Source organism: Phaenicophaeus curvirostris, chromosome 13 (genome assembly GCF_032191515.1).
Source record: "Phaenicophaeus curvirostris isolate KB17595 chromosome 13, BPBGC_Pcur_1.0, whole genome shotgun sequence".
Taxonomy (NCBI): Eukaryota; Metazoa; Chordata; class Aves; order Cuculiformes; family Cuculidae; genus Phaenicophaeus; species Phaenicophaeus curvirostris.
Genome location: NC_091404.1, coordinates 19,834,976 through 19,895,923, shown reverse-complemented (window position 1 = coordinate 19,895,923; position 60,948 = coordinate 19,834,976). Strand labels below are relative to the sequence as shown.

General features: G+C 44.4%; 2 protein-coding genes across 3 annotated transcripts; both read left to right on the top strand.

The window, feature by feature from the left end:
• The first annotated feature begins 831 nt into the window (after positions 1-831).
• Positions 832-27,672, top strand: LOC138726001 (sodium/hydrogen exchanger 2-like). Its single transcript, XM_069867351.1, has 12 exons — positions 832-1,166; positions 2,814-3,277; positions 3,631-3,881; positions 7,360-7,577; positions 11,293-11,489; positions 15,836-15,925; positions 17,902-17,972; positions 19,079-19,243; positions 19,904-20,018; positions 21,333-21,467; positions 25,896-25,962; positions 26,751-27,672. The coding sequence occupies exons 1-12, from the start codon at positions 890-892 to the stop codon at positions 26,885-26,887; spliced, it is 2,187 nt and encodes a 728-aa protein (XP_069723452.1). The 5' UTR covers positions 832-889; the 3' UTR covers positions 26,888-27,672.
• A 7,398-nt stretch (positions 27,673-35,070) lies between these two features.
• Positions 35,071-54,954, top strand: LOC138725998 (transmembrane protein 182-like). 2 transcript variants are annotated; one of them, XR_011338338.1, is made up of 7 exons: positions 35,071-35,324; positions 37,682-37,799; positions 39,187-39,285; positions 41,849-41,986; positions 50,072-50,684; positions 52,370-52,600; positions 54,495-54,954. XR_011338338.1 is itself a non-coding variant. In XM_069867349.1 (5 exons), exons 1-5 carry the CDS (start codon positions 35,172-35,174, stop codon positions 50,299-50,301), a joined length of 738 nt encoding a protein of 245 aa, XP_069723450.1. In that variant the 5' UTR covers positions 35,071-35,171; the 3' UTR covers positions 50,302-50,920. The 2 variants fall into 2 exon arrangements, 1 of the variants encoding a protein (XP_069723450.1); XM_069867349.1 differs by lacking the exons at positions 52,370-52,600; positions 54,495-54,954 and having other exon boundaries at positions 50,072-50,920.
• Positions 54,955-60,948: the final 5,994 nt, after the last annotated feature.

Below are 60,948 nucleotides of genomic sequence, written 5' to 3'. Positions count from 1 at the left end.
ACCCTGGGGCCTCCATATTTTAATTATATGTGTTCTTTGCACTGAATTTATCCCTGTTGAAACATCAGCTTAAATGAAACTCCACAATGGAAGAATTTGGCCCCATGTTTTTTCTCCTCCTCTGTTTTATTGTGTCTGATGCTGTTGCAAATGACTCCTTATTTTCTGTCTCTCCAACTTTTCCAAGCAAGCTCACTTGGTTCTCAGTGCTGTTTTCAAGTAGTGAAAAGAGACAAAGATAACTTTTCCTGTTAACCCTTATAACAGGAAGAAGATGTAAGCGATTGTTGGAACTTGCTCTTCCAGCACAGGTGACCCCCACGTCCAGCACAGCGCCAGAGCTCTGAATTTAGCCCAAGAAAGCTGGGTGCTTTGCTTGAGTTACCAAATGGAAACTGAGATTATCAGTAATGTTGCTGCCGTGTGTTCTCTCTGTGGGCGCTGGAGAAATCTGGTGGAGTTCACTGCAAGATGGGGCTGTTTCACGTGGGAACTGCTCCATCAAAGCCTGGCTGCTGTAGCTGCACTGAGGATTCTTTTGTGCCCCTCTGAGAAGGGCTTCTGAGAGGCTGGAGGTCAAACTATGTTGAGAGTTAGGACTAAAATGCATCTTGTCTCCTTCTCAAGCACGCATGACAGTGTAGTTGGTCTAAGGGTGCAGGAGGAGCCTCTGCCTATACGGGCACGTGGTGCCAAAGGGTGCGATTGTCCATCTGGAAACTGATGGACCAGGGTGGAGAGTCAGGGTGAGGCGGAGCGGTTGCTCCTCTCTTTGCAGCAACCCATGCAGCGAGGGCGAGCTGAGCTCCAGTGTGTCCAGCAGCAGCGGGAGCCGCTGGCCAGGAGCAGTCAGGAGGCAAATCCCCATGGCAGATGACTTCTAGGGCAAATGGAGAGGCAGAGATCAGGACACAAAGCTGCACCTGCTGTCCTAGCTGCGTCCTTGCTCTCTTCCATCCTCCAAGCCACCGGGGATGGAGCCCTGCAGAGCTCCCCACCGATGCCGCTGCTGGAGGACGTGATCCTGGAGAACATCAGCTGGGCTGCCGAGGAAGCCCAGGGCAACGAATCCTCAGAGCACGCCTTTTTCTCTCTGGATTATCAGCATGTTCAAGTCCCTTTTGAAATCACCCTCTGGATAATGCTTGCATCCTTGGCCAAAATAGGTGAGGCATCTTGAGAGGGTGAGGAAGGTTGGGGGTCTCTGGGGATGGAGCGGGCAAGGGTGGCGCTTACTTCACCTCCTCTCCTGTCTTGGAGCATGAGGTATTATGTCAAATCCTAAGGTTGCACCAACTATACTGCATGGAATTCAACTACCCAGTTGCATTTGTAGATGGGGATGCTGATTTGCCTTCTAGAAGTTCTCGCCTGGGCACAGTGTTGCTATTGACAGGAAAACTGTCAGGCTTTCCAGGAATTCTGAGTGCAGTGCACCTCAAGATGTGCATTAGGAAAAGATTTTTCACAGAAAGGGTCATTGGTCCCTGGCAGAGGCTGCCCAGGGAGGGGGTTGCGTCACCTTCCCTGGAGGGGTTTAAGGGACGGGTGGACGAGGTGCTGAGGGACATGGGTTAGTGATTGATGGGAATGGTTGGACTCGATGATCTGGTGGGTCTCTTCCAACCTGGTTATTCTATGATTCTATGATTCACTGCCATCAGCTTGCTGGCTGCACTGCATGCACGTTGCCTACTGACACCTTCATCTTCAAATAAAGCCTCCTTGGTCTTAAAGGGTGCTGCATCTGGCCAGCTGCAAGGAATAATTCAACCCACGTGCAGGGTGTTATACAGCCTGAAATAAAATCTTCCTGCGCCGAGGGGGTTGTCTGTGTAACAACTCCTAAGAAACAATATTTTATATAACTTGGAACGTTTTTTTTCTTTTTTCACCTGCAAAACTGGGCAGAGAAAAGCGGAAATTATATATATAAATATAGTTCCCCTGCAGGAGTTGTGGTCACTTCTGTTAAAGTACTGCTATTTGGGTTGGGTTTTTTTTTATAATGTTTTTCCCATTAGAAGGGAGAAGTCCCTGAGATTCATTTAGGTCAGAATTTCTTTCAGATGGAAATAGTCTTTTTTTCTCTACTCTTCATATTATACCATGAGTTCCCAACTCTATTGACATGAAAGAAGAATTAACAACAATCACAGATTGTTTTTCCTTATTATTCCTTTCCCGGTTTGGTTTGCTTCAGTTAATTTATCTCTTTTAATAACTCACCTTGAGGACTTGTGATGGTTTTTGACATTTCGCTCTAACACTGGGAGTTGCACAAGGCTGGTGTGATTGGACTTTTTTCAATATTGTCTTCAGGTTTAAATGTTAATGATTAAATAATAGTAGAAGTGGCACTATTTATAATTAATAAAAATGCTTTTTGTGATTTTTTTAATGTAATCAGTATTGTGTTTAAAATTAGTAACTGCTATTTATGTTTGTGCTGAAGATGATCTATGTTATATCCTAAATAATTACAAATACTTTTTAATTTATGCAAATTATTTAGTATTATCATTGTTATTACCTAAAAATATATCGTCAGCCTTTATGCTATAATGAAATGCAGTCTGAACCAACAGTAATTTTAGGAAGTTTGGTATTTTCAGTAATCTTTCAGAATTTCTAGCCAATTTCTAATTGAGTGACTTCTCCTTAATTGTGTGTGTTTATTACTGCTACTGCAAAGTGCAGCCTGCTGAAGGTGGGAGCGTGAGGAGGTTCCTCACCCACGCGAGGAGGTTGGTGCTCTTTAGCCAGCTTGGGCTGATGAGATAATACGTTTTTATCTATCCATCCCATTCCAGGATTTCATCTATATAACAAGCTGCCTTCTGTTGTTCCCGAGAGCTGTTTATTGATATTTGTAGGACTCATCATGGGGGGAATCATCTATGGCTTAAATGACAAGTCACCACCTGTTATGGACAGTGACATCTTTTTCCTCTACCTGCTGCCACCCATCGTCCTCGATGCGGGCTACTTCATGCCTAGCCGTCCCTTTTTTGAGAACATCGGCACTATCCTCCTCTATGCGGTCGTGGGGACAATATGGAATGTGTTTGGGATCGGCTTTTCCCTGTACGGGATCTGCCAGGTGAAAGCCTTTCGCCTTCAGGACGTCTCGTTGCTCCACAACCTCCTGTTTGGCAGCCTGATCGCCGCTGTGGATCCCGTGGCGGTGTTAGCCGTTTTTGAAGAGATACACGTCAATGAAAAGCTGCACATTTTGGTCTTTGGCGAGTCGCTCCTGAACGACGCGGTGACGGTGGTAAGGACCAGCCTTTACTTTGAGTATTTAATGTTCACAGGAAGGATGCTCTAGTGCTGAGAGGTGGGATAAGAGTTCTGCAGGGGGAAAGGCATCACCAGCTCCTTCTAATAGAGGATTTCTGGTCCGCTTCTCTGGTCTGAGGTCCTGTGAAGCTTTCAGGTGACAGACTCTTGACTGTGTATTTGAGTGCCACAGCACTTCCCTGTTGGGCACCTAACCTCCAGAGAAAGATGCTGGCCCTCTGCTGGCACAAACCCCAGCAGCATATCTTAATGTCATTGCTACCTATGGCCAAGTCTGGTGAACATCTTGTTAATGTTTTTTTTTTTTCTCTTTCATTTTTCACCCAGGTGCTCTACAAGCTATTTCGATCTTTCTGTGAGATGCCAGCCATCAAAAGTGTGGATGTTTTTGCTGGAGTTGGAAAGTTCTTTGTGGTCGGGCTAGGAGGAGTTTTAGTAGGTCTTAGTTTTGGGATGACGGCTGCCTTTACCACGCGATTCACCAAGGATATCCGTGTTATCGAACCCCTCTTTGTCTTCCTGTACAGCTACCTCTCCTACCTCACCGCTGAAATGTTTCACCTTTCGGGGATCGTGGCGTAAGTACGTCCCAGCATCTCCTCTGTCCAGGAAAGCTTTTGGGTTATATTTACTGATAAGCATCAGAAAAAAGTTGTAATATAAGTTTGCTTAGTTAGAAATCTTTGTGTGGCAGCAAAGAACAGGTATAAAAACCTGTGGAAGAGCTGAGAGGTGCAACCCCATTTCACACAGGACACAATTACACATCAGAGGTCAAGTCACAAGTCACAAGCAATCCAGGTGGCTACACAAGTCAATCTAGGTGGCTACAGCTGGGCAAGCTTCAGATGGCCGGTTGGTTTATGTAGATTATTGAGGAATGTTTAGTTGAACTCTGTGTATTTAATTTGGAAACCCTGAATGCTCAAGCAGGGACAAGTCTCGTGGGTTTGCCAGAGCCAGAAGTTTTCTTGGTGTATTTTGTCATTTTATTGGTGTGGCCCAATCAAAACCTACACCTGAAAAGCTGCAAGGAGTATTTGATGAACTGCTCAGAAAAGCCTGGTCTCAGTTTACAGCACGTCTGTTCCAGCACCTCCTGATCCACATGCCTGATGTACCAGCTGGCTCTGGGTGATGGACCCAAAGCCTTGCTGAGGCCTGTACTCTTTTCCATCTTAAAACCACTTTAGAATGTGGTTTACTCTGTGAAGCTTCTGTACATGGAGGTTACAGCAACACAGGGAAGACAAGGGCTGCCCGTGCCCTGCAGCTGTGCTCATATCCAACACCATCTCCTGTATTCCCATGCAACTTTTTGTATCAGCAAAGGAAAACTATTTGTTTCTGTAAATTCAGTCTTTCACAAGTTGAAATTTATAGGTAATACAGTTAATTCTTTTTTTACTGGGTAGGTTTTTTCAATACAGAGAATAATTTTGGGCCAGATCCTTCAGTCTGAAGAGAGGAACCTGAGCTTTGGGCTTGCCTTGTTGTCATTGCACTTGCAAAGCAGGTGCTGAAAATATATCTATAATAATCCTAATAGAAAGCTGGCCTTGGGAAGCAGAGACAGATGAAAATCACAGTGAATGGTTCAGTCTTTCTGGTTTCTGTGGGCTGATATCTGTTGCATTCGGTTCTCCTACCTAAAACAAATCAGCTGGTGCCGAGGATCGCAACCAACTATTTCATATTTCCCTAAAGACTATAAAGTGCACTTAAACTGCATTGATAGCTGCCATGTAAACAACTGCAAACCTGATAATAATGAGGATAAAAAGGGAATAAAAAAAAAGTCATGTAGCAGCAAGACACAGGAGTTTCTCAGAGATCTCTTATAGAACTGATGATACTGCTGTGGATATAAACCATTCCTATATCCTGCAGATTGTTTCCTCAAATGGTTAATAGGGGCAATATTCTAGCATTACTGAAAACAACTGCAGCTCTGGGAATAGGTAAGAGAAAGCCGACTTATAGGTGCGTAAGAGAGCGCGGTGAAATAAATATACTGCATAATCATCACAGAGCAGAAAACATTCTATCCTAATGGTGCCTCCTTCTATCAGTCACGATCTGCTGTACCCATTATGGAACCCATTTTCTTTTCTTTTGAATAATGCATTGTTTCTAAACCAAAACAATTGCCAAGGCAGATGATTCCTGCACTGCTGATCTTATAGTTGCCACATTATAAATGCCTCTTAGTATAAATCCTTGATTTCAAACAGTTCATTCTCTTGTGACCAGGCAAAACTGTCCAAGCAGCAGGTCTTGGTAGTTTGTTTCTTTGAAAAATAATTTGATTGCCAAAAAAAAATCAGTTCTAGATATTTTTGTTTAATTATTTTATTTTCCCTGCCCCTGTGGCTGCACACATCGCTGTGACTGAGCATGCAAAATTTATTCTCTGTCTGAGAATCTGGTGTGAGCGCATGTCCTGTTCCCAAACCCTGGCTCTGGAAGTCGCATCCTGTAAATACTTGTTGGATCTTAGTTCCTAGCTGGAACTATTTTTTCTGCTCTTTATTGAGGCAGGTACAGGAAAGGAAGAATATTTTTCATTTTGTTTTTTAGCTTGTGGTTCAATCCTTGTTGCTCTTTATGGCTTAGTGCTTGACGCAAAGCAGGTCAGTCTAAAAAGGATAACTCAAAAAAGACCATTTTCAGTGTTTTTTTAAGTACCAGTGCGTTTTATTGGGAGATGCAAGATGTGAACTCAAGCAACGTTACATGCAAAAGGGATTTTGAATCTTGGTCTCAGGCTGCTGGATAAAACAAGATCTCATTTCCCCATGGGTAATGTGAGTTTCCTGAGTCTGACTCACACCCTGTGTCATCGCTACAGGTCCTTTCCCTGGAGCCCAATTTTGATTTCAGACAAAACCATATGTTTCTTTCTTCTTCAAAAAGTATGGGTGCTTTTTTCTCCTTGTGAAAGGAGTTTTTAATGCAGTAAAACTCCATGTGGATGGCCTTACCAACCACCACTGCACATCACATCTCAGAAATGTAAAGCTGTTTTGAAATTGCTGGTACGGTTTTTAGAACAAGATGTTTCTGTCCAGGTTAAAATATAAATAAATGGGGCTTTAACTTTTTGAGTGCTCAATTATTTTGACCTTCTAAGATTGCTGGCCTGAAAATGTATTGATTTGAAAAGCTGATGAATTGGGCTAACCACATGTGCCCTGTAACTTGAAGAGCCAATTATCCGTGAAAAATTGCAAGGCAGGAGTTTTAATCATGCTGCACACTTCTGAAGTGACCTTGGATACGTGATACCTGCGCAGATCAGATGTTCTGAGTACAGCAGCAGCATTTCTTGGCTCATTGTGCAGCCTTATGAGTGCGCTTGAGCATTTTATTGTCGATTGTTGCATGGAGTCAATGGCCAAGCAGGGAGCTGTGCCCAGAGAATGTGCTGTACAAGCCTGGTCAGGCCTAGAAATGTAGCATGAGGTACATCACATGCTTGAGTTTCTCCAAGTTTAGGTTAACTCAGGTGAAGGAGGACAGCATTTGAGCTGCTCTTAAACTGCACCAGCCCTGAGTCCTACCAGAATGTGTTGTAGTGACCAGATTTCAACCAAACTCTCAAGAGTCCTATTTACGTGTTTGTCATGCTGAGAAACAACTCTCTTATTCCCTCTTTCATCTGGGCAAAATGTGTATTGTGGGCTCCGAAGCCTGTAACTTCAGCCTAGATGGTTAGATAAAGTTAAGGAACTAGAAACTGTGTGTTGTGATGGGAAGAGCTGGCTGTAGTTGGTTGTAGGTATCGCTGTGTGGCTGTGATAAATAACTCGCCACCTATTGCATTTATCTGTTAAAAAAGAGATTCAGACAGTCTGGTTAACCTATGTAGTATCTTATTGCCCTAGCGGTCCTCCTGATGTTATTGGACTGATGTAGGAAGTGAATCACTACCTGGTGGGATGTCTGCAAATACCTAAGGCTTGATGAAGCCTATTTATTTTTTATAGATGATGATGATGTGTTGATTCTGTGTGTATCAGTAGAAAATGAACTGCTTTGTTTTCATTTTCTCAGCATCATTGCTTGCGCCATGGGCATGAAACGTTACGTGGAGGCCAACATATCTCTGAAGTCTCACACGACAGTCAAATACTTCATGAAGATGTGGAGCAGTGTTAGTGAAACCCTCATCTTTATCTTTCTTGGGGTTTCAACTATTGGAGAAAATCATGAGTGGAACTGGCCATACATATGCTTCACTCTCATTTTCTGTCTCATTTGGAGAGCATTAGGTATGATGAATTTCCTGATTTATTTATTTATGGGAGTGAAAAATGTGATTCCATGAAATGAGAAACTGCTCCTGTCCCCTCTGCCCCCGTTTCCTGCTCCTTCTGTATGTGTGGTTATCGGATGTGAATGCAAGGACTGAAACAGGACACCGAGCTGATGCTTCCCTTCCTCCTCCATCACTGATGTTGGGCTCCAAAGCAAGTCTTGAGTCTCACTACAGTTTTCTGGTCTGTACAGTTGCCATTTACAGCATTGCTGCTAAGTAGAAGTTCTTGTGACTTCTGTTTTACTGGTACCTCTGCCTTAGACCCTCCTTTGATCACCATGATCTCCTGTTCCATTTCAGTGTCTCTTAATCCACTGGTATCTTCACAGAATGGGAGAGATTGTAAGTACATAGCTGGGATCGGAGAGCTGTGTAAAACAGTGGGGCCTCTGTCTGCATATGAATTGCAGAGATTTAGAGGATTTAATTCTTAGTAAGTTTGTATATGGCAGCAGCCTTCAATGGGAAACTGGAAGAACCTTCACACAGCTGTCCCTGGAGATGCTGCTCTGCTTTACACAGCTTGCTTCTGGGTAGGTGGGAATTAGGAGCTAGAATGGAGGTAAAAGGCAAAAATGTGAGGATGCTTCTGCCTCCTGTTCAGGAACTTCAGGTAAGGACTGAGGATGACAGAATTGCATAGATCAGGGAATGCAATCTCCATGGAGGGAGGCTCTACAGCCTCCCTTGGAAACCCACCACAGCGTTTGGTTGACCTCACAGTCACAAAGAGACCAAGACTTAGTGACTACAGGAGGAAAGAGGGTTGTGCATGAAAATACTTGCCTGATAGTTCTGGCTGAAGATGAGCATGAGATCAGCGACAACCTGAGTCCAGGTCCCAGAATAATCTGGGTTTCCCGTGCATTGTAGATGACCAGAAAAATAGATGCACTGTTTCACCATTGTCCTCAGTTGTATCATGGGCTGATTTGGTGTTCAGAGGGGCCGATTCTCCATTGCCTCTTATGTTGTGCAGTTAATTCTACTGGTTCTGTAAATATAGCAGAGCACGCATTTTGGCAAAGGATTTGAGAGCTCAAGAAATTCAACTGGATTTGTGTTTACAAAGCACCGAGTCAAACAGAGTGAGCCCAAATTTGATAGACACTTTAAGAAATTGCTTAAATAGGATGGGCCATGATTAGCGAGACATAGCAGAATGGGTTTTATTAGCTGCTAATTCATGCCAAGGTTTGTCTTAGTAGCTGTGCACCACAAATGCACTTGGAAACATGCTTATTAGTCCGTTGTGTGTATGTTCAAATGTTTTATTATGGTGAAGTGGTTTTCTGTTAAATTATTTGCTCGAATAAAAGAAGTTCTGAGCGAGTTAGACATTTTTAGTTCAAAAATTGCAAGATGTAAGGGACAGAGTAACATTACACACGCTCCCCCAAAATCCTCTGGCTGCTCTGATTGCAGCCTCAAATTACACAGCATGTTGTTAGAGAAGGGCTGAGTGCAGCAGCCAGGAAAAATTCCCTCCTTATATTCAAAATCCACTATGAGTTAAATAAGAACACACAACCCAGAGCTGAAAGGCATCTTGCATATATGCTGCTGCCTAGGGCATCCCTTTTTTTTTTTTTTTTTTTTTTTTTTTTTTTTTTTTTGCAGCACCTTGCTGGAGAGCTGTAGGTGTGCTGGGAGGATGCGAAGCAGGCAGGGAGCTGCGTGAAGCTGGGCTGGGAAATTCCTGCTGTGGAATTCCTGGCCGGCTCTGACCCATCCAGAAGCTCTGGATGTGCTTAAGGTGCTGATCCAGAATGAGAGGTGCCCGCAGAGCTTGCTTGCAGGAACTGGGGGCTCTTGAGCTGGCAGTGCTGGGCTTTGTGGGTAAGCTGCACGTCTAGTCCTTTATTGAAACCTCCCAGTGCTCTTAAATGAGAATCGGTTCTGCTGAAGCCTGGAATCTGGAATGACTTGGATGTAAGGGAGAGCACCTGAAAAGAAAAAGCATTAATTACACAACAGCACTGGTATCCCACAGTTAGCCCAGCACTGGGATATCCCTTCTGCTCTTTCTCAAGATCTCTCTCCAGAAGAAAATGCATTCGCTTCCAAAGGATTAGTTGTTTGTCACATCTTGGAGGAAACCGAGTTAGTTTAGGGAATACTAATAATGTTTTATGAGGAAGGGTTAAATTAAGAAAAAAGCCAGGATCAACTCAAGTAAATTTTATTCCTTTAAACCAGTGGCACTGCCTGAGCTTACAGTAGGAGGTGTGATTTGAGGTATACCTTTCTTTTTTATTTTTATGTATTTTGTGTTGCAAAGAACTTCAACACTGAAGCATTTCAGATCTGCTGGGGTGGGCACTGGTTCTCTGGAGGCTGAAGGTGTTGCAAGGTTCAGTTAATTCCCTATTTCTGAACATCCTCATCGCTTTTCTTTGCTTCAAATTTATCTGATGTGCTATCAAAGTTGGGATATTTTTAGTTGCATGTGTGCAGGAAGATGTCTGATCTGTACATTACAAGGGCACTATTTTTGGAGTTTTTTTTTTTTTTTTACACAAACACCCCTTAGAAAAGCAACAGGGATGTAGATCTAGTTAATTCCTAGCAAAAGCCAGTGGCAATCTCCCATCAGTTCTCAAAATGGCCATTAATCCGTGGGAAATAAAATGTTTATCATATCCATTGGTATTAAGATCACAGCTTCCTGATTTAAGGCCTGGCTTTTGTACCTTTTTGCATCTGTTTATGTATTTTCAAATGGCTATAAATTACAGCAATTGCTCTGTCACCTTACGTAGTCTTAAATTCATACACTATAAATCTTGGAGTGAAAGATTTGTGGAGAAACAACATTAACCCAGGCAGAATATAGCTAATTATCCAAGCTACTGCTTGGAAACTTTTGAAAACTGGAGGGTAACTCGTAGCTAAATTTTTTGCTGATGGTTTGTCTTGAGAGCATTTATAATCCAAGCAATTCAATAATTTATTGTCACCAAATAGAATAAGTTGATTAATATTTCAGTTCACTCCTTGCAATCTGGCTCTGTATCATTATACGAGTAAAGTTTTGGCTGGCATATGACCATAGAATTGCCCTAAACCCCCTAATTAGCTCCCATGAAAATAAATGTGCTAATACTTCTATGCTGCCAGTGGTTATTGTTTGCTCAGTGTTCCGTTGATGCTCACACAGAGTCACCAGGTCTGGTGTGTTCTGGGGATTCATGGCCATGGGAGTGAGATGATGGAAACTCTGGTTCCCAGCTGGACTGTGATAAGCACGAGGCTAAGTTAAAAACCAAGAGAATTTGCTGTGAGATGAGCTACCTACAATTTTACAGTCCTAGTGCTTACTGCATAGGGATCAGGCTAACTGACCTTCATGGTCCTTCCAATCTAAACAATTCTATGATTCTACAAGTGCCTAGAACTATGGTGTGTGTAATGACCCGCATCAGAAATGTTTTGGGGGCTGATTTTTCTCTGAATAAATCGGATGCAAACCTGTTGGACTGGGCTGGAAGAAAAGCCCTTCTCCAGTGGTTTATTTGGAAGAAACTACCTGTGGCCCTGGCCAGTTCTGTGTGGTTGGTGTTTCCTCGTTCAGCAATGTTTTACTGTAAAACATGTAGTAAAATTATGAATTTCATCTAATTGCTTGTGTTGTTTGATGTGCTCCCATTTTCTTTCCTGCTTTGCAGGGGTTCTTGTGCTGACTTTCTTTGTGAACAGATTCCATGTGAACACCATCACCAGCAAAGACCAGTTCATTATAGCGTATGGGGGGCTCCGAGGAGCCATTTGTTTCTCTTTGGTTTTCTTGCTTCCTGACTTCCACAGAAAGAAGCTCTTCATTGCAGCAACAACTGTTGTCATCCTCTTCACCGTGTTTGTCCAGGTAAAACCAATCTGGGTGTCACCAGCAGATGTAAAGTGTGAGCATGATTTTTTTCCAGACAAATAACCAGTACTAAACCGTTAGATGGTTACAAGGTTTTACAGTCATTAAACCTTTACTGAGTAATGACTTATATAAAAAAAAATAAATAAATTATCACTGGAAGAGGCAGAAGGTGTGAGAATGTGTCATGTGTTCATGAGGATGGCCAACAGTTGCTGACGTATGACACATGTCGTGCTGTTGCATTTTCCATGAGAAGTTGTCCCATCTTTGATCTGCTTCATCCACACTGGGGCAGCAGTGGTGAAAATGGTGAAGAATGATGCTGGCATAGGTTTTCTCTCTGAAGTGGTGCTTTTATGTGTTTCGTGAGAGAGCACGGCCAACACAAGTCGCCCTCTGCAACTACTTTGCTATTTGAGCAAGGTAAGAAGTTGTTGTTGTAGGCCTTGCCATGAAATGAAATGCTACCCAAGCTGTGGAGTAAGGAGGGCCAGTTTTCCTCATCCCAAACGAGGAAGATGGAAGATAGTGGAGATACTTCAAACCCCCTGAACATGGGCAGCAAGACTTCTTTTAAAAGAAGTCTTGGTTGTCTCGGTTTGGTAGTTGACAGATGGGACAATTTAAAAGGACTTAATTTTGCAGGAGTGACTTACTAATGCTTTCTGAGAGTGAGTTCCATGCTACTGGGGCATCCAACAGCTGAAGCAGCAGCAGTCGTTACTTGTTTATCAAAATATTTTGTTTGTCTGTTGGAGATGTTTTCATATTCATGCAGCAAGGCAGCTGCAGTTGCTTTATGATGACGCGGCAGGAAGGGGATTGCTTTAACTCTTCCAAAAATTTGGGTGTGTGACTTGTTATAAAAGCACTGAAAATCAGAAGCAAATAAAAAAGTCAGAACACATTTGATTTATTTGCCTCTAATTTTCCTTTTATAACTGATACCTAAGCCCTGTTGCTACCTGCTTCCTCTTTCTGCCCTGGTGATTCTTGAGTTGTTTCCTACCCAGTGGAAAAGCTTTTGCAAGTGAGTGCACCCCGTGTGCATCAGGGGTGGCTGTGGGGGAGTTAACCCCCGCTGACAGGGTGGGAGAAGGGAGGTGGACCCTCACAGCACTGGTTGCTCTGGCATTTTGGGTTTGTTTGGTTTATTGTTTAAAGCGTGAATGTAGTAACACACTTTTTTTTTTTTATTTGTTAAGGAATGTTTCTGCCATGGGTGTTTTTCCAAAGCCCAATCCTATAGAGAAGCTGTAGGAGCATCTGCAGCTTGAGCTGCTCCTGGGGAGCTTACGGGAGGTGCCACATCTGACCCAGGCTGGGGCAGGGGCACAACTAGGTGCTGGTGTTGCTCTGCTTGCTAATATGCTTTTATCTTTCCCGGATTCTTAGCTAGCACCCCTCTAGGTAGTGATGGAGAAGGGTTTCCCCCTCTGGGGCTCAGGCAGGGGCTGTGAGGAGCTGCTGAGCTCCAGGGGCCGGGCAGCAGCAGCAGCTCTCGGCATTGCTGTGACATCTAGTGGTGAGAACCTTCCTGCAGCCTCTGAGGGTGAAGATTTTGGATGCGTCCCCCTGCTCTGCTTTGCTCAGGAGCGAGTCTGGAAGGCCGAGGCTCCTTTCAGGGTTTCTCTCAAATCCACCGTTGAGTTCACGCTGTCACAGCTGAGGAAGGACAGGGTGGAAAAACTGGAGCTGTCTGGTCCCAAACTGAGCAAGGCTGATGTCTACCTGGCTGCTCTGTCCCAACAAGCTCAGCGGGGGTCTCCGTAGGGCTGTCGGGAGCAGGGTTGGGGGCGCAGAGCAGCCCCTGGGCCTTGGAAGATGGTGGGTCGTGGTGACGGCTGCCCCACGGCTGAGCAGCCCCCCACAAGACAAAATTGCTTTTTCTTCATCTCCCCGAACCACTCAGGTGTGGGGTTTGGGTGCTTGGGCAACGCAGAGGGTTGGAGTTTACTCTGTTTCTCCACATCCACCTGATCCACACCATGAGCCGGAGAAATGGCCAACAAGTGTGAGGTGCCAACGGGCTCGGAGGTGAAACCCGCAGGGCAGCTGGCTCGGGTGCAGGTTTCAAATCAAAAGGAGAGAGCAGGGGATGGGGATGGAGCCTCGTTGGGTGGAGACCGGCAAGTTTTATGATGAAAATGTGGGTCAGGAATTGAAAAGATCCGGTCATTAGGCACGTCCACTCATGCCGAGGTGTCAGTGTCTCGTACAAAAGTTGTTCTAAGGCAGAAGCTCTGTTCTGTCCTTCCCAAGACTGGGAAAAGGGCTTTTGTGTCGCCTCAAAGTTCAGCTGGTGATGACACCTCCGTGCTAAAGGGTGAGAGTTAAACAGGGTCCCTAAAGGATCTCTAAAGCCAGACTGGCTCAGGCTCCAGATACCTGCAGCATGGTGTGTGGGAGGCCTCCACGGAGTGGGAGGAGGGAGTAAACTGCTTAAAAGCTGAACCAGACAGCTACTGCTGTGGCTCAGCATGGGAAAAGACTGGTAAATGGAGTAGAAGCAGGAGTTCAGATGAACCTTCAGAAACCTGGGCTGGCAAACGAGCCCCGCAGGTTCTGAAGCCCATGGTGCTCCTGCCAGGGGATGGATGCAGAACTGGGGAGTGAATATCCTTAATGTCCCAGCATTCTCTGTGGCGTGTGCCACTTTGGGTAGAAGGGATGAGTGCAATATTGGCTGCAACTCCCGTGGATAGTGGACTTGCGTCGTGCAATAAGTTTTCTTTGTACTCACCATGTTGTCAGTACAGAAGTTGGGGGTTGTCTCTGGTAAGACTGGACAGAAACTGGGGTAGAGATGATTTGGACCCTTATAAGCAGGTGAGCGCCAAGCAGGAGCCTTTCCGGAGCACAAACCCACTTCATTTTCTTGGAAATCCTGACTGTGCTGTCTGAAAAGTCTCATGCTATGCAGACTAGTGACCAATGTGTGAGCAGTTGGGCTTGTCCGTACATGGGTCTGTCAGCACATTATACAACCCAGGAAACTCATCTGTTTTGGCCTTTCTAACTCAGTTGCATAAGACTCTTCCCACAACAAGCCTGGTTAATGATTTTGAGAAGGTTGACTGAGCAATTGTCAAGTCCTCAGTGCTTCCAGGCAGGCCTGGATATGCGCCACGTAGACCAGAAAGTCCTCCAAGTAGCTGTGGGCTTGTCTGGAATGTCACAAATGTCCTCTTTGTTCTGCCTTTCAGTGCGGTTTAAAAATGAAATGCCATGTTCTCCATCTGATGTTCACTCTCAGCCTACCGGCTTCTGACCTCTTTCATGAAATCGTTAGCAAATATAATAACTGTGAAGAGGTTTTTTTGTTTGTTTGTTCACTGCCTCTGCTGACTCGTTAGCTACTGGATCACTGGTGTGGCCTTTGATAGAGTTGTCAGCATTGGGTGATGGACTTCAGAGCGGCTCTCTCTGGTGGGTGGGGGAGCATCACGGGGCCTCTACGACGGTGTTGTGAAATGGCACAGAAATGACACTGGGATTCCCATAATGCTCCCAAGATCAGGAAGGGCCAAAGGAATTCAGGTGTTTCTAAATCTGGCCACAAAATGCCACTGTAAAATCATCCCAAACGCAGCTCATTAGCCAGTGAAGGCAAAAGACCAAATTGCATGGTCTCTGCTTAATTTTTGTAATATCTGTTATTTCTGAATTTGTGAGTTTTATGTTGTTTACTTTGAATAGCGATGCATTTTTTTATTGCTATTAGCTATTAAAATGACACATTAATTGTTTCTGCAATTAAAAATGTGTTCAGCTCTCCTCCGTGCCAGCATTTGTGACATTCAAAAGTCATAAACATCAACTACTCTATCATTTTTGCTGTAAACATGTCCTAGAACAGTCATTTCAAAATGAAGACAGACTAAGAAACGCAGCACAGCAGCATTTTAGAAGTTCTCTCACAAGGCTTAAAGCACATTAAAAGTCTTCCCTTGACCCTTTGCACCAGGTGGGTACTTTGATTAGTAAACTTAGCCACCAGCTAGCCATTAAAGATCATTAGAGTAACGAACTATGACACATAATACTCAGAAAGTTAGCAGACAAATGCTGGTGGAGGCTGCATGCTGTGAAGGCTCAAGGACTATCATCATTTCAGGCATTTGAACTTTGAATATTTCAAGCTCCTTCCCATCTGGAAGGCTACAAGAAATAGCAAACCAGGGGCTTGACCTTGGTGTTATTGGTTGACTTTTATGGTCTTTGAGATGCTAGATGTGGAGTGTGGAGCATTTTTCCTCTCTGCCTGCCCTCATCCTACTGACACTGAGAACATTTGATGTGAAGAAAGGCTGATGTTTGTGTTTGTGATTATGCTGCAGGGAATGACCATCCGTCCTCTCGTTGACTTGTTGGCTGTCAAGAGGAAAAGAGAAAGTGCTCCCACAGTGGGAGAGCAGATCCACATTCGGGTAAGCGATGCATCCACCAACCAATGCCTAGAGCTTTGTGGTCCTTCTGAAAAGTGATGCGCCTCCAGGGACTCCACGGATCTGCAGTCCTACCTGAACCCTCTGCAGATCTGAAGTCTCATGCAGCTTCCTAACCATGGGTTATTATTTGCATTGGAATAGCAGCCACCAACTCAGGCTGATGTTGCATAAGGTGGTGCACAAACTCGGCAGAAAAAGGTAATATTCACCCAAAAGTTTTTGTATTTGCACCTAACACCAGCTTTTAGCTTCTCTGAAAAAAGTGAAAGAAAGAAAATGAGACTTGGTTGCTTTCAGGGTTAGGGTCTTCCCTGTGTTGCCCAGTCACTTCACCACCATCAGTTTGGAGGGGTTTGGAAAAACAGAGGTAAAAAGGAAGGTAAAACGCTGTATTAAAGGAACCACTGAAGTCGTGTTAAAACATAGGTGGAATTTAGCTCGCCTTGTTCTCACCATCCAAACAGCCTTTCTAGTTACAGAGGACTTCTCCAGAGAGGGCATCAACTCCATGAGAAGGTGAGGTGCTCTGCACACCTGGCTGAGGCTTTGTGTTGCTGGAGGGAAGCTTGGCTGGATCCCACCACAATGCTCTTGGTGCACTGAGGAGCAAAACAGAGAGACTTTGCATCAGATCTCCTTCAGTCTGAGACTTACAGCCCAGTAGGGAGCTGCCAACTGGGATTTTTAATGCATGATATCCTGCACCCAGTGTAAAATAGTATTTCTGAATCTAATGGTTTATTCCCAGCTGCATTTCTGTAGGTATGGCCCCTTTAGGAACATTTTTTGTCGTTTTTATGATAGCTAGAAATAAAGACATTAGGTCTGAGGACATTTCTAGAACCTGTCTGGCATCCTCACAATTAGGTGGTGTTACAGGGCTTTGTCTGCGATTAACAGAATGGCTCAATGAGCTACGGAGGCTTTTCCTATCATGAACAGAGAATATGTTCTTCTTTTGTTGGTGTGTGAATAGTAAATCATCTCTGGAAATGTGTTTATTAGGAAATGTGAGCTGAAAACGGCTGCGTAGCAATTGACTTAAGTAGAGAAGGTAACAATCATAGAATCCCTAGGCTGGAAAAGACCTTTGAGATCATCAAGTCCAGCCATACCTGTCCACTACAAAAGCAGATCCATGAGCACCTCATCTGCCCATGGTTTAAACACTTCCAGGGATGGGGAATCAACTGAGTGACCCACACAGAAACTTTTCCTTCTCTGATCCCACAAAAAATAGGTTTGTTTTGAAATTAGAGCCCGAGGAAACTCCAGGGACAGGGGTAAGGAGCGTAGAGCAGCATTGACTGTGGTAGAGCAGAGACCTCTCCTGGTTCAGAGATGCCAGTAGGAGGGAAAAGGATTTGGGAAATGATAGAGATTTAGCTTCTAGGTGGAAAAATCAACTTGCCCAGGATTTTTAATATGATATTAAACAATAATAATGGTTTTGTATAAGGCACAATACAGCCAATGATTTAATTTAATGGAAAGTGTCTGTGGGAAGGCAGTGTTTATTATTCAAGTCAAAGCATCATTTGTACACTATCTACATCTATATCCTGAAGATACTGATCTCCTGAGACAAATTGTCCTCAAAAGCCTCAATATGAGCATTTCCTGCTTATTAAGGCCCGATCTGCAGGGCATGCAAGCCATCAGCCATCCTGGACATATCGTAAAGAGCAGATCCACGTCCCTCAGGGATTATTCTTTGCTTGCACAGACCTGAAAGCATGCAGCCAAACCACTTATTGTACTGCAGAGCCAAGGGATACGCATGGGTGACTGGATGGGGAATTAGCCCCCCAGCCCCTCCTCTTGCTTACCGGTGCTGTGTACTGAGCTGAAAGCATCCCCTGATTTGTCTGCTGGCTTTTGATGTTTGCTGAGTGAGTTCATCGCATATGCAATACATGCAACCGGAGTACAGTGAAATCCTCTCTTCTGTTTAGTTCTTGGATCATTTGCTGGCTGGCATTGAAGATATATCTGGACACTGGGGACAGTATTACTGGAAAGACAAGTAAGGATTTGCCAAAATACAACCGTCTACATGTGTAGAAAAAAAAGAGGCTGGTTTCTATTCCCTAAGTTTCCACTGTAGGCAGCTGAGCCTTGTTCATCCTCGAGGCACAGGCAGGTGACAGAGGGGCAGCTTTTCCTTGTCCAGGCCAAGCCCAGGTTCTCGAAGCACTTTCCTGCTTGCAGATCACATTGTACTTCACCCTAAAGCCCCTCTTTTCTCCTCTCCTGTTGTGTTTATCCCCTCTTGGCCAAAGGAATCTGCTGGAAATGAGAGGGCCATGCATCTTGTGTGTCTTCAGCCTGTTGCTGCCTGCAGTGGTGCTGCCCTTGCTCTCCTGCCTCTGCACCCGCGCGGGAGCTGGGGACCCCAACCCAGGGTCTGCATAATTAACATTAAACATACAAGCTTGCAGCACTTGGAGGATCAACTGCTTGTTGTGGACTGGTGAACAATAGGGGATCTGTATGGATTTTTGTAGCAAAGTGCTTAATTTTCATTAAGTTCTGGTAGATTGTATACAAATACACTGATAGGAGTCTGCTAGGTTTAACTCCTGGCTGTGCAGGCGCAGATGCAGCTGACCATCACTGAGAAACGCAGCTGGCAGGGATTTTCTTAGGAATGCCAGTGCTTGGAAGTTCCACTAGAGGGTATGGGAATCGTTGCTGCTGTGGAGGTCCCTGGCTCCTCCTGAGCAGCTCTGTGTACAGCTAACAGTGCCAAACTTGAGCATCAGTATCTGATAGATCTTTCTCAAATGTTGTTCTCCTTTTGAGCAGAAAGTAAAAGGAAATGGTTCAAAAGGGAACCTGCAAGCATTTAAATCTGCTGCATTCTTTGGGGTTACTGCATGTTCTTGTAGCACTTATAGTAGAATTCACGATAAGTCTGGCACTTTGGGGAGCTTTTATTGTATTTGGCAAGTTTTAATATCATAGCTTATGTAGTGTAAGGCAAAAATAATTAGGGACTGACCTTTTGGACCATAGTTTTCTGGAAAGAAGGTAACAGAATATAATGGGGCAGTTGTGGCCTATGAGCCTTCTGGCTTGCTGGGAAGTCATGGGAGGAGGCTAAGCCTGTCTTATTTTGTTTTCAAACAGATTAGAATATTTCAACAGCAAATACCTGCAGAAGATCCTGCTTCGAGAATACAACCAGCCAAAATCAAGTATCGTGCTTCTGTACGAGAAGCTGGAGCGCAAGCACGCCATCGAGCTAGCAGAAGCGGGGCAGCTGGGTCATGCTCCATCTCACCCATCCGTGCTGTAAGTGCTTTTCCGCAGTCATTCCCTTTCCATCACTCCTCCAACCCTCCCGCTTGAGGAAACTGGTAGGAAAAGCTTTTGCAAGCTTCTTTGCCTACTCTCCTCTTCCCTGCTGAGCTGTCCCATGGGAAGGAGCAACGTAGCTCAGACAAAGACAGAGTAAATGCTATTTAATGATTAGTAGGTGGGTATTAAGAATGATTGGGTGGATGAGCGATCTGCTGGCATTGATGAACACTCTGTCTGGTCTTGTTCTTGGAGGCACAGCTGTATCTCTCGTAGTTGCACAGAAGCGGTGCTCTGAGGAAGAGGCACTTGCACCATTTTTGATGGCTTTGCCCCATTGCATGTACTGAAGGGAACCAACAGCAAGAATGAACATCAGCTGAGGCAGCAGGGTCAAAAATTTGCATGTCAGAAGGGCCATCTCGCCTTTCACAGAGGTTTCTGCTCTGCCACAGCTCCATTATCTGCTTAACCATGGAGCACATGGATGGCACAGCTCTGATGCAGATACCAAATCCCCTGCTGCAGTCATTCCCTCTTGGTCACACTTGTTGGGGAGCTCCGAAAGGGCTGCTGTGAGCTCTGGGCTTTGTGGGTGCAATGGTTGTGCCGCTGTGCATCTTCTGAAATAAAGTGTTCTGGTTTTCTTTGCAGCAACAACGACAGGTCTGTCATAATAGACAAAAAATTGGAGGATACTCTGAATCTGGATGCCCTGGAAAATATACAGGAAATATTGGCAAGGAACCTGTACCGAATAAGGAGAACGGTATAGCTCTTCCCTCAATCTGTATTTTAGATGTCCAATAACAAAAGTTATCTCAGTTTTCCTAACAGCCTGAGCAGATGTTATGAATATTTACATAATTACTAATGCTGTCTCTTTGTGAACAGAGAATAGTTGGCTGTGTGAAGCCAGATCCAGTTTCCAAGTCAGTGGCACGTTTCTGTTTGCAGCATGACAGCTTTTGAAAGGTTCACCCAGTCAGCCTATAATTTTATGAAGTATTTTAGGCATCAGTACCCAGAACCAGAAAGGAGAAAGGAGGAGCACATGGATCTTCAGGCATCAGGTTAGCAGATCAGCAGTTGCAACAGCTCCGTGTTACCTCCAGGGCAGAGCAGGGATGGGGTTATCCTCACATTGCATTTTTTCCCATAGAAGACAGCACAGTCAGTGAGCTGCGAGTGAAAATTCATCTGCAGAGGGTTTAAAACCACTCAGCAGCTTTGCCATGGAACTGGTGCAACGGGTAAATAGCATGGAAAACAGTTGCTGTTTACAGAATAACTCATAAATAATCTGTCTGAGGTTTCACACAACACCTAGGACTGTGCAGTGTAATTGCTGTTCACATGGTGATACACGGAGCTTTATCCTTAAAATCCACCTAAGCCTTTGTTTTATGGATTACACATGAAATACCGAGTCCTTGGGGATGCTGCTGGTGTGGGCAGCTCAGCACTGAGGGATCAACCACCCCCTCCTGTCCTCTTGCTGAGCCAAGACAAGCAATGAGATAAGGCTGGGTGGGAGCCTATAGAAATGGAGCATGGAAGGAAGATGAAGGCAGAGCCTCTGTTTGCACTTAGTGCTGCCTGAATCCAGCCTCACCCCTTGTAGCAACAGAGTTATCCCAGCTCCCACTGATGTGAGAGAATTAACTCGGTTGGCTTAGGGCTTCTGAAGCAAGATTTATGGTTCCTGTTGATTGCATGATTTATATGTAAAGCTGGGGCTGATATAAAATATTGGAGTGACGGGCAGATTCTCTGAGGCTGAAGACACCTCAGACACAATAGTTGTGCTAGGTTTGTGTGCCACCTGGACTGGTAGAGACTAGTCTCAGTCTTGACATTCAGTGATTGCTTGGGTGATTTTGCATAAAGCAGCAGAGTTTGGAGTCCTGTCTTCCTTCTTTGGTTCTTCCCCTCCGTTGCTGTCTTGGGTGGATCAGTTTATCCCCTTAACTAGGGAGGGGAATGAAGGACCCTGGAAGATGCAGGCGCTGGTGAAGGGATGCTGCTGTGGACAGAGGGATGGTCCCACCTCCAACAGCAATGTCTCTCATGCAATGCGCAGGGGCCGGCGTACAACAGACACACCCTTCCTGGAGAGACGGAGCCCATGGGACATGCCAAGGAGATCCTGATCCTCCGGCACAAGGGCCTGTGGGTGGAAGTGAGCCGAGGTGATGGGGTCATCTCCAGGAAGGAGGTAAGAGGGAGAGGGGGAGGCTTGGACATGTAGAGACCATGCATGGGCTGCTTTCCCCATGGAGGTGTAACAAGCACTAGGGATGTGTATAAAGACTTTATTGCTGGTGGTATTTCCTTGTAAAGACAAATCCTGTTGCCTTAAATAAATAAATAAAAAGTGTTTCTCAATCCTAAATTGCATTCCAGTGTGTAGGAAATACCAAGGGGGAGAAAAAAACCCAACTCAATCCAACTCCTGACAAACAAATGAGCCATCTTGTGTGCAGTGTCATTTGGTGTTTTGTGAGCACAGGCTTCCATCCATGCTAGGGAAGTTATTTACTGAGCAAATGTTATTAATTGGGCTTAGTCTGTAGATTCAGAAGTCTGTTTTTCCCATGTTTTCTTTTCGGGGAGATGTCATCGAAGGCAGGAATTTGGTTCACCCATTGTCAGTGGTCCAGATGGACTGTAAATATTTGAGACTGTTCGGTGTTTCTTTCCCTCCCAACTCTTTTGAAAAGACAGAAGCATATTTGTGAGCGTTCTCAGTTTTTGTGGAGGTGAGGTTTTTTTAAAGTAGCTATGGCTCTGGGCAGATGTGAAGAAAGCAAAATAGAGGGAAGCATTGCATACTGGGTTCCTAGGAGAGCTGCTTTGAGTCCAAATTTGTTGCTAGCACAGCTCCACTTTGGTTCAGGTTCTGAGTTAGAGGAGGAACAAGGTAAATACAATGTCTGTGGCTGGTGGACACGTTTGCTGGCTTCTTTGGAAGTCAGTGGGAGAAGCTGGGCCAACATTTCCCTGTGGAAAGATGAACTGGTCCAAGGATGGTGCTCAAGGAGTGGGCTTGGTCTTTTCAGTTCCTCCTTTCCTCTGTAGCTCTTGCTCTAGAGGAAAAGCAATTACACCACTCCACCTGGATTTTGCTCCCCAACCTCAGGTCTGCAGCAGTAATTACTGAACCATCCCTGAATTTCACTTACTTTTCCTAATCTTGGATCTCGATGGCTTGAGCTAGAGCAAGCAAAAAAGTTTGTCCGAGTGTAAACTGTGGTCTCTAACCTGGGCAGCAAGGCTCCATCATGAAGGAGAACAGATCGACCTTTTAAAAAGAAATAATTTATCTTTCTTTATTTAGATAGTAATATTCCACAACAGCATGAGAACTCGGGACTGCCGCAGGCTTTCTTCCACTCTGATTTCTTTGTTCAAATGCCAGTCATTGAAGAGCCCACCGAGAACAGCAGTAACGCACCAAATGCCGCTGTTCTCAGCCCTTCATTCACAGAAAGGTGTTCCGGCTCTAGCAAACAACTTAAAAGATTTAATTTGATCATTTACATGCTGATTGGTACTTACAATTCAAAACAGATAGGCAAGAACATGGCATGTTCCTGTAGAACATTTGGTATAATTAAACTTCAAAAGAACAACATCAAACTGGGGCTGATTTTGAGCACACGTTACATGCTTTAAGGACTTTTGATTGTTAACTCTTGCGCTGCTGCTTTCCCCCTGAGTGCTGCTCCCACTAGGTACTGGGGTACTTTTGGTGGGAAAGTCAGTCCCTTTGGGAATAGCGTTTCTCCTGTGCCTTGGAATGCTTACAGCTGCCCTTTGAGAGAACAGGATATTTTGTGGGAATTGCAAATGCAGTAGAACTCAGTCTGTGCTGACTCATGGATGGTGGCTAATACCTTCTGGGGTTGGCAAACGCTCCTATGGATTATGCAAAATGCTAGTTCGAGGCTTAATACTGCTGTATATGCTCAATACTGCTGTGCACACTCTTGTAGGAGTCATTTGTTGGTGCTAATTACACCTCTTTACAGCAGCCGCCTTTGCTTTGTGCCAAAGTCAAGCAGATGTAAATACCAAAAGCTGATTCCAGTGATATCTGTAAGGGTGACTCTAAGCTGTAGAAGCAACCTTCTGAACCCAAAAGGAGAAATCAGGCATGATTTGTGTGATCAGCAGCCTATCTGCTAATGTTTTAGAATAGCTGCCACATTTTACTGCAAAGAGAAATAAGGTGATAGCTAAAAGTGGTGGGATAATGTTCTACAAGAGCCCTGGGATGTTAAGACAAGGTGAGAGGGTGGGTGAATGCTGTTACTTCATGCTGTAGGAGGACAGATTGCAGACTTTATCAGCGGAAAGGAGGAACACTGTGCTAAAAAAGTAGATTTTAGCCCATTAAAAGCAGCTCAACACTTTAAATTTTGAGGGGAAAAATTAAGCCGCATAGATCTTGTTTCATGCCAAGTTGACAAGCAAATAGCATTTTCTTGTTTAAAAAGAGATGAGTGAAAAATACAGCTAGTATCTGAGGTTTTTTTCTAGTTGTCTGACACTACATCTTTTGTAGTCCCAAGGGGAAGGGCTTGGCCTTCCAGGTTTTGAGTCAGCAAGAAAAAACTAAATGCTCTCATGCCACGCGTTTTCGTCTATTCTACGTTTCACCACGAGATGGAAGCATTACAACTGTGTTTGCAAACCCAACTGGAAAACAAGGAACCCTGAAACAAACTTCAAGCAAAGCCACTGAAAATTCACCAGTGAAAAGACTCTGTGTGTATTATTGCTGGTCCATTTGACAAAAGCTTTGGTGATGCAATCAGTTAGGTGTTATAAGCTGAGTGGATAATGAGAAAATCCCTTTAGTTCAGTAGAAACCCTGCTTTTTCTGCTCATTGGCTGTCTCCGTATCTATTTTTTCTCTTTTAGTGAAGCCGGTTGGTCCTTTGCTGTTAAAATATGAAGCTGTTATAGCTCAGTTAGATTCATCTTGTAACTTATTATGTGCTGGTTGGTCTTTCCCCCTCTGTATCCTTACCAAAAGGTAAGGAAGGTATGGAAGAGCATCCTCTTACAGGTCTGTGGCTCCACCAGACTGGGAGGAGCTAGGAGAGAAGTTCATCTCAGCTGGTGGACAATCCATCTCCTTCCACAATCAGTGTGGAGAAACCAGTGCCCTTGTCAGGCCAGGCTCTGGTTCGTGGTTGATACTTGGCTTCAGCTGGGATGAACCAAACCTGGGTGGCTTTGGCAGCCTTTGGGTCTCCTGCAGTCTGGGTGTCTGCCTCTGCTTTTGCAGTTGTGCTGCATTAGAAGCCTCTGCCAAGGAGGGGCTGCAGAGTGAATTGGGAAGGCAGAGAAAAGAAGTAAGAAAATAACAATCCTCATCCCTCCTGAGCCAACGGCGCAGGTTAAATGATTTACGCCAGGCAGAAAAAAACCTTGGCAGGACTGTGAGGTGACTTCAGATCTGAATCATAGTCCAGAGGATTAACTCCAAGACTATCTATTTCCAGCAAAAAGTTTGCCTTCCTCTGCCCGAGGACAAAATTCCTTCTGAAAGCTGCTGCTTCCTGGAGCTGCGCATCGCGCTGGCTCTGAACGCTGCCTGGGCTGGGGGCTTGCCTTATTGTAGGCAAGGATCCAACCCAGAGTACGCTGGCCGGCTGGTTTTGGAGACCCAGGATAGCTTTTATTTACCACCGAGGACCCAGAAAATCCTTGCACCTGTAGCCAGGCAACTTCGTCCTCTTTTCTTCTGCCAAAACACAAGTACGCTCCCGAGAAGGAGCTTATTTGGAGCTGCCTGTAAGCCATGTGTGTAAATGACATAGTGCCTTCGGTAATTATGTGGGAGCCCTTTCATGGAGCATGCTCTGAGAATCGTTAAATGCCCTGGGAATGCTTTCCAGGGACTCCAACGCTGCTGCTGGAGCCGCGAAGGCTTTGTTATTAAAATAGTCAATAAAAGTGCGAACAAGGGATGGAGGGCATCGGTCCTCGTTAGGGGAGGGAGGAAAAAGGAACCGAAACAAAACAGCAAACCAGGCTGGGAGGTGTCCAGAGTTATTTTGGCAGTCTGGGTTTCTGGACCGAGGTGCCAATTCGCAGCTGCGCGAGAGACTTATTCCCAGTTTGCAGAAGCACCAAACAATTCAGGCAGCATTGTGCTACCTGATTTATATTTTTTTCTTTTTCCTGAAGGGTGGAGATTAGCGCTGGAGTGAAAGGACAGGGAGCTCATTAGTGCGAGCTCGTTACCTGCCTCCTTGGCCTGCAGCCAAGGTGGAGAACAGCCAAGGTGAGAAACGTCCATGTCCCAGGGACGAGCTTCGCCTCCTGCACTCGCCTGCTCCGTCCTCCCCGCTCCAGGGCTGCTCCTTCCCGTCCCATCACTGAATCACGCCGTGAGAGCTCAGACCTCTCCACTAACAGGAAACAAATGGGCACCTGTAAATATTTCCTGCCATCTATTCGACCCAGTTTTAGCAATAGTTCTTTTTTGTTTTTCTTGGCCAAAGTAAAGCAAGTGGGAACGGAGTCCTTGGGGACGGCGAATGGCTTATTACTGAAGCAGAAGCGTCGTTAACAGACTTGCTACCCATCTTTATAAATGCATCAAAGTACTTTTTTTCCTTAATCACAGAGGGATGACTCCTACTCGATGCCGGGAGACTCCAGCCCACATCCCAGGCCGTGCCGCTCCCTCTCGGGTAAGCTGGGGAGTTGGTGGGTGCTGTGGTGATTCCTTCCTCTGCTTCTCACCCTGCCCTGACCCCATGAGGCAGCCCAGCGGGTGACAGCGAGGATGAACTGAGGTCCATGGCACGTCCATTGCAGGGCTGGGATTTGGGAGACAGCCAAGGCAAAGCCTGCTGCCCTCCATCCTGTGGGCAACAACAGGAAGACCTGAACTGTATGTTGTAGCCTGGTGGCTGCAGGCAGGGTGGCAGGGACATCGCCCCAGCCTGGGGGACCACGTGGGGCTCCTGAGATAAGCATCATGAGTAAGCACCTAAAAAACGTTGGACCAGATGATATTTGAGGTCCTTTTGATCCTGGCATTCTATGATTCTATGGACAACGAGTGCCAAGAGCCTTCCTAGCCCCCGTGCCCCATCTCAAGCCCCACCTGAGACAAGGTGCAGCTTGTGCTGAGATGCACTGGGGCAGTGAAGGTCTCCAGGCAGCTACTGGGGGGCAGGTGGTGGCACTGGGAACTGTAGAAAGTGAGAAGGGTGTCCCAGGTGTCAAAAGAATTGATCCAGATACATCTCATATTTTAGAGTACCAAATAGGGTTTAAATTATCTTTTTTGCTGTTTCTTCAATTTGAAGCACTGATCTTTGTTTTATAATTAAAAAGTGCTCTTTGCAACAAGATAGCTCATCTCCAATGAGAAAAAGGCTACCACCTCAGTAGCTCTCAATGTTTCTTCACTCCTGTTGACCCTCAGAGCTGAACATTTCTTGTACTACTTGATGTTCCTCTCTTCCCGCAGTGGGGAATGCAGAAAAGATTCAGGGAGTGAAACAGAACCGGTCACAGTCTGTGTGTGTCATCCCACCACCACAGCCCAGCGACGGGGCCTGGAGTGAGAAGAAAGAAACGGAGAAAGAGCTGACTCTGGAGATGTAAAAGCAAAAGCGATGCTGCCGGCTTCCTGTGATGGGTCTGACTCTGGTTCGTGGATGGCTGCTATGCATGTAGATAATGTAAATAAGATGACTTGAAATGGACAGCATGGACAGGGCACTGTGGGCATCAAAACAGGCGCTCTCGTTGCACAATGCTGGGTTTTTAAAGGGAACTGGGGGAAAAGATGCACAGCGGAGCACAAGCGGTGCAAGGTAATGCTTGAGGGAGGAGCTCAGGAAAAAATCAGTGTGTTCAGCCTGGGAAAACTGCTGAAACTGCCTGTAACTGCAAGAAAGGATGTTTTAATAAGGTGAGATATTGGATCTTCTCATTAGTCGGCAGGGATAGGCTAAACAGGAGGGAGCATTTAGATTGTGTTTAGGGAGAACTTTATAATCTCAAGGAGAGTTTTTATCAGGTGACAGAGTGTGACAGGAGAAACAGTGAAAGATCTCTTCTGCTCCTCAGCAGCTGAGGAATCCTGACTGAATATTAATCACATCAAGTCCAAAGTTAAGCCATAGAGTTAAACAAGGCATTGTGTCCTACTGCAGGGACTGTCCCACACCTAGGCAGAGTTCTTTCAATGAAACCTTATCACAGCTGAGTTAAAAGGGGAAAATGTGTTCCTACTCTTTATTTTTAAATTTATTTAAGAAATGGTTCACCTTAAACAAGAAAATAGGGTGCTCCAAATCCAGTGGTGATACCAGGGGAAAAGCATGCTGGTCTTTAAAGAGATGGGCAAGCCTGGTGCTGTGGCTGCTTTGCAGTGAGCCTGCAAAGACTCTTTACAGTGATCCCTGCTGCATAGCCGGGAGCTGCAGGTTCAGAGGTGAATGCGTCTCCATAGAAGATGCAGAGAGGGACCTGAAACCTTGCTGCTGTGGAGCACTTCTGCCAGGAAGGATGCGGGTGATCTCCAGGGAGAGCACCCAAGGAAGGCAGGTATCTCCAGGTTTGAGTGATTGTCTTTGAAACCCCACGTAAGTGTCTAGGCCTTTCAATTCTTGTCCATAGCAATAGTCCTTACAATTATTAAGTTTTATTTTATTAAGTTTTAGCATTGCAATTGTTGATGTTTTCCTTTCTCTTCCATTTCCCCTGCATTGAGGGACCCAAATATATTTAATCTGAGAAAGTGACTCTTTCTGAAATGAAAATAAAAGAGACTACAGGAATTCTCATACTCTCCTCCATGATATTTTTCCAGATTATTTCTCCTGTGTGCAGAAATACTCCATTGGGAGACCACTGCCTGGAACACTGGGCTTTTCTCTTATACTAAGGACACAAAATGGTGTGTGTGTGTGCTTTGCAATGACATGTGGGGGTCTTATTTTCATTTGAACAAACCCCTTTGCACTGTCCTGACTTAAGCTAATGTAGTTCATTTTGGTTTGAAGGCTGCTTGCTGCTGCCCCATCACTGAAACTCACCTCATTGCAAATGAAAATTGGACGTTCTAGCCTTATTTATGTCTATGTATATATTTATTGATTGTAGTGTAAGTCCTTTATTGTCTTCAGTTACATTATTAAAGTTTTGGTTTGTTTCTTAGTTTAATCCAAGTTGCTTGGATTTGCACTTTGTTTAGAAACCGCCCGTCTTTAAAGATGTTGTAATGTTCATGTGCTGTATTTCTAACTCAATTAAACCTGCTGTGTTATGAGGTCAGCTAAGAGTCATTACCTCTTTGCATCGGCGATGCGCTCCCGATGACATCGGCGGTGGCTGGTGACACACAGGGCTGTGTCTCTGGGTGACATCGCTCCGGCAGAGCCACTTGGAACAGCGGCGCATTCAGCTCTGCCTCGTGCAGCCCCCGGGCAGCGATCACAAGATTGCGAGCAAGGAAACCATTGTAATAAGTGAGGAAAACAATCTGCCATAAGCAATTGCATACAAGTGACAGGGAAAATAATACTGAATCTGAAGGTCCTCAGCTATCTGGGGTTGAAATGTCTGTTTGCCTCCAGTTTAATGTCCGCAGTGTTTCAAACTTCTTCTGAAGTTCTGCACGGTCAACAGCTACAGAAAGATTTACTAAGATTAGTCCTTTTAATTCTGTAGCTGGAGAGCAAAAAGGAAAATAAATCAAGTTCCTTGCCAAGGAGTTTATAATCAAGTTTTTTTTAATCAGGGGTATAAACTTTGTGAATGTCTTAGCCAATTCTTGCTTGCTTTGGATGCTGAGATGAAATATCTGGATGCCCACACCATCTTTTCTGGGTGCTGGGTACATAAATCATGGGGTTTTTTGTCTGAGTTTCCCATTGTGTGAAATGAGCTCCCTGCAATATTGTTCTGATTTACCACGGACGTTGTCAAACGGTGGCTGGTTTGGGACATGTACGGGTGGACGAGGCACTGAGGGACACGGTTTAGTATTTGATAGGAATGGTTGGACTCGATGCTCCAGTGGGTCTTTTCCAACCTGGTGATTCTATGATTTCTTTTTCATGCTGTAGCAGGCAACCAAAATGGTTGGAAAGATCAGGGCACTTCCAGAAAATGGAACTGAAATTTTATGCAATTTTGAAAAAAAAAAGAAGAAAAATACCCCAACCTTTTGATTGTATTTTTTAAAAAAATGTACATTTTCATCTCACTTTAGTGGAACAAGAGACATTTTGATGCCTGGATCTCCTAGCTTCTAGCAATTCCAGATGTCGCTTGGCTTCAGGTGTGTGTCTCGGCTGCTCGTGGCAAGGTGGAGGCTGTTGCAGGTTCCTGCTAGGCTGGTGGCTCCAACTATCCCTGGGTGCCTGTGCACACGCACCATCCTGATCCTGCACAGATCCCAGCCCTTTAATCCCTTTCAACCCTGCTTTGCAGTGCTGGGACCGTAAATACCTCCGTGCCGCATTAACAGTTTGCAGAGAAGACAATATTCTGTGCTGTACATACTTTCCCAATGAGTCACTCTGCCCCAAATGTAACCTTCTAGACACTATGGATTTTTTTTCTTAAAGTTTCTTTATAAAATATAATAGTAGAGCTAAAACTTTCATGAAGTATTTTCCAGTTGCTTAGTGGCCGAGCCCTCTGACCAGTATGTATTTCAGCCTGGAATACCTTAGATAATCTTTGCCAGTATCCAGTGTTGGTGGTCTTAAAATTCTACAGCTGAGTGGAAAACTGTTAAATGCTCAGGCTTCGGAGCATGCCTAATTAATTCTTTGCAGGTTTTAGTCCTTTAAAGAGTGTTAAAAACACGGATTCAGTGTAACATTGAATATTGCATGGTTCTGTGGAAATAAATTGCATCAGTTTGATTCCTTTAGTGGTTCAGAGAGTTATTGCTCTGTGCTTACTCTGGAAGTTTACAGGAGTCTTTTGAAAGTTAAGGTTCAAACAGGCAAAAGTTGCTAAGGGTGGGGAGCAGCTCAATGGCAAAGAGAGCACAAAATCTACATCAGAAAAGTCTGGGCTCCTAGATCTGCTACGTTTACAACTCAGGCTGTAAATTTATTTTTGCGCTCGTGACTTGAAAAAGCATTTGTGTTCAGCAAGTGGGCTTTCTAAAATTTTTATTTGGACCAGAAAATCATGCTTCTGTTTATTTTATTTCACAACCGCTTAAGGAGATTATAATGGCTTAATCTTGGAAAGTACTGGCAACACTTAAGAAGCAGGTGAAGCAAATGGAGCTTTTCTCTCTCCTGACATCAAGTGCTGGGGGTATCTGACCTCGTAAGAAACATTAAGGATCTTTCAACACCCAGGCTTATGTGCTTCTTCCAAGAGACGTGTAGACGGAAGAGATGAAAAAGGAGCATGTGATGGAGATGAACGAGTGCTTATAATTTCAATGCAGAATTAAAGGGGCAAATGGCAATATGGGTACCAATTCCTCTCCCTCCTCGCACTGGGGGGTTGCTCCTTGCAAAACCAACTGGGGATGCTGGTGGCATTTCCAAGGCAAAGTTGATAGTGCTTGGTTAGAACTTAACAATCTGAATGGCTTTGCTCTCCTTGGTTTCTTCTCGTTCTGAGGTTTGTGGGAGCCAGAGTAAAGGCAGAGACCCACAAGAGGTATTCACCCCACCTACCGAAGGAGATGCTGCATGGAACATCTTTCAGAGCATGGCAGGTCATCAGGGTAAGCTCCAGTGCAGAAAGGTATGTGGGTATTCAAAGAGACTGGGGGAAGTCAGTGAAAGCAGACCTGAAATCGTGGCTGTTTATAAAATAGGAAAAGAATCCTCTGCTTTCAGCATAAGAATGTAAAAATATGTTGATCTGTCTACATAATATATAATTTTCTGTAAGTGTGGATCAAAACACAAAAAAATGTCAAATCAAACCATGCTGGTGGAGTCTTTGATCAATCAAAACTTAAAACACTGATTCTGGGAAAAATCCAAGCTTATTAGCCCCATCTCCTTGCTGGAGTTATCTATGCTTATATATGTATTTATGTATGGAGAGTCATGATTTCAGTTTAAAAGTTTAAGGGCAAAATATCATCAAGGTCAATTAGGAAAAAAAGGTCAATAAAACACACAGGATATGCTTTCCCTTTCCTAACATCTAGGTCCCAGTGCTGTCTGTGGTGACACCATCATTCAACCTCTCTGGATAAGAGGAACCTGAAGGCAGATCCTGGATGGCACCAGAAAAGTTAAGGTAGGAAAGGAAATTTAATAATTGCTTTCATTCTTTAATACATATTGAAAGGTATTTTACCCCCTAGAAGGGAACTTTTTCTTTGAAAACCTTGAAAAGAAACATTCAAAACTAAGAAAAGCCTTTCTTAAATATTTTCCAGAGGTACTTGCTCACACCAGCCCTTCCTCAAAAATAATTTGGTTTTTAAACCCAACATGTTCTGATTATTTCATCAGGAAATCCCCAGCCCTTTCTAACTGCTGAGGAAGAGACTGGGGCTGGAATAATTTATTGGTGGCTTTCCTGCCGTTTCTTCCTCCTTTTTTCCTTTCTTTTCTAGTATATTGTGTGTCTTGTCTATTAACAAGGCTGTCTCTTGCATTGTATAAAATCTATATGAACAAAATGCTTGCACAAAAGAAACCCAGAAAAACCTCATTTACATGTTGAGACCGGAATGGGTCTGAGTCTTACTCTTCAGAAAAAACATCTTTATTAGTTGTAAAGGAATGAGTTTTTCTATTATACCCTAGTTTTTTAGACTAAAAAGCCTTAGGAAAAAGGTTTCTATTATAATAATTTTCACGTAATTTAACTTCTTCCCTGAAACAGTGGAGCGAGGGGTCTGCAGAGGTGAGGTGAGCGCTGAAGGAGTTTGCTCCTCTGGTGGATCCCACAACCTGCTGGCCCGAGGGACCAACACCGTATGGGCTGGCTGGACACAACGGGGTTGGTGGCCCAGGTTGGCCAGGGAGGCACTGGAGGCTCCGTCCCTTGAGACATTCAAGGTCAGGTTGGATGGGGCTCCAAGAAACCAGATCTGGTTAAAGATGTCCTTGTTCCTACAGCGAGGTTGGACTGGATGATCTGTAAAGGTCCATTCCAGCCCAAAGCGTTCTTTGATTCTATTCTATAATGTCTAATTAGAAATAAAAAATAATTAAGGGGAGTGAAAGGAAACTTAAGAGGGCTGTAGCCCCTCTCGTGTTGGTTGTCCGTGGATAACCTGGGTGCTCCCACCATGTGACGCTGGAGCAGCTGCCCTGTCCCCATCCCTGCAGCTGCTCGTGCTCCAGACATGGTCTCATTGTCCCTCAGGTCCAGGAATTTTTCAGATCTTAATGGTGATGAGCACATGCATGGGAAGGTGCCAAGGGGAAGGGACAGCTCATTGCATGGAGAGATGTTTTGACCTTGCAAACTCAATTCCTGTTCCACAGCTTAAGAACTTGTTTGGCTGGGCTCATAATAGTCCATGAGGAGCCAAGGCTGGGCACCAGCGATGCTCTGCTGCAGCCACGCAGGGGTTTTTCTGCCAATGGGACCGAGAATTGCTGAGGACACTTTCCAAATGGCAAACAGCGCTATCTTGTGAATGCACATTAGCATAAATACAGTAACGCCAAATACAGCTGTCTAAAAAGCAGGCACGTGGATGTGTGCATTAATCGCTTTTTTTAAAAATACGTGAGTGCCCACTTTGCATTTTATTTATAGGCAATTGCAGTGCAGTCTGCAAAAAGTCTTCACTTGTGGTGTGCAAACCCTTGTCTTCACCAAGCACCTTCAAGCTTTGCCAACCCTTCCTCGTCGATCGTGTTCAGCTTTGAGATATAGATTGAACAGAGACAGCCGCCCATCGTCCTTGTCACCTCAGACAGGTTTGAGCAGGATTACACGTTAGTGTAATTCAGGATTGAAATGACACTTATTGAAGATTAATCGAGTGATAGAGGTGTTGCACTTTGTACGCAATCAAGCATCTCATGTTCAATACAATGAGATCATCTCGTTGCAGCCGTCGTTGCCTGTGAAGTAACTGAACGACTGCGGGGTGGGGATGGTCTCACAGTTCAGAACTATGGGAAAAGAGTGGAGCTGCTGGGCTGCCCAGGGATGGGCTGGGAGCGGGATGAGTGAAGGCATCGGGAGGGTTGGCTGGAAGCACCTATGTGCCAGATGTGACAATGTCATCTGTCCTCCTTGCACTTTTGCCCCTTGCAGCCCTTCTCGAGCTCTTTTGGGCCTGTGGGGACTGCAGTTTGGTTTCAGCCTTGCATGACAGAAAGTCTGTAACCTGACCCACCTTTACTTTCCCCATATGTTAGTGTGGGGACTCCTCTGGGCAGAGACCTCTTTCCTGGATCCTCTTGGATGCCTCTCATGCTTGTGGTCAGATTAAACAAACAGCAGCACTGCCACCGTGACAGAAAAAAAATCTAATGTATTATTTAAAAGCTATCCTGCAATATTTAAGAAAGAAAAATGCAGAGGACAGAATAAATTATTATAATTTAAAGTCTATTGTGCTCATAGAAGAAAAGCGAGCAGATTTGTCAGTCCATATGCCTCAACAGTTGGCTAGAAGTGTAGTCAAAATTCTACCCAACCCTCTCCAGTTTCCCTAACCATTGTACAGTTTCTCTGAGATACCCATATGTTCACAGTTAACTTTAACTATTAATTTCATTTGGAAATTAATTTGGCAATGCAAAATCCTGGTAGGGTAAGGAAGTCAACATTTCATCTATTCCCCTATTTAGAACAGGTCATGACCTAGGCTAAGGTTAGAAAATTAGAACTTGATTTTTCGCTGTAGCTTAAATTGTCTCCCCTGGCTTCCTGGCATGTCACAGGGATACAGTTATTGCCCTACAGAAATCATGATTTTCCTAGTCTGGCATCCCCTTCCTGGCAGTGATCTACAGCAGATGCTCCAGCAGAAGACAAAACCGTTAGGAACCAAATGGCAGTGAAATTCCATGCAGGAATGTCCTCGTCCCCGTGAGACACATCTTCCAGAGCAAGCTCGGGTGGTGGGAGGGGTACGGATGCTGTATAGTCTGCTCTTCTGTGGCAGGCGAGGGGACATCCTTCTGCAGAGCAGGATACTCTAGGTCTACTGGTATGTACACTGGATATTAATACTTGTCTCGCTAGATGTGGACCTGCCTGGTTTTAAACCTTTTGGACTGATTTTATCGCTTCTGAGAGCAGCAAGATTTTATGACTTATTGAAGAGATAGCACTGATAATTTGATGTTATTGCTTGGATCTCTGGAGCTGCTTTGTATAAAATCTACATTGGTGTTTTGTTCAAAGGAAGCAGGTGAAGGAAAGGTGGATGTTCCAGGAATGCCACTTCTGAACTGCAGCTGCGAGGATGCGGCTAGAGGTATCGCAGCAATGGTTGAGGAAACTGCAGACTCTTCGACACGGTAAGGATCTTCAAGTTCAGATCTGCTCACACCACTCTCAGCTTTTATGCTCATCTCATGCACAAAAAGGGTTTTAAAACCTCTCCCATGACCTAAGCAGTTCTGCATCAAACCACTGGTGACCTACAGAGGCTGCCTGACCAGCCGAGGCTAAGGGCCCTCTGCAGCGTTCTTCTGAAATGAACAGCCATATGTTTATTTGGAAACCTTCCTGCTCTGCCTCAATAGCTATTTGTTGTGTTCCTTAATGCCACAGCTGTTTGGTTATGCCAGGTCATCTGCTTTTATTAGTCCTGTTCCCACCACCCGCTGAAACTCACACCGCCCAGGAGAAGATTATTATCCGTGTCCAAAAATAGCCCTTCTCTCTTCTCCCTCTACCAGTGGCCCTGGAAACTTCAGTAGTTTTCTTCTTTTTCTGATTTCCAAGTTTGCTGCCTACCTGCTGCCCCATGAAGACTGGGATAGCTGCTCTCGTAGCCGGGCTCCTCGGCGGCACCGGCGTGTTGCTCTTTCTCATCGCTTTTGGGACGGATTACTGGCTTCTTGCTACGGAGACCTGCGGTGTCTTTGAGGGTGGGAACAGCACGCTGCAGACCGGAGAGGTAAGCGCTGAAATCTCAACTTATTTAAATAACTTATGATTTTAAAGTTTTAAATCTGTCATAATATTTATGCTGATGGAAAGCAATGTGCTAATGTAAAACGCCAGCCAGAACTAACTTTAAAATCCACACCAGCGATTTCATGATATCTAGCATTTTGACTGAAGTAAAGTGCATCCAGGAAACATGAAGACAGCCTCTCTGTAATCTGGCAGATACAAACATTAGGAAATGAAAGGCAAAATTGTAAGAGCATTACTTGCTGACAGCATTTGCCTCGAAAGACAAAAGACATCTCCTGATATTTGCCATTAAAAGATTTCTCTCTCTGCAGTTTCTTCATTTAAAAATAGTTCGTATTTTAAAGCGTACGACTTGGCAATCGTTTGCATCTCAAGTGATGTGACTACAGCAAAGACAGAAAACAAAAGCAAACATGAGATGCAGAACAGAGTAGCTGAGTTCCTGCCCATCTAACAAGACGACAATGATATATTTTAAACTTAAGATTTATATAGGACTTCGCTTAGCAGGAAATGTAATTTTTGAAGGACGATTTGGTATTTTAGTACTAACTGCTAGCTTGTTTATAGATCCTTTTGAAAGCTTGATTGTAGCTGAACTAGCTATTGCTTAACTCTTCAATGAAATAACAACCAGATCAGTTCCCTGAGCCACCCACTCTTCAAAAATGTTTTTGCAGCGATCGGTGTGTGTGGTTTCAATTACAAAATGACAGGAAGATCCTTGTTGTGCGCAGACTTTTTGTTACTTCAAAGTTCAATCCAATTAGGTTTGATTTTTTTCTGGTGTGGTGAGTCACATTGGGTAAGCATCACGATGCCGGCAAGAAATATTTTCTTTCATTTCAGAATGCCTTAATCAATTGTAGGATGCTGTTTGCTTGAGTCATGTTTCCAAATGACTTTCTCTATTGAAAAAAATTATGATAGAAAAACTGCCTGGCAGAAGACACTGTCTTTTCTGCTTAAAGCAGCACAGTAAAGCCCCAGAGATGGCAAGAGGGTCACGGTCAGAAGAGCGCTGCTCAGTTTTGGCATGCTTGGGAAATGACAGTGTTAATTGTTTCAGGTTTTTGTTTGTGCTGTTCTTTTTTTAAAATGGAGAGGCTGGAGACGTTGCGCCACATGCCGTGAATAAGCATCTCAGACATTTAAGTTACACCCTTGGCCAAGCATTGGGTGCCTGTCGCTAAAGCAGAGCGGCTTCAAATGCGCCAAGCACAAACAGGAACTGCCCTTGCTCTTTCCTCTGAACTACTTTATTTCTAGTTCAGACGCTATTATTTCTATTTCAGTTACCGGTTGTGTACAATGGGCTGCGTTTTACCTTCTCTGCCCTTTCTTAAACTTGCAAATCCTGTCCCTTGCAGATAAGGATGGTCTCAAGCACCTGCCAAGCAGCGATTAAATGTGCTGTAGATGCACGGAGTCAGCAGCCACCCAGCTGACCAAGTTTGAGGGCTGGATGTTACCATTGTCAGAGTTGGTATTTTGTCCTGAAAGTAAAAAGAGAATCAGGTCAGAGCTATGGAAACGGTCATAACTTGGTGTATAAACACTTTGAGGTGGGGGAAGCATCTTCTAGCACTCCCTGCTGAGCCCTGTCTCCTTTCTCCAGTTCATAGGGGTCAATCCTGTATGGAGTTTCTCTGTCCCCCGCAAAACACCATCTTGTAGCAGTCAGGTCTCCTTTATCAAGCTGCATGTGCTACAGATAAAATTGATTTGGGCTATGCTTGAAATAAGGTTTTTGGTAAGCAATCCATGACTCAGCTTTGTAATATCCCCCTTCTGGAAAGAGCTAAGCCTTGTGCTCCCAGGTCTAGTCTGGAGGATGAAGTAGACTCACAAAAAAAGGAAAAATTGTCAACAACCCTGTGATGGTTTATGAGAAAATTGGTGTGGGCAGAGTAATTTGTCTCATGTAAGTTTAGAATAGCTTCTGCTGGGCTCAGTAGAGGGAGAGAAAGAAGGAAACCTTTGGGCTGGTGATTGGAAGAGGCTTACTGGGAGTGTTAGAGTTGAGTTGTCTCCTAGGGTTAAGCTAGAACTTACATGGACTCTGCAAGGACATCTGAACTGTTGCCTTTGGTCACACCTGGACATACCCATCCAGCCCTGGCAATCAGTGTTTCAAAGACACTAGAGAAAGAGGAAACTGTTATGTGAAGGTCTGCAGGAACAGAACGTTAGGTAGCTGTGATACAGCAGAAAGTCAAGGACGGCATCTGCCTCTCTATTACCCAGCCCCTCCAAAACCAACTCAAATAACAACAAATGAAAACCCCAACAGAAACGAAAGCACCAACTGTATAAACTTCCATTCCTCCACAGGCTGAAATACCAACAGAGGTCAGGAAGGAGATCCTCACTTTCCATCATGAGGGCTTCTTCTGGAGGTGCTGGTTCTTTGGCGAGGGACACTCAGAGACCATCTGGACCTTCTGGTACAGTAAGTATGATGCCACTGCACTGTTTGCTCACAGTCTGAATCGTGAAGAAGCACAAGAAGGGCTCCCAAGGATGAGGAGGTGATTGTATTTATTTCATCTTTTTCATCATCATTGTCCTCACCAGAAAGAGCAAAGGAGTGAGACCACCCCACAACACACCTGCCTGCAGGGAGCTGAGCCAGCAACCAGCTCTCTTGCATTAGAGCACAGCAAATAATCTGAGGATAGCCTTGCCCTGGGATGCCACAAGTCTAGGGAAGCACCGGGGATTAAAAAAAGAGATTTTAAAATAAGTTCCGCAGAAGTTTTAAACACTGCCAAAGACTTGAACCTGTGCTTGCTGGTGCTTTGATCCACTCAAAGATGCTCGTGTGCCCGTGGAGCAGCATGATGGCCTCACAGGGTACTGGGCTGCAAATAATGCAGGTTCCCACACTGAAATTACTCCGTGATGATTAAAATTTCAGGTGACTTTGCTGTCACCCAGCCCCCGAGCTGTGTTTCTTGTAAAGTCTTGCAGGAACAGTTACTACCGCCATTCAACTGAACAACGTGAGGGGTTTTGCACAGGAATTGTTTGATAAAAAGGGACAGGCTTGAGAGAGGGAGTTTGCCATCTAATTACTTTATATGGAAATACATGATATAATATAACGTTACCTGAAGTAAAATGACTCTTTCTGATAAGTGGCAAATTTGTATTACTTCTTTAGGTATTTATTGTAATAGGATTGATCATGGCAAATTAATTTGCTGCTCTCATGGATGTAATAATTAATTCAATAGGTATTCCATAGTCAATTTAGCATGAACTAATGTCCACCTATTATAAAGTGTTCCTTTGAGCTGGGGAACATATTTAAATAAGTGGCCAACCATTAATTAATTCATTTAACATTCATTCTATTACCGTTAATCATGATAAGCCTCAGTGGTATTAATATTGATGGGGCACTTCCATTCTAATTGTGCTTTCGCTTCTCACAAACTGGAGGTCTTGTAAGGTAGCCTGTTCTGGCACCCGCTACCTTTGCCCCTTCCAGGCAGTCAGACACATTTTCTGGAGGAAGACAGCGATGGGAATATTTACACTGATTTCAGTTGCTTCATCTTTCATGATTTACGTCCACCACAGACTCAGGTTATGAAGATGAGAAGATGTACGGGTAGCAGTCCCAGATCCTGTTATATCTCCCCTCACTCATCATTATTCTTTTTCTTTCTCTTTTTTTCTTTCTAACGAGGATTTACTGTCCTTCTGTACTCCCCAGCCTACTGAGGGTATGGCAGATTTTGCAGAGTAGCACGTCGCCTTCTGAATAATATAATTGTGATTTTTGCTGCAAATATAAGCAAACAGGGATTGATTTTGTTGTTCTTTTCCAGCCAGCCAAGCACACCCCAAGTTCTGCATGCACGGCTACCTCTTTCCCATGCCCATCGCTCTTGGACCTTTCCCCCATCCTTCCTATGACACAACTGCAGGTGGGTTTCTTTCCTCTTCCTCCAGCAGCTACTTTCCCAAGCAATCAGGAAGAGATTTATGATGTGTGTCCATGCTACAGTTCTTCCATTGTAAATGCATGTGGCTAAGCGTGACCAAGACTTTTGGAAAGCTCCTTAACAAAATGATCTTGCTCAGTGACTGCCCCAAGCCAGGAGCACATGGAGATCTTCTCCCACGTGTTCTGTCCTCCAGAACCAGCCAGAACCTACTCCTAGGAGCAAGGAAGGGTGCTAAATCCACTCTCTCCCACCTCCTTGCTCACTAGGAGGAGCTGGAGGCGAAGGGCTTCTGCCCCATGGCCAAATCCAGACCCTGTGGGCAAGCAACACAGATAATTTCTCCTAGGCTGCAGGCTTGTGGCAGTCTGGCACTGACTCGTTTCTAAAGTCTGGCTTCCTGGGAGAGCTCTAGTGCTGATTTGTGGCAAGACAAAATAAACAAGCACTGGAAAATCAGCTAAAGACCAAAGTGTGAGAAGACCCACGTAAGTGACTGGCTTATTTTTAATCTACCAACACCGACACAGTTGGAGAGCTTTCCTTTCAACTGGTCCCCTTTTTATTTATGTTTCTCTATATTTTCAGAGTCCTTTAATGAATCAGCTGCTGTTAGGAATTTTAATTTGCTAAATTGGTGGCAGCAGCTAGAATTAATTCAGTGATCTTTTTTTGAAATGAATTGATTTCTTTAAATAGTGTGCATCACTCTGCATTGCCTCCGGGGATCCAGGGCAGGCATACTGCACAAACAAACATCTTGACCTTTTCCTTAGCCTTTAGCGGTACTATTTTTTTTTTATTTTTATTTTTTTTTATGAGGAATTAATTAAAAAAAACCCATTTGTCAGTAGGAGCATGTGAGGCAGAGCAGCTAGTTTCTTTTGCTGTGCTGTGCAGGATTCCTGCCCCGGGGAATGCGCTGTAATGTAAAATGGATACAAGGGACCTGCCAACAGCAGAAGGAGGAGCCCACAGCAGCAAACATGTGGGTTAAGTGGTGGGATTTTTTTCTGCTTAGGAGAGGCAGGCACGACGTCCAGTTTCTGAATGATCTCACTGATAAACACACTAATTTTTCTGTACTAAATAAAGGGCCTTCAGGCATCTGTCCCTGCCTGTCAGCCCTTGCTATGACAGCCTCTCCACACGCCTCCCGAAAGTGCCTGTTGGGCTGGATCCCTGGTTGGTGCTGGGAACGGGCTCTGTGATGGGTGGTGGGGGCTCTGCAGGCTCCCAGCACCCACCCCACTGTGATCCCTGGGGAGATGAGGATGTCTCGGCACCCGTATCGAGGGCAGCGGGAGCACTGGGCTCCTCTGCTGCATCCACCGTGCTGCACAGCATTTGCAGAGAGCCAACGCTTCTGTCATTAGCACTTATTTTATTTCAAACCAGTCCATCCTTATATGCAAATGATGACAAACCAGGAGGCCGTCCAAGAAGAGGAGTCCTCCAGCTATTACCTGCTCCAGAGATAATTCAGCCTTATCTGCATCCTCTTAGTCTCCCTGAGAGAAACGGGTGACAGGAGGTTAAACATGAAAATGAATTCTGTGGTTTTGGAGAGTTCAAGATACTTATCTCTCCCTAAGTGGCTCTCCTGACAAAATGGTTTCAAATGAGTAACGTGCATCTTCTCTGTATCATTTTTTTTTCTTTTTTCAAGTGTGAATCATTTCAGCACTTTCTCGTGCTCAGCTCAAATCTCTCTGACTGGTGCTTCTGAGAAACAACAGGCAGAGGGAGATGGGGTGGTCTGAGGGGACTGGATAAATCAGGGGGATTGGGAGGAGGGTGTCAGAGGGTCTCTGCCTGAAGGCCACCACCTCTAGCCAAGGTTATGTTGATGACTGGAAGATACTTGGCTACTGGGAGACCGAAATTAGTGGGCCGCGTCCCATCCCATGGGATGAGACAGATGCAAGTGTGTTTGGCTCTGGTGGCTGTGGATGCATGAAATCGCAGCAATCCTCCACACTCCTGAAATTCAGTGGATGAAGAGGCAGCTGTTCTCGTGCCCTGTTCTCTTGCTCGCTTTCAAGCAAGGCCATTATTGGAGGAAATCCTAGGCTCCTGTTTTCCCTGCAGTCCTCCTAACAAAAACTGCCATTATTTTTAAACAAGGAACCTGGCACCTTCCCTAAGTGTTAATTAAAATGGAACAAAGATGTGGTCTGATTCCACCCCTCCAAATTTTGCTATTTTCTCTCCTTTCCTGCCAAGCTCCTCCATCCCCCACGGGCACAGCGAAGCACGATGCCCTTTCCTCTCACTCCCTTTTGTGGCATGCTTCCCTGGCAAACCCTTTGAACCCCTTGTACTCATTCCAATCCCATTATTTAGGGCATGACATTCAACCTAAACTTGCACCAGTTCCAGGCGTGCTGCACCCATGGATCATCAGGGAGTTAACAAAGCACGAGCTCCAGCTCTGCTTCACATGAGCAGCTTACAGGTTGCTTTTACTGTCGCTGACGTAGGAGTTAAGCACAGACTTCGGAAAACTATTTTTTCCCTAACTTTACTCTTTTTGACCACGCAGTGTACAGAGGCTTCTGGACGGCGTTCATCATGCTGGCTGTGGCCACCGGGCTGGTGGGAGGGCTCCTGCTGGTGTGCGGCGTGCCCTTCGTCAGCCCCCGCGCCTACAAAGTCGGAGGTGGATTCCTCCTGGCCTCGGGTAAGCTGCCAAGCTGGGGTAATGGGATATGCCTGGACGAGGAATGCAGTGGCCGTGCTCCGCTTCGTGCACACAGAGGCAGGGGAGGCACTGCTGGAGGGAGATGGGGGCTCTGGTGTACACAGCACTGACTTGAGTGAATGATTTCCCTCTTCCCCCACTGGAAACAAACCCCTAAACTCAGGCAAGCGTTAGCAAAGATAGTCCTTAGTCCTAGGGAGGATGGGGCGTGGGAAAAAGCCCTTTTTCTTCCTACTCTTCTATGCAGCACAGCAAAGCAGAGCCTTTTATTTCAGCAGAGTCCACAGCAGTGTTAACCCTGGGCAGTCATCAGCCACACTCTGTTCCCCTCAGTCAGTCTTTGCATTTGGGCTTTTCCTGTCTCTGCTGTTAACATCTGGTAGAGCTGGAAACCCACTGAGCAATGAAAGGCATGCCCAGCGATTCAGAATGGGAGGGCCGGCTTAATAAAACCTGAAAAGATGAAGCGATGGCACAGCAGGAAAATGAATTTAAAATACTCATTTATTCATTATGCCCACTGCTGTTACAAATGATTCCACTGAATTATCGCTTGGGCTTTTTTCCTCTTTTTGTATCTGAGGAGGAATAACTGACTTAACTAGTAGAAGTTCTCAGTTTATAATTGTGACTCAAACTCCCCAAAAAGCCTTTTTGTGACTCGGGCAGCTAAAGGCTGGAGCTCAGCTGGGCCACGCCAAGTGAAGAACTTCATAATGAAGTCAAGCCTTTCTCTGAAAAAACAGTGTTTAATTATGGATCCTGCACCAGGTCCTGCTTCTTCATACACAGCACGAATCAAACGGAGCCAGTATCTTTGCTCCAACTTTGGGTTTTGAGTGTGCTCAGTTTTTTGGGGCAAAAAGGCCAATGGAAAAGTTTGATAAGAGAGATCCCTACAGCAACCCTTGGAGGAACTCCACCTAAACTTCTTCCAGTCTTCCCATGCCCTACCGTCATTACTTAGCTTCCTATCTATTGTATATCTCTTTTCTTAATTACTTTCTCTTCCAAACATTCTACTAATTAGCTGTGTGATGCCAGCTGAGCTGCTTCATAAAATGAAGCTAGATGACATCTATTGATTTGTCTAAAAAAAATCTGGAAGGCACTAAATCAATGTGGCCCTACCTGCCTCTGCTATTGCTTTGTATTTTGTCCAGTTTTCCATTTGCCTCCAGGTCTTCAGTTATTGAAGTGAGAGCAGTGACCCTGTGGGGCTCTACTTATCTCTCTCACATAGTTTAATAAATACTTGATTTGGCTTTATCGTTCTAAAGGCAAATTTCATGCAGTGTTACTCACATGATGCCGTTTGGGAATGCAAGACACCTTGTTATAAGATCTCTATCAGGTACCAATGCCTTCTAGTGAGTAGTGTTAGCCACTTTGATGCACATTGAGGTCATGTCTTCTTGTGAGACTAGGGCTGAATATAAGAATCCTCTCAGATATGACACTCTGTTTACCTCAGTTAAAGATCTACCTCTTCAAAACCCTCAACCTTCAGCCCAAATGGAAAAACTGAGATCAGTCACCTTCTGGCACTGGTCAGATAAGCAAAGTACCATGCAGAAAAGGGTGCTGAGTAATATTGAATCTCTGTATTCCATTTTTTCTTCATTGTTTTTGTATTGTATTTGACTATTTCTTGATTAAAATGCTGGGGCATAGAATATGACACTTTTTAGAAGAGCTGATTATGCATCACATAAACCTCTTGGCATTAGACGAGGATGCTGCTGTTTAAATTGAAGTTTGTATTAGTGCAGTTTCAGTCTGAACAGCAATCATTGTTATTAACAGTTATTAGGAGGAACGAGTTCAGCTGGAAGAGCCTTTCTGCTGTATTTTCAGCCTAAATGATAGCTAGGAGAATGCAATAGTATTTCAGCATTTTCAGCAAAGTTTGCTTAGAGTTTCAGATGATCCTGCTGGTGGTCTATCCCCAACGCAGACCTCTGAGTGGCACTGGCTTCCTGATGGGTTTGGGATGCATCCCTCCATGCTTATATTGTTGCCATCCCTGCTAAAAATATTTTGCATAATTGCACTAAGAGGTCGGAACAATAGATTTAGCAGAGCTTCAACTCCCTAGCCATCCCTTTCTTTCAGATAGCAGGATGTGGAGAGACGACGCAGGAGAAAGCGCGTCTTGTCTTCTAACCATGGCCTGCGGGTCAGTGTTAATTAACCTCCCTTGCAGAAATGATCTCTCCTTGAGGAAGTGTGAAAGCGCTGGCAATTTGTAGAGAGGGAATGTGGTCTGGAGTCGGACAGGGCTCCATGGCTGTGGGATGACCTGGCCTCTTGGGACACCCTTTATATGCAACTTTCTGCTGTCTGTAACCTCCCTCTGCCTCTTTTGGTAGCAGCACACGCCGAGGTCATGAAACCAGAGCCATGGTTAATCATTATAAAACAATGCAACTTTTGCTACCAAAAGGCTTTAATATTATTAGTGCATATAGGCTCCCAAGCACATTTGTGGTTAGCCAGCCCGACATGACCTCGAGGAGTTACGTGTGCCCCTCCCTCACTGGAAGGAGCTCAGTGCCTAAGGGTGAAGATTGTTATTACTCAATTAGTCCCCTTTGGGTTTCCTCTCTGAGATGCCTTTTATTTTCTGTACTTTCAAGAGGACAAATCTGACCCTCTGCCAGCTACTGTGACAAATGCAGTGCTCAGTGGGTGGCATTTCTAAAAGCCCTTTCAAAGGACTGGAGCCATCCCCCTTGATATCTTCTGCTGGGTGGCTTGGGAAATACAGCCAGAGCCCATCCGACTTCTGCTGCTGCTGCATTTGCACATCTACTTCAGCAGCTGAGCAGTTATCCCTGCCAGCCTGCTCCCAAAAGCACCCAAATCTCATGAACAAATAGCCAGCGTGCTGCCTTCCTTCTAACCTTTTGCCACCTCAGACTTAGCGTCAGCTGCTGGCTGGTGACTGATTGTCCCCTTGTTTCAATAGTTGGATGACAATATGATTAATTATCACTACAATGTCACTGAGAGGGCTGGGTGAATGCTGCACTGTAGCTTCTGGACACTGTTTTGAGTTGCTGAGACAACTTTGTGCTCCTCAGTTTTCTGTGCTTGTGCTTCTTGGTTTGCGTTTCCTTTGGGAGTTTTGGAGACCAAGCTTGGGAGCACACGCTCCACCCAGACCTTGGGCAGTTACTGAGCTTCCAGTACTGCCCTAATACATCTGAACTGGCTGTGTAGCTGTAGGCTTAAGTGAAAAAATGACCTGACCTCTACCTGGTGGCTTGCTCAGGGGTGGGGAGGCTGCTCTGGGGTGAATACACAGTGAGGCATGAGTGTACGGTGAGTTTTCAAAGCAAGCAATCAGGATGTGTGTCCCAGGTAATGTTAAGCAACCTAAAGAGGAGCTTGTTACCAGCTTGTCTTGCACTGAGAAGGACAAATACTTATGAACCATCTCCAGTTTACACTTCTTCCAGCCTCTGTGTTTCTGCTGCTGTTTCTCCAGCACAGGTGTGCTCGCACCATCCCGCAGCTGCTGGATTGCTCTCACTATGGGCTGTTTCCAGTGGGCAAAGGTAGCCAAAAGCCTCTTCTGTGCTTTCAAAGCTGTGTCATGGTCCTGCGAGAGAAGCATCTTGTGTTCTCAGACCAACCTGTTCTTCAGGGTGAGGCAACTGCTTTAAAAAAAGGCCACTTTGCCAGTCCTGTGGCTCAAAGTGCCAAATTTTGTGTTCAGATGCCTCTTCCCAAATCAAAACATCTCCATTTTGGCAGTGTCAGGCTCCCCACGTGCAGAGGAGGCTCACAGCTACAGAAGGGTGGCTGAAGGTCACCCCTCCATTTCCTTGTTATTAACATCTTTAAGAGACAACTGGTGAGAAAGGCAAATGAGTCAAAGTTCTTTTTTCTCGTAATTAGCAGATTACACAGAAGTTTGGTAACTTCCACAGAATAAGAGTTAAAGATTGAGTTCACTCACCTGTCCCTACAATTAGCAGCTATAAAAGTGTCACAACAGTATAAAGTGAGAGAAAGAAAAAAACCAACTCCCATTTACTCACAACGAAGGTGTAGCCCTCCTGGGAGGGGGAGATGGAGCTCCGGGGTTCATCATCCTGTAGTTAGCAATGCACGAAGGAGAAAGATTTAATACCCCACTTCAATTTTCTTGCAATTAGCCCCTCCCCAGAAGATGCCGTTGACCTCATCAGCATTGAGATAGAGTTTCACAGTTAATACTTTTTTTTTCATACCATCCTAATGAGAAGAGGCAAAGAGGGAAAAAGATAGAAAGAAAGAGATCACTTGGCTAATTTTCCAGTGGTAGAAAACACAGTGATGCTGAGAGGAGAGCGGGGAGGGTCTCATTTGATGAGGTCCTCACTTACAATTATCCAAACCCAACACATGTACGGCATGTCAGACATGTGAGCTGACACCAGCCTCTTTTCTTGGGGGCAGAAAACCACTTTTTTTTTTTATTTTCAGTTTCTCATTTTGCTACCCAAGGCAGGAAGAAATCCATCTCTGTATATAGAAAGGCATTTGGGACTGCCAGAAAACAAAGATGTAATATCATATTGTGTCATATCATAGAATAGTTTGGGTTGGAAGAGACCTTAGAATAGGACGGGCTCTAAGTCCCATGCCATGGGCAGGGACACCTCCCACTGCATCAGGGGCTCCAAGCCCCATCCAGCCTGGCCTTGAACCCCTCCAGGGATGGGGCAGCCACCCCTGCTCTGGGCAGCCTCGGCCGGGGCCTCCCCACCCTCCTTATAAATATTTTTTTCCTTATATCTACTCTAAATCTACCTTCTGTCTTTTTAAAGCCATTACCCATTGTCCTGTCCCTGCACTCCCTGATCAAGAGCCCCTCCCCAGCTTTCCTGCAGCCCCTTTCCGTGCTGGAAGCTGCTCTAAGTTCTCCCTGGAGCCTTCTCTTCTGTGGGGTGAACAACCCCTGTAGCGATTAACTCTCTGAGCCTTTGCTCATACGGTAAATGGGAGTGAAATATTCTGATATTCTCCTTATGAAATGTCTACTAGCATCTAAATATGTGACAAATTTTAGGCAGTTTCCTGAATTCTAGTTATTGCTTCAAGTAAGCACTTTTTTTGCAGAATTTTCAGTGAGCTTCCACTGTCATTCCTTGCTTGCACCTGCCCTTTCGGTTTTCTGTCCTCGCTGAGGAGATGGTGTAAATCCCAGGGACTCCTTGCCACTAAGCTGTAATTATTACAGGGAAGAAGGCTGCTTACTTTATATTTTCTTGTCATCTTCCCAGAGTGTGAAAATGTTCTTAATTTAGATGCCGTGGCCATGCCATCACCTCCAGTACCTGTTTAATAATAATTCCTTCCATATCAAGACCTGGCACTTCTCCTGGGGTGAGGGGAGGGACTGTTTTTCCATCCTTAGCTTCTGGCGAGCCTGGGAATGATGCCACCTACTCTTGAGGCTTCTCCACACCCTATTCGGTAAGAATCGATAAGTTTTAGTCTGGTTTTCTCAATAAATGAGGCTTAGGCAATTTAAGTAAATAATAAATATATAGAGGGGTAATAAAATAAATTAATAAATAAATAGAGGGATAATAAAATAAAAATAAATAACAAATAGAGGGATAATTCAATGTAAAACCTCTGGTTATTTAGGGAAAAGTAGGAAAATTCAAAGTATGCTACCCTACCCATGTCCTCTATCCCACCAGGGCTAAGTTTTCATTTGTGTCTCTTATGGTAGGTATTATAAGTTAATGAAATAGAAATTGATCTTTAAAAGAGCACTTTTCAAGGTTCAGCTCCTATCTAATTAATTTAATTTTAAATTACATCAGTAATAAAGACTTAATTGCCTTCTTATCAATATATTGTATTCTGTAAAGGGCATGTGACTATTTAAATATGCAATCGTTTTCTTATAGTAGAATAATTGGTATTTTAAGCATACAACTATCATATTAAGTGTAAAATATTTATTTGTGCACTTAATTTCAAGTGGTATCAAAACCTCAATGAACATGCAAATGTTACAACAGCTGCTGTTTAACTCCTAGCCTGCCTCTCCAGCAAACATAAGGACTTTGCCATGGAAGGGAAAAAGCCTTGAAATAACAGCGTGTGGTGATGTAAAGTACAGTCATATGGTTACACCAAGTCTTGATTATCAAGATTCAATTTGCAGTTTTAGGATCTAGGAGACAGTTTAATTGAGATGGCAGCTTAGGATGTGAGGCTTCAACTTCTACATAGCACATAGTGAGGGCTTTGAACTCTCTATAACTTCACATAATTCTCATTTTTGGCTACGTGAAGCGAAGGTTTGTGGCAGCACGTGTGATTAGACCTATCATAAACAGAAACACAGTTAAATATTGACATGTATTCTCTGACCAGAGTTTCAGTAACGGCCATCGCTAAGCAGATATAGCAATGTCAATCTTTACCTGCTTCCTTTGCTTAGCCTGGGAGCTGAATTTCATAGGGAATAAACTGCCAGGAAGAATAATTAAATATAATACAAACTACCTTTGATTTCAAAATTTCAAGAGGAGAAATTCAATCCAGCAGAAGCCACAACAGGTCCACAGATGTGCGTGGTAACTTGTCAAGTGAATGAATTTTGAACTGTTAACTTCTGCTATAAAAAATAATATCATCTGTGATGCATTTCTATCATATATGTGCGTGTATGTGCATATATCTGTATGTTATATGGTGCCATTCAGAAATAGCAAGCTTCTAGCTGTGAAGCAGCAAGATCAGATATTATTGAAGTGCTTTCAGAGCTGCCATCACACTATCACTTTTTTGTTTTAATATATGTTGACTTTAAAGTGCGCTATATATATTCCTAATATGGCACAGTAAATAATATTGGGGCTGCACTAGTTTTTGTCACCTGCTTCATGCGGATGAGCTAGACCTGCAGCCTCCAACCAGCATCACTTTGGATTGTGGGGAAAGGTTCCTATTAAGGCACCAAAGCCCCCAGACCTGCCTGGGGCTGAGCCACATCCAGGAGGTGCCTGTTCACCACGTCCTTTTCAGATGTGACTGAGCTCTTCCTGCAAACCCTGACCTCCACTGGGTGTGCATCTGAAAAAATGAGATTGCAAGGTCTCAGGGGACATCTGCTGTTTGGGTCACAGGCATCCTGTAAGGTTTGAGAGGCTTTGGGGAGCGTGGACCCTCTCGAAGAGAGATGCTGACCTTGCAGTCACTGTTCAGGTGTGTGTGGCCTCAGCCCTCCTCCTGTCTGGCTCCAGGGGAGAGCAAAGAAGGTCTCACTAGCCTCATGGTATAAGCTTTTATATAAATTATTCTTATTATTCTGTTATTTAGTAGCCCATCTGAAATTAATATCCCATGGCTACTTGCTTTTTCCACTTCATTATGTGCTGTTTCTCGGCCGTGTGCTTACATACTTAATTGCAAAGCCCGGTGTAGGGAAGGGTAACCCAAGACGTGAAGAGGAGCTTCCACGAGCTGCAGCAGCCAGAGGGGCATCTGCGTGGGCTGTGCTTGTCCTGGTGCCGGAGGATGGCTGGGTTGATGCTGAATAACGCTTGGTATCAGCAGGACTGACCCACGTCTTCGCATTTCTGGTGGGAATTGGGTCTGACACTACTTGCAAGGGGAGATACAAGAAAGAAAAAAAGTAAGTTTTGGTCTCTCCTTCTCAGTCATCTCAGGCAGATTGAAAATGAAAAAGGCAAATGCAACCTTTAAGATGGGAACGCAGAGTTAGGCTTGTAGGTCCCTGCTGTGAACATCAGCTGTGCCCGTGATGGTTTCCCCGTATCCAGCTGTACCGGAGCCCTCGGTAGCACCAGCGGTGAGAGCAGGAGGTGTCAGGGTGCTTGTACTGGTTGCAGTGGTGTGGTCTCCCACAGTGAGTGGGCTTGGCTTTCATGGGAGCCTGCAGAGCGATGTCCTGAATAGCAATTCTGCAACACTAAGTTTTGATGCGACGGACCTGCAACAAGAGGTGGAAATCTGTCGCGATCTCTTCTCAATTTTATTTCTGTGTTTCATACGCAGGGAATAATTCATCTTTTTCTCTCTTCCCAGGAGGCTTATTTCTCCTGCTCGTCTTTCTCTTTGTGATATGGAAGGAGTTTGCTGCTGATTTTCAGAAGTACATCCTTCTGGAGAGAAGCGAGAGGTGCATGGATGATGTGCCCGTGCACACGTACTACGGGTGGTCGTTCATGTTCGCCGCAGCAGGGGTTCCTCTGGTTTTACTTTCCGGACTCCTCTTCTACCTGATCGGCAGAGACATTATGAAGTCCCTGGAGTGAGACAAGTTCAGAGAAAGCCTTTGAGAAAATTGATGATGATCCTTGTAATGAAACGTATGCAAGTTTTGAGGACTAGATCATTTTTGTAGTTATATCTGTCAGCATAGGTGCATGATTACACTCACTCTTATGTGGAGGCAGGGATGGAGCACTGAGCATCCAAACGTGGCCAGTCCAAAACCAGCCCTAGCTGAACATCCAGCTTCAGCATTTTTACTTTTTGGAGAAATGTAAATGTTTCTATGCGTTTTTAAATCAGTTTTTAGAACCATTCTTTCTGCAGCCCAAGGAAGAGTCTTTGCTGTGAAAAGCTGAGCCCCGCATCCATATTCAGCAGACCTGGAGTTTTATAGCATTCCCAGCACCCTTGGTTCTTGTAAAAGGTAATCGAATTTGGCTGTGATGGTGTATGCTATAACATCTATTTCTGAAAAGCAATTAAGGATGATTTTTTTTTTTTAGCTGGCTCTAATTGACATCAAAGGGCAACCACTTTAATGGGATGTCGGGAAACACGAGAACCTTTTTTGTGTTAAAAGCCCTGATTCTGAAGATACCTGGACCTAATCTAACTTTCAATAAGTGAATAATAAACCAACTTCTGTGGCATGAAACATAACATGAATTAATTAATATTTCTTTCCAGTACCATGTTAATCTGATCTGATTTAATATTTTCTCTGGACTCTGTGTTGCGGCAATTCTCAACCTCCCAAAAAAGAACTGGGACCAGCAGGTCAAGGAAGGGGATTCTCTCCTCTGCTTCACTCTGGTGAGACCTCACCTGGGGTCCTGTGTTCGGTTGTGGAGTCCTCAGTACAGGAGGGATGTGGTGCTGTTGGATAAATGTTCTGCTGTGAGGGTGGGGAGCCCTGGCCCAGGTTGCCCAGAGCAGGGGTGGCTGCCCCATCCCTGGAGGGGTTCAAGGCCAGGCTGGATGGGGCTTGGAGCCCCTGATCCAGTGGGAGGTGTCCCGGCCCATGGCAGGGGTGGGACTGGATGGGCTCTAAGGTCCCTTCCAACCCAAACCTTTCCATAATTCTATGCAAAAATTGAATGATGCTCAGAGCTGGGGAAAGGGAGTGGGAACAATTAATTTTTATTTTATTTGTTAAGGTAGATCATGAGACCTTGCTGTCTTCTACAAACACAGGACAAGAGTCCACTCCAAAAAGACAGATTATATACCATTTAAGTACTTTAAAAAAAAAATTCTTGCAGTTGCCCAGGTGTTTGTTGTCTGACAGATTACAACAGTCCAACTAAAACTAATGCATGCTAATTTTATACCAAACTATTGAGGCACAGGAGGGTAAGTAATTGATACTGTATATGCGGAGGTTTACAAAGGCGCTTGAGAAATGACAAAGATTTGATCTTGTCTTGTGTTTCAGGCTGCATCTTGATGCTTTGAAGTAGTTTGTTGGGCCCTTGCTTGCTGAAGTCATTTGCATAAATTTTAAATCCAACTTCCTCCAAATGCACGCGTTTCTCATGCATGTCACAGTTTGTGCTAAACATACATCTCCCAAGCTTTGTGTCATACTATTGACTCAGTATAGTTAATTAATAATGTAATGTAAATCTCTTCCAGAAAGGAGTGAAGGTTGTTGGCAGTATAAAAATGTTTGTTAATGCTCTTCCTAAAATATTATTCAAGTCTAGCGTTTCTTTACTTTTGGAGCAAGTTCTAATTATTCTTTTGCAAGATTCATGGCATACACGGAGTGAGAAATTGTAATTCCCACATGTAAAGATTAGTTCTTTCATATGAGTAACAGGCTTGGTCTACAGTTCTTAAGGAAAATTCACACTGTTTTCCATTAATAGGAATTTTGTTTAAAATAGAAGTGATGTATCCAAGTAAAAATCATAGTGGTTTGCCAGTGAATAGATGTTTCACGAGATTTACAGATACACAGGTATTTTGGTGTTTTATTTGGCCATTCTAAGCTGTTTTTTCATGATATTTCCTTGGGTTATGCCTGTGCCCCATCAGTTCTTCGAGTGATAATTTCTCCCTATAAATTCCCTTTGAATAATTTTTGTCATTTAATTGTCTATGCAGTGTAGAGTTGAACACTTATGGTCAGAAAGAATAAAAGTATATAATCCAAGAGCAGAAGAGGTCAAGATTTACAGTCACTTGCCTTTCACTGATCCCATAAAACAACCCAAGCATGCAGAAATGATGATCCCATAAGAGACACCGGGGCAGAAGAATGAGAAGGCAGCAAGAAATCCATCAGACTTATTGATATCTGTGAAGCCGTGGATCCCTGAAGTTGTGAATATAGAAGTGAGTTTTATATTATAGAATGAAATATTTATTAACTTTCTCCATCTGTTCTTTAAAAAATTTAGTTTAATGTCATCAAGGCATTTATGGAATACATTTAGCTTAATCATGCATTCATGCCTTAGGGAGCAAACCATCCCTGGAGACTTGCTCATTCTGGATCAGCTCTAGAACAAGCAATAGTTTAAAACTCCATCATTCTTTTGAAAATTGCATGACTTTTTGAATCATTTTTGAATGCATTTTCTTTTTTTAAAGCCCCTCTGGTATTGAATGTACTCTGGTAGGCACAATAGGAATATGGAGAATGAGATTATGGACTAACATAGCTAAAATAGTTACCTTCTCCGTTAAAATTTGTAGCCAGCACAACCAAACACATAATTTCAGTGTATTAAAGAGTCTAATTCCTTAGCTTTCAGGTTTCTTATGGCAAATATGAACACATCCTATGAGGACAGGCTGAGAGAGTTGAGTTTCTTCAGTCTGGGGAGGAAAAGACTCCAAGGAGACCTTATAGCAGCCTTCAAGTACCTGAAGGGGCTACAGGAAAGCCAGCTTTCTCCAAGGGCATGGAGGACTAGGGGAAATGGCTTTAAATTGGAAAGGGGAAGATTTAGATTAGGCATTAGGAAGAAATTCTCTATGATGAGGGTGGGGAGGCCCTGGCCCTGGCTACCCCATCCCTGGAGGGGTTCAAGGCCAGGTGGGATGGGGTTTGGAGTGACCTGATCCAGTGGGAGGTGTCCCTGCCCATGGCAGGGGTTGGAACTGGCTTATTTTTGAGGTCTCTCCTAACCCAAAATATTCTATGGTTCTATGAAATATAACTCAAGCAGACAAAATTTTGAGTGAGAATCATCATTTCTGGAGGAGAAATATCAAAAAAATAAGCTAAGGGACTCAGCGTTAGGGTTTGAAATTGCGGAAACCGCTGTCTCTTTCATCTGTTGAATGTGAAGAAGTTTGATGAAAGGGTATTATAGAGTAGTGACAAGGACCTAATTCTGATCCAAGTTTTGTCATTATAAATCATGAGTAATTCCAGAGGCTGCAGTAGACCCTTATCACTGTTAAACATCTGTAAGTCAGATCAGAACCGAGACTAATAAATACATTCAAAAATGCATAATTAAAACAGTGATTTCACATCACTGATGAATTTTAGTGAAGGATTTCTTCAAGGATGCTTTTCTCACATTAGCATTTGACGTTAGTAAGCAATGAATAATTCCATTTTTTCTTCCCAACATCTGGGACACTTCCTGCTTTATTCACTACTTATTGAGCACTCTGCAGGAAATATTAATGAATCTTGGGTGTTAAAATACAGGCCCCGTGGATTGTGCTTGGGAGGCACTGCTACATAGTAGAGGCTACATGTCTTTGATCAGACCAACTGTTTTTATTGATGATTCAGAAAACTTGCACCCAAGGAGCCTCTAAGGCCAGGAGGGTGAAGGTGCTGGGCAGCAATCCTGAGGTGAGAAGGAGCAGGAGAGCAGCTTGCTATGGAAGCATCGCTGCTGTGCCCAGCTGCATTCTCAGACCACCAGAGGCCTGGAGATTTTGTTCTTTCTTGGTAAATTATATGGCAAAATTCCATGTTTGGAGAAGTCTGCTGGCCAGAGCAACCTGCCGGGGGGAGCTGAGCTGAGCACCAGAGCCAGAAGAGCTTCCAAAGGAGGAAAGAAATCTCCTTCTCTGTTGGAGTGAAATGACCTTGGCAGTTGAACATCCAACCAGGAGGATGAAAGCCCCCCCTGCCATGGAAAACAGGCTAATTCAAACTTAACTAAAACTCATTCTAGCCAGGTGTATAACAGCCCCTCTGGGATTGCTTGTTTTGACCCAGCAGGACTCACTGAACTTTCTACCAGTTCTTTTTGTTCAGAAAAGTCCATCTTATCTGGAGAGGTAGTGTTTTCACCTTTGTTAGACACAATTCTACTGCCTCGGTGGACTCAGATAACACCAGGTAGAAGTCTTGAAGCACAAGGTATCTCCATTTGAGCTGCTCCTCGAGGCTCCCTACATCAACTGATCATCACCAGCACTCAAGCACCACTGACCTTTGCAGCCAGCCCACACAATGCAATGGAAAAGCGAGGAGCTCAGGCTTTACATCCCTATGGAAAAAAAGATAACTAAGAATGATTCCCATGCTCCCGACCGTGCAGGCTTCCACTGGGCATCCCAGCTCTCATCCTGCTGAGTCAGCACCTGCTGGAGCACCTCTCGGCACTCACCCTGAGCAACCACTGCCCGGGGAAGCACTGGTGGGAGAAGGCACAGATGTGATGCAGCAAATTAAGACGCAAACAAAATTAAAATAAATAAGAAAATATAAGCTAGCTCCATGCTTTTTGCGCTGGGCTGTACATTACCTCGGGATTAAGTTGTATCAGCCAGAGTACATTTTACAAGAGAGCACAGCACCTCAATCCTATAATCAATAAGCTGTACATGCTGCAGCACAAAGAGCTCTTATCTAGAATACCACTTTGAATTTAGCGAATATATTTAATCCCTGATGCCTGCAGAGCATCAGCCCTGTCTTCTGGGTTAATTTATTTATTCCGCTGATCTATTTTTAGTCTTTCAAGTACTTGACATTTGAGAAGCAGATCCCCCCTCCCTCACGCCCGCAATTCCTTAAAACCCACCCTGAATAGGAAAAACTTTATTTACAGAAATGCATTTGTTTCTTAACTCATCCCCTATTCTCTCTCAGGAGCCAAAGCCATGTTATCAATTCTAACAACTGTAAACTGAATGGATCAGGAATGCTCCTTTGCACCCTGCTTGGAAAACCTTGTTTATGAATCAGTGCTGGACATTGAGCGATCTCTTTAGTTCCCCTATGAATATTCTCTCCTCCTCTTTAAAAAAAAAAAAAAAGTCACCCATTTTTGAGGTCTATCCATGATGCTGCAGTTGGTTTGGGAATTGTCACGAGCGTGGGTGATGCTCTTATCCTCTGCAACTTGATATTTCCAGGTATCTTTCCATCGCACAGACCCTTGGCTGAACCCAAGAGAACCAGTGGTTTAGGTGGTGTGACCATATAAATGCTTGCAGTTAAAAAGAAATAACAATTGAAAGAAATAGCCTACAGCCACTGCAATGATGGCGTAGTAGTGATTATTATCAGAGCAGTAATGAATGCACTCTAATTAACCCAAGCGGTAGGTACTAAACATTTGGTTATGGAAGGGTAGATTGAAGCTTTATAAGCATTAGGGTCTGCAAAGAAGAAAAATTCTCGTCTGACCTTGGCTGACTAGATTAATGACGGCTTCATAAAGTTAGAAAAAATAAAAACAAAGTGGCCTAAAGGGCAATTGTCTAAAAAACACAGGGTTAATTATATTTTCCTTCTCCTTTTGTGAATATTTCCCTGTGTGGCTTGCATTAAAAAAATACCAAAAACCAGTAAATGCTGAGAAGACAAAAACCATCCCTGGAATAGGGACATTGCCCTGGCAAAATACATCACCAGTCCTCAGAGGTATTTTTGTAGAGTCACAGAACAAAACTGTTTTTCCTTTCCAGACATTCTTAGAAATCCTTTGTACTTTTCTATTTAAAAAACCAGTCCATGGGAGAAGGTGTTGACCAAACCATGCAGAAATGCTGCGCAAATAACACAGGTTGAACTCCCTGCTTTAAAGTGGAAGGTTTTATCACTGATTAAATCTCATGAATTAAAGGCTGGAATAATTGCAATGTGTGGTGAATAAATGCGGCTCATTTCCAAAACAGAGGCAACAATTTTGAATCTGTCCCTGACTAAAACATAGGGAAATTTAACACTTTAGACAAATCAGCCACCAAATCAGTCCTGCTGGTTCCTGAGCTGGAGCCTTCGCAGCAGATCATTTCTTACACATGCAGAGATGCTGCCTCTCAAAGCACACACGGTGCTTCCAGAATCAAGGTCATTACCCTGTGAGACAAATAATTAGCTCCCAAACCCAACCATTACTCAAACTTATTGGATTGCTCTTGCACTACAACCCCAGAATAAACGCAGGGCAGCGACGTCGGCTGCTTTGCAGCCCCCAGCCGGGATGGGCATCCACAACCACTCTGCTCCAGGTTCTTTCATCACAATATGATTTCCTCTAAGCTTTAAAAGAGCAAACCCTGATGCAGGGAGAGTGAGTCCTGTAGGCAAAACTAAGTGTGCTGTTTCAGTCTCTCTGAAGGGCAGAACACGATGTCAATTGGATCTTCAGGACGATGCTGAAGTGATCTGGGCTTCGGCAAAAAAACCCAACACCTTATGGATGCAGCCAGTGGATTTTCCTGTAATTTTTTCCTGAGCTCTTCTACATCTTTCCATATGTTTTGTGAAAATCCATGTTACACAAACACACACACATGCACTTTACACATTAAATATATATATAAAATGCCTCGCTAGCTCTGAGGAGAGGCTCTGCCTGTGCCACAAACACTTCAAAGGCTTCAAAGCAGAGATGCCTGCAGCAAGGGCTGAAGCTGAGAGAAGTGCCGGTTTCAGCTGACACCAGAGGTTTCAGGATCTTAGGGCATGAAACATTTTTCACTCATTTTAAATTAATTTAATTGGAAAAAAAAAATTGAAGAAACAACTTGAGACATTTTTGAAGGTGCTTTTTTTTTTTTATATATACTGGAAAATGCTGTTCTAAGATTAAACCTGCCTTTAAGTAGATATTTTTGGATGAAAATACCTTCAGTGTTAAAGGAGCTGCAGAGGCTTGCTCTTCGCAGCCATTTTGGAGAGGAGATTTTTCTTTCTTTTGCAGCAATACCACCACTCTCAGTCGAGTGTTTCAGCTCCAGGGCTGGCAGCAGCTCCAGGCTTTCGTTCTGGTGCCCCTTCTGAGTTAATGCATTGGTTCTGCAGGCAAAAAAAAAAGACATTTTTAGCATTACACAAGCCAACAGGCTGTCTGTTGGGTGGCTGGATTTGTTATACCACAGAGATAAGAGACGAGGGCCATAAAGTGGGTGCCCACACAGTTTTACAACAGAACAGGGCACCGTGTGCCATGCAGCCACACGATGCCACCCCGGGAAGGGTGATACAAAGGTAGGAAATTCTGCACTTAATTGCAGCTTTTTTTTCCCTAATAAAAGTAAAGAAAGATTAGAAATACCTTGCTTTGGATAGTCATGGCACGGCAATCTTCTCAAATATCTTCCTATTTATCCGCTGACCCAGAGGTAACCCCTACATGATAAACATTTCAGCATAGAATACACAAGTTTTGATCCTTTCTCTTGTTTTTTCAGGAGAAGAGGGTGAGCGCCTCTGTATTTTTGGATGATTTGTAGGAGGGCAGGTCAAGATCTGCTCGGGACACGTGGCTGCTTGAGGAGCTCAGCAAGGTCCCTGAGAAGGAGAGACCACAGTGGACTAGCCCAAAGCAGCTCTTAAAAGAAGGAGACAAGCTATGCAAGCTTAAAACCATCATTTAAATAAAAATAGAACCGTTAATAACATAATAAGAATAATTAAGAGTGCAAGAACAAGCTGTGAACATTAGGGAGTGCAGGTACCTCCCTGACCCAGTCCAGGGCTGCATCCCACAGTCCCCATCGCAGGGAAATGAGGACCCAGAGTGCAGCTTTCCTTTTTTTCTCAGCCTGACCAGCAGCCACGCTATCTGTGATTCCACATGTCCTCTGTAATGCTGTGTACGCTGCCTTTTAGGCCAAACTCTTGGTTAGGGAAAATCGGTGGAGCGTCACGACTGCATTGATTTCATTGATTGAGAGCGTGGGGCTCTGCCCAGCGTCTCCTCTCCTCTCCCAGGCAATATTAATCAGTGCAAAAGATAACAGGGTGTTGCAGAAGGGATAAAAGACTTCTTCCACAGGACTCCAAAGTGCGCCCTTGGAAAAGAAAAATGATTACCATTCGTTTTCTGTTTCTAGCCCTGGGTTTGCCAGCGGGTGCTGAGCTCAGGCTGTGAAGCTCCCTCTGGATCAGCTCACCTGCAGCGTGTATGGAGGCTGCTGGAGTTCAAGGAGGTACAGCTGGTTGCCTTCCGATGGCCAGGCTGCCATGGGTTTAGGTTTTTATTTGCTGAATTTTATTATTTTTGTCCCGAAATGCTATGGAAAATCATGGATGTATCTGGAGGCAAGGAAGACACTGAAAAAAACAGCAGCAAAGACATAAAATCTTATGGTTAGTGGATTTTGTTTTTCACTTTAACAAAACTTGAAGGCTTCTTACTGTGCAATGATGACTTAATCTGTTATAAATGGATCTTCATGATAACTGGGCCCATAAAGTAGGGGAAGGGCTTGCAGGGAGGCAGAGCTGCTGCAGCAAACCTCCCTAAACACCTGAAATCACTCCCCCTCCCACAGCATCTTGCAGCCCAGAGCCACCATCCTCTCCAAATGGTTTGACCAAAGGGTCAGCCTTTCCACTCCACATGATGCACAGAGGGATTCAGTCTTCTAAAATCAAATCAGACTAAAGAATCTTCTCAATCTCCCTCCTTCTTACGGTATCAGTCTACTCCTAGTTTATGCTAGCAATAAATCATTATCTTGGTGCTGCCAAATACTGACTTATCAGCCTTGGCTTGGGAACAGCCAGGAGGGCACGAATGGCTCCAGCTCTACCTTTTGCATTTGCTGTTCTGAGGGCAAGCGAACACCTAAGGAGCTTTCATCTTCTTGCATCTTGCACACTGAAGCAGAGCAGGGACTGGTCAAGGGGAATTCAGCCATCGCTTTCCTGTGGGTACAGGAGTGATGGGGAGGTGCCTTTGGGATGGAGAGACCGGGAACAGCCTCAGCAGGAACAGGTCTTGTGCCTTTCTTCACCTGAAAGCGGTTCTGACCTAAATTAAATGCAAAAGTAAAACTCAGGGCAAAAGCTGAATCACTTGCTTAATTTAGCAGTGAAATCATAAGCGAAGCACTACAGTACCTGGTGAAGGGTGCAGTGATTTCTAATTATGGATTATACAGCTAATCAGTACCAATCAACATTTTATGATCTTGACTTAATATTTAATATAATGTTAATTATAATTGCTTTTGCCACAAACTGTGTCAAATACTAGGTGTGATTTCCACTCCCGGAGTGCCTCGCGGTGCTGGGTGGGCTCAGGGATGGGGGCTGCTGGAGGAGGGAGCATCTTTCCCCAAAATCCCACCCAGCAGCACAAGCCCACCTCCCCGCTGCCTTCCTGCTCCATCTGCCTTGAGTTGTGATGCTAATTAAGTGGTGGTGAGTCTCAGCATTATTAGAATGGAGTTTTTATCTCACATAAGTACCTTCCAGCTACAAAAACGGGAAGTTCATTTAATTAAAAATAATTTTAGTGTAAGTTAATGTGAGCACAGTTCAATGACTCTGAAATATGTTTAATTTTTTTTTCTTTTTTTTCTTTCAAAGTCTAACAAGAGGCTGCAGAAAAAATCTGGATAGTCTGGACAGTGCATTCAGGCCACTTCTGTGCATTTCAACCCCTACATTTCCCTGCTCTAATTCCCTCCCTTTCTCCTCAAAACGCTGGGCATGATGTCTAGGGGCTCTACCATTGCAGAAGCTGAAAGGCTTTGGTCAACGAAAACATGATATTTCAAAGCATATTTTTTTTCTTCATTGCTGTATCTTTCATTCTTTTATGACCTAGAAGGATGTAGAGCTCCTGCCATCCCCAGTGACCACTTCTTTTATGATTTTCAGCATCCCTGGGAGTGATGGCTCAGGCAGAGCGCTGCTTGCTGAAAGTGTGTCCAACGTTCTGCAGCAAGCGACTTAGGCAGAACACATCACCTCCCGAAATTCCTTCTAACTCTGAACCTTCCACCACCACACCGGCTAGATCAGAAGCGCTTCAGAAATTCAGAGTCCCTGATTTAAACAGAACAAGGAAAACTAAGCAAGATATTTGTAGGAGACAGTGCTTGGGCATGGGGACATTGTTTTTAAGACACGGGCCTGATGAGGAGCGGCTGAGAGAGCTGGGGGTGTTTAGCCTGGAGAAGAGGAGGCTGAGGGGAGACCTCATTGCTCTCTCCAACTACCTGAGAGGAGGTTGTGGAGAGGAGGGAGATGGGCTCTTCTCCCAAGGGACAGGGGACAGGACGAGAGGGAATGGCCTCAAGCTCCACCAGGGGAGGTTTAGGCTGGACATTAGGAAAAAATATTTCACAGAAAGGGTGATTGGGCACTGGCAGAGGCTGCCCAGGGAGGGGGTTGAGTCACCTTCCCTGGAGGGGTTTAAGGGACAGGTGGACGAGGTGCTGAGGGACATGGGTTAGTGATTGATGGGAATGGTTGGACTCGATCCAATGGGTCTCTTCCAACTATGATTCTTGCCTAT

What these genes read in the sequence shown, in the direction of transcription:
- LOC138726001 (XM_069867351.1), top strand. Translation starts at nt 890, where the DNA reads ATGGAGAGGCAGAGATCAGGACACAAAGCTGCACCTGCTGTCCTAGCT. An exon ending in TGCATCCTTGGCCAAAATAG is followed by an intron (nt 1,167 to 2,813) that starts GTGAGGCATCTT and finishes ATCCCATTCCAG; the next exon opens with GATTTCATCTATATAACAAG. An exon ending in GAGAGCAGATCCACATTCGG is followed by an intron (nt 15,926 to 17,901) that starts GTAAGCGATGCA and finishes TCTTCTGTTTAG; the next exon opens with TTCTTGGATCATTTGCTGGC.
- LOC138725998 (XM_069867349.1), top strand. Translation starts at nt 35,172, where the DNA reads ATGAAGACTGGGATAGCTGCTCTCGTAGCCGGGCTCCTCGGCGGCACC. An exon ending in GCACGCTGCAGACCGGAGAG is followed by an intron (nt 35,325 to 37,681) that starts GTAAGCGCTGAA and finishes ATTCCTCCACAG; the next exon opens with GCTGAAATACCAACAGAGGT. An exon ending in TTCCTATGACACAACTGCAG is followed by an intron (nt 39,286 to 41,848) that starts GTGGGTTTCTTT and finishes TTGACCACGCAG; the next exon opens with TGTACAGAGGCTTCTGGACG.